General features: G+C 36.7%; 3 protein-coding genes across 3 annotated transcripts; 1 reads left to right on the top strand and 2 right to left on the bottom strand.

The window, feature by feature from the left end:
* Positions 1-21809: 21809 nt before the first annotated feature.
* On the top strand, positions 21810-23035 carry LOC145125210 (dual specificity protein phosphatase-like protein). The gene is made up of 3 exons (XM_079060705.1): positions 21810-21920; positions 22411-22640; positions 22720-23035. Exons 2-3 carry the CDS (start codon positions 22412-22414, stop codon positions 22872-22874), a joined length of 384 nt encoding a protein of 127 aa, XP_078916831.1. The 5' UTR covers positions 21810-21920; position 22411; the 3' UTR covers positions 22875-23035.
* A 16510-nt stretch (positions 23036-39545) lies between these two features.
* LOC145125664 (uncharacterized) lies at positions 39546-40168 on the bottom strand. Its single transcript, XM_079061089.1, has one exon. It carries the CDS (start codon positions 40109-40111, stop codon positions 39698-39700), a length of 414 nt encoding a protein of 137 aa, XP_078917215.1. The 5' UTR covers positions 40112-40168; the 3' UTR covers positions 39546-39697.
* Positions 40169-52683: 12515 nt separating this feature from the next.
* WAVE2 (SCAR family protein) lies at positions 52684-57394 on the bottom strand. Its single transcript, XM_079059299.1, has 9 exons — positions 56907-57394; positions 56124-56287; positions 55789-55912; positions 55561-55693; positions 55410-55474; positions 53347-55309; positions 53177-53260; positions 52975-53082; positions 52684-52873 (listed from the first exon to the last, which is right to left on the bottom strand). The coding sequence occupies exons 1-9, from the start codon at positions 57059-57061 to the stop codon at positions 52826-52828; spliced, it is 2844 nt and encodes a 947-aa protein (XP_078915425.1). The 5' UTR covers positions 57062-57394; the 3' UTR covers positions 52684-52825.
* Positions 57395-72089: the final 14695 nt, after the last annotated feature.

Here is a 72089-nt window from a genome sequence, read left to right on the forward strand (position 1 = left end):
GTTACATAAAATGAAGAGTCTTCCTTTTAATAAACCATTAACTCATAAGTTATGAAGTTGAAAAGTTTTGAATAGTTACAAAACTTGCCCTTAAGTTTTGGAACATGTAAAGTCACTTTAGAAAACTTTAGTTCCAACCCCTAGAATTTTAAAAGTTAAAATTCAACCCTTATACTTTATAGTATTATAAGTTAATAATATATATATATATATATATATATATATATATATATATATATATATATATATATATATATATATGTATAAGTTCAAGTCGTTTCACCGTTAGTAGGCCTCATTCACGAAGTCGGTCTATAAGGGGGTATAAGGTTGTTTCCTATAAAATGGCAGCTTAATGGGTGTCCACTCTCACCCACCGCTTCCTTGACTAGTGGAGGGTCGTTAGCCGAACGGGTAGGACAATGACTTTAAATTCTCATTAAAAGTATAATGATTATTATAAAGTAACTAAATATTTTGTAAATTCCCAATCTTAGTCACTTTAGGAAAATGTGAATTTGGTGCTAACCCATGAAATTACACTTTGCACCTTCCTTAAGTCGTTAGTGGAGCGTGTGTGGTTAACCGGCACACTAACTTGAATTTAACAAGGTTGGAAAAGGGTGGCTTAAGGTTTATCATAGATCGGTGGAGCGTGTGTGGTTAACCGGCACATTGATTAAGTGATAAACATTAAGAATACCAAATAATTTGCATGGTTATTCACACCTTGTTTTGTGATCCTCGGCATCCCAGTCACAAAAGTTGAAGGGCACAATCGAGATTGAAACAAGCCATTGAAAAGTTCAATGAATCTCAAAAGAATCTAGGAGTTTTAAAAACCAATTAAAACCTAATAATTCATTTCGTTTTTCATGGTGGAAATTGGTGAATCGTCATTCACCTACCTTCAAATATTTTATAGCTTGGATTACGACATCCCTCTTCTAAGTTATAAAATATTGTGTTGGGTCCTAGCCTTAATATTACATTTGGGTGTCTTATTAAGGACTATCTTTATATCTAATCTAAACTTGTCTTTCTTCCTTTTCAGATGTCTTCCAACAATGTTGCTTCTGGCTCAAGCCCTACCGGCTCCTTCTCTCTCACGAACCTTTGTGGGAGAGTCATCTTTGATGGGACTAATTTCAATGATTGGATTAGGATAATAATGATGGTCACTCGCTATGAGGACAAGGAATATGTCCTCGACAAGGAGCTGAAGGATCTTGATGAGTCTACTGCTACTCCCGAGGAGATCGCTGACTTTAATGCACATGAGAGAGATGCTACCAAAGTGGCATGTATCATGTTGGCCATGATGACAACCGAGCTCCAAAAGTACTATGAGGACTTTTATCCTTTTGAGATGTGCCAGGATCTGATGGAAAGATACCATCAGAGTGCTCGTCAAGAGCGATATGAAATAATCTCCTCCATGATAACAACCCGAATAAAAGATAGTGAACCCATCACGGGCCACATGCAGAAAATGCAAAGGTTTGTGGACCGTCTGCTGAAGTTAAATATGAACTTCCCCGAGGAGTTGGCTATTGATATCATACTGCACTCCTTACCTTCTTGTTATGATCAGTTCCGAATGACCTATCATATGTACAAGGAGGAGGTCACACTCAGCAAACTTCAAGGACTTCTGAAGACCGCCGAAAGTGGTCTTAAAGGTAAATCGGTTGTTACTACTTCTACTCCTACCACCGCCCCTGTTCTGGCTATCGGGCAAGGTAAAGGGAAGAAGAGGAAGAGCCCTTCGAAGGGTACCAAGGGAAAGTCTCTTGATGGCTCCTCTTCAAGTAGAACCAAAAGTGGTTCTGTCACTCCTTCTGCCAACCCTAAAGAGGCTGAATGCTTCTATTGCCATGAAAAGGCGCACTAGAAGCGAAACTGCCCAAAGTACTTGTAAGATGTTAAGGATGGGAAAGTGAAACCCAACCATGCAGGTATTTACACTATATTGTCTAATAACTCACCATATTCTAATTCTTGGGTCTTTGATATAGGTTGTGGTATTCACATATGTTCTGATTTGCAGGGACTAAGAAGAAGTGAGAATGTGGAGCATGGGAAGATAAACTTGATCATGGGGAATAGGAAAGTTACACCTGTCACCAAGATTGGAGTTTATTCATTGTTGCTAAGTAGTGGGTTAGTATTAGATTTGAATAAATGTTGTTACTCGTCTGAAATGGCGAGAAATATTATTTCATTTCATGGTTTGTACAAACAAGGATTTACTTTTTCATTTGATAATGAACGTGGTGGTATTAATGCTTTCTTTAATAAGGTTCTTTATTTTAAAGCATTACCTTGTGATTGTGTATATGAAACTGTGTCGGTTGTTGATAACCTAGGAAATAATGTGTTGTGTATCGATTCTTTCACTAACGTGGATAAAGCATCATTATGGTATGTAGTCTTGGACATGTGAGCAAGAAACGGATAGGCCAACTCCAAAAGGATGGAGTCTTGGAGTCATTTGACCTAAAGTCAGATGATAGTTGTGAATCTTGTTTACTTGGAAAAATGACAAAGTCACCCTTCACTGGTACCTGTGCTAGGGTGAAGGTTTGTTGGATCTTGTACACACAGATGTGTGTGGACCATTCAGAACCGCCACAAGGGATGCTAACCGCTTCTATGTGAGTTTTACTGATGATTATAGTAGATATGGTTATGTCTACTTAATCAAGCATAAGTCAGAAACCTTTAAAAAGTTCAAAGAGTTTAAACAGAAAGTGGAGAATTAGCTGGGCAGGAACATTAAGATACTTCGATCCGATCGAGGTGGTGAGTATCTTAGTACAGAGTTCCTTGAATATCTTAAGGAATGTGGGATTGTCTCACAATTGACACCTCCCAGAACACCACAGCTTAATGGTGTGGCTGAGAGGCGTAATCGAACCTTGTTGGACATGGTTCGTTCCATGATGAGTCGAGCTTCGCTACCAATCTCATTTTGGGGGTATGCCTTAGAGACTGCCGCCCATATCCTTAATCTAGTCCCTACCAAAAAGGTTGTCAAAACACCTCATGAGATATGGACTGGGAAGGTTCCCAATTTGGACCACATCAATATTTAGAGTTGCGAGGCTTTCGTGAGGCGTGAGACTCACGACAAGCTCGAACCTCGAAGTGAGAGGTGTATTTTCATTGGCTACCCACAGAAATCCTTTGGTTACCTCTTCTATAGACCCAATAATAATGTGGTCTTTGTGGCAAGGAGAGGTGTCTTTCACGAGAGAGAGTTCATAAGCCAAGGAAACAGTGGGAGGCAAATTGACCTTGAAGAAATTCAAGAGTGAAGTGGTGAAGGAACGTCAAACCCTAGCAATCAACCTGAGGAGGAAACTCCTGTTGATCCAACTGACGAGTCTGTACCTCTGAGGCGTTCCATGAGAGTTAGGAATGCACCTGAGCATTACTATGGTTTCCATATTACTGCGGAAGGTGATACACTTATCAGTGATAGTACACTGGTAAGTCTGGATGAACCTAACAGCTACACGGAAGCCATGGCAGGTCCCGAGTCTGCTAAATAGAAAGAGGCTATGGACAGCGAGATACAGTCCATGTATGACAATCAAGTTTGGAACTTGGTTGACAATGTACCAGGTCGTAAGACAGTCGGGTGCAAATGGATCTTCAAGAAGAAGACCGACATGGATGGGAATGTACACACTTATAAGGGGCGACTGGTTGCAAAGGGCTTTTCTCAAACTCCGAGAGTTGACTATGATGAGACCTTTTCACCTGTAGCGAAGATTAAGTCTATTAGGGTTATGCTAGCCATTGCTACATTTCATGACTATGAAATATGTCAAATGGATGTCAAAACCACTTTCCTTAATGGAAAGTTAGCTGAGGATGTTTACATAAGTCATTCAGAGGGTTTTGTCAGTACAGAGTACCCTAATAGAGTGTGTAAGCTTGAGAAATCCATCTATAGATTGAAACAAGCACCTAGCAGATGGAATCTGTGTTTCGATGAGAAATTCAAAGAGTTTGGATTTTCGAGGAGCGAAGATGAGTCCTGTGTATATGTCAAGGCTAGTGGGAGTATAGTTAGCTTTTTGGTATTGTATGTGGATGACATACTACTCATAGGAAATGAAATCCCAACTCTGCAGGAACTAAAGTCCTGGCTTGGGAAGTGTTTCGATATGAAGGACCTTGGAGAAGCTGCCTATATCATAGGGATAAGGATTTTGAGAGACAGGAGTAAAAGACTAATTGGACGTAGTCAAAGTACCTACTTGGATAAGGTGCTGAATAGGTTCAGCATGCAGGATTCCAAGAAAGGAGAGTTACCGATCTAGAGTAACGCCAGACTGAGTAAGACTCAGAGCCCGAGTACAGAGGCTAAGATGAGTCAAGTACCGTATGCTTCCGCTGTAGGCTCGATCATTTATGCTATGACTTGTACTCGCCCTGATGTGGCCTTTGCTTTGAGCATGGTCAGTAGATATCAGGGGAACCCTGGCAAGGCTCACTGGACTGCGGTAAAGAACATTCTCAAGTACCTACGGAGAACTAAGGACTGGGTCCTTACCCTCGGTGGGAGTGATGACTTGAGAGTAGTAGGGTATAGTGATGCTAGCTTCCAGACTGATAGGGGTGATTTCCGCTCTCAGTCAGGCTGGGTCTTTACCTTAAACGGAGGAGCAATTACTTGGAAAAGTTCCAAGCAGGAGACAGTAGCCGATTTAACTTGCGAATCAGAGTACATAGCAGCAAGCGAGGAAGCAAAGGAAGCGATATGGATGAAGAAATTCATTGGAGACCTTGGAGTAGTACCAACTATAAAGGAGCTTATGGAGATTTTCTGTGATAGTGAAAGTTTCGTTGCCTTAGCTAAGGAACCAAGGGATCACGGGAGATCCAGACACATCGACAGAAAATACTATTTCATTAGACATCGAATAGAAGAAGGACTCCTCGTGGCAAAGAGAGTATCATCGGATGAGAACCCAGCAGATCCCCTCACGAAGGGACTGAGTAGGGTTAAGCATCTTCAGCATGCGAGGCGCATTGGGCTAAAGGATGATATTAGTTTTAGAAATTAGATAGCTTTTGAAATTTGTAAAGTATAATTGACATTTGATGATAAATAAAAGTTGTTGTTTATTTATATGTAAAGTGTTCCTATCTTTTGTCAATCGTTTACTATCATTTCAATTTTTGCATGTTTTGACTTCCAGAATAATTATGATATCTCATATTATTCAAACCATCCACAGTCAATCATACTTTGGAAGTAGGTAATGAGGCAAGACTGTCATGAAGGGTCTATAGTTTGTCTGGGACAAAGGGACTGCAGTGTTCATGAGTACTCCTGGAATGGGGATTCGAGTATTGGATTCAACCCACGCTCACTTGTATCACTTCATGGAATTTATCTCGAGTGATCGTGAGACGGTAATATCATATAAGTCTTCAAACCTAGAGATATGAGTTGTTGACTATGAGTTGGTTATACATTGATTGTACGAAACCACATTGGTAACTCGATGTTATAAAACGTGCCTTTGTGTATAATTCAACAAGTAGTAGAACAAGCATATGAGTCAAAGTTTATCTGTTCCTTCTAGTCCTTGGAGGATTAAAAGCGATATCTAGGCCCCTCGATGATTTTGTTTTGACCTATGTATCGGGCCCGGTCAGAACTAAATTGATGTGTTCGATTAAGTTCTATGTCAAACAAATCGGAAATCGGGAAACAAACTGTTGGACAATAAGTACGACATTGTTCCATGTATTTATCCGGCTGATATCTTGAGAGTAAAGTATTATATGATCACTTATCTTAAATGGCACGTCATCTTAGTTCCGCGAGACTTTGAAAGAGCTACGATTGCTGATCGGTTCCTGAAGTCATACTTGCAGTTATAGTTATTAGACTTATCCAAGTGGGAGACTGTTGGATAAGGTGTATAAGTCCATAACTACTTCTGGTATGTACTTGACCCGGTTGGCATGGTCCATTTGGGTTGCATGTCATCATGGCACTTGGATAGACAAAATGAGAAAAGGACACTTATGGTTTATTAATATATTATAAATTCTGATATATTAATAATATTATTTAATTAATATTGATCAAGAATTAATTTGGAATTAATTTTGTGATCAAAAAGAGACTAATTAAATATATGGGGTTGATTGTGTAAATCATATATTCATATATTGTGGGCTAATGATCCATGGTTTATTGAATTGGGCTAAAACCCATATGGTGATCCATGGATGGTTCATGGAGGTTAAAACCCATGGTGTTGGATAAGGTGTCTAAGTCCATAACTTATTTGGTATATACTTGACCCGACCCGGCATGGTCCATTTGGGTTGCACTTCACCCGAACTATTTATATGGATAATTTTATGAGAATAGTATATTTATGATTTATTAATATATTATAAGTTATAATATATTAATATGAAATTGTATTATTTAATTAGTATTGGTCTTAAATTAATTATGAATTAATTTAGTGATCAAATGGTGACTAATTAAACATGGGCTATTATATTTATATAGTGTGGGCTAACACTCATTATGGTAATGGGCTAAGCTTATATGGGAGTCCATGGATGATCCATGGAGCTTTTGACCCATGGATCCTTAGAAAGGAAAAGACATGGGTTATTAGGGTTTACCCTAATCATGTGCACTATATAAACAAGCTTGTGGTGCATGAAATCACACCCTAATGTGTGTGAAGAAAGGTGGCCAATTTCTAGAGCATAGATATACTCTCTCATAAGTTTTCCAAGTTTGTGGTGATTTGTGATTTCCATTTGAGGCATTCACACTATTGGTGCTTGGCTCTCAAACTCCTAACGAATCAATTCACAATCAAAGGTATGTAATTCATCTAGTTCTTTTATGTTTAAAAGTTCCCCATGCCATGCTAGATAAGTTATAAACCTTGGAAAACAAATTTTGCATGTATTTTAGACAAACATAGATCCAAGGTTTATTAGGGTTGCATGTACACTTAGGAAGTGTTAGAATGCTCAAAACCCAACAGTGGTATCAGAGCCTAGGTTTGTTTACTTGATACTTGATGCAAACTTGTTTTTCAAAAGCCAAAAACTACCCAGACAAGAAAACTCGACGAGTTCTGGCAAAAAACTCGCCGAGTTTATGTGTTATTGCATGAACTCGACGAGTTCCTTGATGAACTCGACGAGTTTGTCATCCAGTGAGCAGTTTTTGGAGCCTTGCTGCTGGAAATGGACTAGAAACATTACCCTAAACTGTTTTGATGTTTTAAAACTTGTTTTAGATGGTGTAATGGTTGTGCTAATCCATTTACAATGGCTTATATCAAAATTCCATATTTAATATGTGTTCATATGATTCTTGAAATTTTGATATGATATTCATGTTCTTATGAGTTATTGTTAGATCATAGGAATTACTTGCTAAATTGTTTATTAATTAATTCTTGATGATTTATGTGTTTTAATGGAATCCATAATTTGTCCTCAAGTTATGGATTTCCAAAGGTCACTTTCTTTTATGCACATTTAAAACACATAAGTTACATAAAAATGAAGAGTCTTCATTTTTATGAACCATTAACTCATAAGTTATGAAATGAAAAGTTTTGAAAAGTTTCAAAACTTGCCCTCAAGTTTTGGAATTTGTAAAGTTACACACACTTTAATATACTTTAATTCCAACCCTTAGAGTTTTAAAAGTTAAAATTCAACCCTTATACTATTTATAACATTAATGGTTAATTATTATATATATGTATAAGATCAAGTCGTTTTACCGTTAGTAGGCCTCATTCACGAAGTCGGTCTATAAGGGGGGTATAAGGTTGTTGCCTATAAAATGACAACTTAATGGGTGTCCATTCTCACCCACCGCTTCCTTGATCGGTGGAGAGTCGTTAGCCGAACGGGTAGGACAATGACTTTAAATTCTCATTAAAAGTATAATGAATATTATAAAGTAACTAAACCTTTTATAAATTCCCAATCTTAGTTACTTTAGGGAAATGTGAATATGGTGCTAACCCATGAAATTCACACTTTGTACCTTACCAAGTCGTTGGTGGAGCGTGTGTGGTTAACCGGTACACTAACTTGGACTAGTAAGGATCACGAAGGGTGACTTAATGTTTATCATAGATCGGTGGACCGTGCGTGGTTAACCGGCACATTGATTAGGTGATAATATTAAGGGTACCAAGTGAATTTGCATGGTTATTCACACCTTGTTTTGTGATCCTCGGCATCCCAGTCACAAAACTTGAAGGGCACAATCGAGATTGAAACATGCCATTGAAAAGTTCAATGAATCTCAAAAGAATCTAGGAATTTCAAAAACCAATTAAACCTAATAATTCATTTCGTTTTCATGGTGGAAATTGGTGGATTGTCATTCACCTACCTTCAAATATGTTATAGCTTAGATTACGGCATCCCTCTTCTAAGTTATAATATATTGTGTTGGATCCTAGCCTTAATATTACATTTGGGTGTATTATTAAGGATTCGTTATATCTAATCTAAACTTCTTTTCTTCTTTTCAGATGTCTTCCAACAACAATGCTTCGGGCTCTAACCCTACTGACTCTTTTTCCCTCATGAACCTTTGTGGGAGGGTCATCTTTGATGGTTCCAACTTCATGGATTGGATCCGGAACATCAGGATGGTCACTCGTTACGAGGACAAGGAGTATGTCCTCGATAAGGAGCTAAAGGAGCTTGATGAGTCCACTGCTACTCCTGAGGAGGTCGCTGAGTATCAGGCACATGAAAGAGATGCCACCAAGGTGGCATGCATCATGATGGCCACCATGACAGCTGAACCCCAAAAGTCCTATGAGGACTATTACCCTTTTGAGATGCATCAGGATCTGATGGAAAGGTACCATCAGAGTGCTCGTCAAGAGCGGTATGAAATAATCTCCTCCATGATCACTACCCGAATGAAGGATAGCGAACCAATCACGGGCCACATGCAGAAAATGCAAAGGTTTGTGGATCGTCTGATGAAACTGAATGTGAACTTCCCTGAGGAGTTGGCAATTGATATCATTTTGCACTCCTTGCCCTCGTGTTATGATCAATTTCGTATGACATAACACATGAACAAGGAGGAAGTCACACTCAGTAAGCTTCAAGGATTTCTGAAGACTGCCGAAAGTGGTCTTAAAAGTAAGTCAGTTGCTATTCCTACTCCTACTACTACCCCTGTTTTGGCTATCGGGCAAGGCAAAGGGAAGAAGAGGAAGCACCCTTCGAAGGGTACCAAGGGAAAGTCCCTTGAGGGATCCTCATCTGGAACCAAAGGTGGTTCTATCACTCCTTCTGCCATCCCTAAGGATGCTGATTGCTTCTACTGTCAAAATAAGGGGCACTGGAAGCGAAACTGCCCAAAGTACTTGCAAGATGTCAAGGATGGGAAAGTGAAACCATCCCATGCAGGTATTTACACTATATTGTCTAATAACTCACCATATTCTAATTCTTGGGTTCTTGATACAGGTTGTGGTATTCACATCTGTTGTGACTTGAAGGGCCTAAGAAGAATTGAGGATGTGGAGCACGGAAAGATAAACTTAATCATGGGGAACAAGAAGGTTACACCTGTTACCAAGATTGGAGTTTATACTTTGTTGCTAGATAGTGGGTTAAATTTAGATTTGAATAAATGTGTGTACTCGTCTGAAATGGCGAGGAATATTATTTCCTTTCATGCTTTGTACAAACAAGGTTTTACCTTTTCTTTTGATAATAAAATTGGTAGTATTAATGCTTTCTTTAATAATGTTCTTTATTTTAAAGCATTACCTTGTGATGGTGTGTATGAAGCTGTATCAGTTGTGGATAATTTAGGAAATAATGTATTATGTATTGATTCTTCTACTAGCTTGGATAAAGCATCATTGTGGCATTGTCGTCTTGGACATGTAAGCAAGAAACGCATAGGCCAGCTCCAAAAGGATGGAGTCTTGGAGTCGTTCGACCTCAAGTCGGATGATAGTTGTGAGTCTTGTCTACTTGGAAAAATGACAAAATCACCTTTCACTGGTACTTGTGCAACGGGTGAGGGTTTGTTGGACCTTATACATACTGATGTATGTGGACCATTCAAAACCGCCACAAGGGATGCTAATCGCTATTATGTGACTTTTATTGATGATTTTAGTAGATATGGGTATGTCTACTTAATCAAACATAAGTCAGAAACTTTTGAAAAGTTTAAAGAGTTTAAACAGGAAGTAGAAAATCAATTGGGCAGGAACATTAAGATGCTTCAATCCGATCGAGGTGGTGAGTATCTTAGTACTAAGTTCCTCGACTATCTTAAGGAGTGTGGGATTGTCTCACAATTGACACCTCCCAGGACACCACAGCTGAATGGTGTAGCTGAGAGGCGTAATCGAACTTTGTTGGACATGGTTCGCTCTATGATGAGTCGAGCTTCACTACCAATCTCTTTTTGGGGGTATGCCTTAGAGACTGCCGCCCACATCCTTAATCTAGTCCCTACAAAGAAGGTTGCCAAAACACCTCATGAAATGTGGACTGGGAAAGTTCCCAATGTGGAGCATATCAAAATTTGGGGTTGCGAGGCTTTTGTGAGGCGCGAGACTCATGACAAGCTCGAACCTCGAAGTGAAAGGTGCATTTTCATCGGCTACCCACAAAAATCCTTTGGTTACCTCTTCTACAGACCCAGTAAGAATGTGGTCTTTGTGGCTAGGAGAGGGGTCTTCCGAGAGAGAGAATTTATAAACCAAGGAGACAGTGGGAGGCAAATTGACCTTGAAGAAATTCAAGAGTCAATTGGTGAAGGAACCTCAGACACTAGCAATCAACCTGAGGAGGAAATTCTTGTTGATCCAGCTGACGAGTCTATACTTCAGAGGCGTTCCACAAGGGTTAGGAACACACCTGAGTTTTATTATGGATTTCATATTACTACGGAAGGTGATACATTTATCAGTGACAGTACACTGGTAAATCTGGATGAACCTGACAATGTTAAGGAAGCCATGGCAGGCTCGGAGTCTGCTAAATGGAAGGAGGCTATGGACAGCGAGATACAGTCCATGTATGACAATCAAGTTTGGAACTTGGTTGACAATGTACCAGGCCGTAAGACAGTCGGGTGCAAATGGATCTTCAAGAAGAAGACCGACATGGATGGGAAGGTGAACACTTATAAGGCTCGACTGGTTGCGAAGGGTTTTACTCAGACTCAGGGTATTGATTATGATGAAACCTTTTCACCAGTAGCAAAGATTAAGTCTATTAGAGTTATGCTAGCCATTGCTGCATTTCATGATTATGAAATATGGCAAATGGATGTCAAAACCTCTTTCCTTAACGGAAAGTTGGCTGAGGATGTTTACATGAATCAGCCAGAGGGTTTTGTCAGTGCAGAGTACCCCAATAGAGTGTGCAAGCTTGAGAAATCCATTTATGGATTGAAACAAGCATCTCGAAGTTGGAATCTTTGTTTCGATGAGAATGTCAAAGAGTTTGGTTTCTCGAGAAGTGAAGATGAATCCTGCGTGTATGTCAGAGCTAGTGGGAGTATAGTTAGCTTTTTGGTACTGTATGTGGATGACATACTACTCATAGGAAATGACATCCCAACCTTGCAGGAGGTTAAGTCCTGGCTTGGGAAGTGCTTTGCTATGAAGGACCTTGGAGAAGCTACCTATATCCTAGGGATAAGGATATTAAGAGAAAGGAGTAAAAGACTAATTGGACTTAGTCAGAGTATCTACTTGGATAAGGTGTTGAAAAGGTTCAACATGCAGAATTCCAAGAAAGGAGAATTACCGATCCAAAGCAATGCCAAACTGAGCAAGGCTCAGAGCCCGAGTACAGAAGATGAGATAGCTGAGATGAGTTGATTACCTTATGCTTCCGTTGTTGGTTCGATCATGTATGCTATGACTTGTACCCGTCCTGATGTGGCCTTCGCTTTGAGCATGGTCAGCAGATATCAGGGGAACCCTGGCAAGGCTCATTGGACTGCGGTAAAGAATATTCTCAAGTACCTGCGGAGGACTAAGGATTGGATCCTTACCCTTGGTGGGAGTGATGACTTGAGAGTAGTAGGGTATAGTGATGCTAGCTTTCAGACTGATAGGGATAACTTCCGCTCTCAGTCGGGCTGGGTCTTTACCTTAAATGGAGGGGCAATCACTTGGAAGAGTTCCAAACAGGAGACTGTAGCTGATTCGACTTGTGAATCAGAGTACATAGCAGCGAGTGAAGCGGGAAAGGAGGCGATATGGCTGAGGAACTTCATCGGATACCTTGGAGTTGTACCAGCTATTAAGGAGCCTATGGAGATTTTCTGTGACAGCAATAGTGCGGTTGCCTTAGCCAAGGAACCAAGAGATCATGGCAGATCCCGACACATTGACAGAAAATATCACTTAATAAGAGACAAGATAGAAGAGGGACTCATCGTGGCAAAGAGGGTATCGTCAGATGAGAACCCTGCGGATCCCCTTACGAAGGGACTGACGAGGGTGAAGCATTTGCAGCATGCGAGGCGCATCGGGCTGAGGGACGATATTAGTTTTACAGATTAGATAGCCTTTTCTGAAACTTGTAAAATGTAATCGATGTTTGATGATGAATAAAATTTGTGATTTATTTATGAGTAAAGTGTTGCTATCATTGTCAATTATTTGCTATTGTTTCAGTTTTGCATGTTTTGACTTCCAGAATAATTAATTTATTCAAACTCTCCACAGTCGGTCATATGTCGGAAGTAGGTATGAATCAAGACTGTCATGAATTGGGATTGTAGATGACTAAAGGTGTTTAGCCATAGCAATGGTTGCTACAACATTCATGAGTACTCATAAGTTATGAGTATTGGAATAAACCCACGCTCACTTGTATCACTTCATGGAATTTATCTCGAGTGATCGTGAGACGGTAATATCATATAAGTCTTCAAACCTAGAGATATGAGTTGTTACCTATGAGTTGGTTGTGCATTGATTGCACATAAACGCATCAGTAACTTGATGTTATAAAACGTGCCTTTGTGTGAAATTCAATAAGTAGTAAAACAAGCATATGAGTCGAAGTTTATCTGTTCCTTCTAGAAATAGAAGCGATATCTGGGCCCCTCGATGATTTTGTGTTGACCCATGTACCGGGCCCGATCAGAACTAAATTGATGTGTTCAGTTAAGTTCTTTGTCAAACAAATCGGAAATCGAGAAACAACTGCTAGACAATAAGTAAGACATTGTTCCATGTATTTGTCCGGCTGATATCATGAGAGCAGAGGATTATATGATCACTTATCTAAAATGGCGCTTCATAGTTCACAAGAGTTTTCGAGAGCTACGATTGCCGGTTGGTTCCTGAAGTAATATAGGCAAATACAGTTATTAGACTTATCCAAGTGGGAGTCTGTTGGATAAGATGTCTAAGTCCATAACTTATTTGGTATATACTTGACCCGACCCGGCATGGTCCATTTGGGTTGCACTTCACCCAAACTAGTTTGGCCACAAACCCTTCTTAAGGCTAAGAATGGGTCTAGAACACTTCCTTGATGCTTGAAAGCACTTTTAAAACACTCTTTGGCACAAGACTTCATGAGTTTACGACCGTAAACACATAGGGTCGTAAACCCTATGGCCGTAAACACATAGAGCTGTAAACCCTATGGTCGTAAACACTTTGGGCCGTGAACACCTTGGCCGTAACCACCATTGTGTTGCCATACACCCCTTAGATGCAATCCTTTGTGATTCTAACACTTCAATCTAAGTGTTTCCTAAGTCCTACGGTGTTTTCCTTACATGATTAGTTGTATAAACACTAATTATATACATATATGTGTCATTATATGCTTATTAGGATCCGTTGTGCTCAAGTCTTCACTTGACACTTAGCATCCTACAAACCGATCTTTCATTTGAATCACTCACTGCAGGTGAGTCCATACCCCTTAACTTATCTTTTAAATGATTTTAAATGCTTTTAATGGGGGAGAAAACAAGTAGAAACATTATAGTTATTATATCAATCACATGTGATTAATAACTATCAAACTGATAGAATTCTTATACTTCAAACTGTGTTTTCAACAAATTGCTTCAAATAGTTTTACGAACTCTTTTATATATGCAAAACTCTTTATCAAACTCTTTTAAACGTATATTTTGTCAAATCATGTCTATATGGATATAGTTATATAAGTAGGATTGAAAGGACTTAGGACTGATAACTCGCCTTATATCCTGTTCCTTGTTTGGTTGTGGACTTAGGGTATCGGTTGTTTGTCCGAAGGTCGTTTGAATCTTAGTTATATATATTATATATATATATATATATATATATATATATATATATATAGATATTAAAGTTCTTTGTTCAGTTCAATACCTTTGGGTAGCAAAGGTGTACAAACCTGTTCATTTATACAAACAACATTGCTAGTAAACTATAATAGGTATAGTTTAGGAAGTCACTAATACTATTACTAGAACAATGAAATATACAAAGAGTCAGTTTATACATGAGTTAGTACATACTATAGCGAGAGACAATACTCACTATAAAGAGAATCAGATAGAGAATACTATAACCAGAAACAATACATACTACACACTATACACTAGAGAACATACTACATACTAGACAGAGAGAACATACACTACACTAGAACATACTATACAAATACAAGAATACTATAACATTAATGTGAGATACTACTTCATGGCTCGGAAATATACTGTCACGTTTTGTACCCAGAGTCTCCTGGAGGGAGAGCGTGAATTTGTGTATAGATCTATACGGGACTGACCATCCTACACCTTGCTGCTAGCTACAGTGGGACCTGCAGGTCTACGGGTGACGAATGTCATATCATTTCGACGTCTTGAACGTCGTGTTATACTAGTCAATCAAGTATGGTTACAATCATATCATATCACCTAGATAAAACTACAGTACATCTTTATTTTACCAATTCATTCACATTGTGATCTTCTCACATAAACGGTAATGAGAAACTATATTTTGGTAATGATAGTCATACTTTGGGAAAACACACATTTTTACAAAAGAACAAACATATAGAACAGTTGAGTCTTGGTAGAAGACTACTTTAGTAGAAAATATAGGATTTTCTAGGAAGTTTACAAACATTTACATCAAACATTTACAAACATTTACATCAAACACTTACAAACTTTTACATCAAACATTTACAAGCACTTCTTCAAACTTATACAAACAATGACACTAAAATACTTATGAACTCACCAACTTTAATGCTGATCTACGCTTTCAAAATAACTTGTATTCTCAGGTCGCCAGTAGACAGGTACCGATGACCAGGTTTTGAGAAGATGGAGCACATTCAAGACTCATCTCTTATTTTGATTATTCATTTTTGGTGTCTTATAAACTTCAGAACACACTTGTATTAAAATTATACTATTAATTCAATGGATGATGTTGTTGCTTGTTTACTATTATGCATTGTTGTGATACTGTACATGACGTCCTCCGCCCCCGAACGTTTCCGTCGTTCCGGTTTTAGGGTGTGACAAAAATCATAGTCATGTATCTCAAAAACATCATCAAATCTGTCAATGTATCAAAACCACATATCATAAATCAGAGTGAATCCTCCCAGGCTAAAAACAGTGGTGTGTGTCATGCAGTCATCCCGAGCTCTTCCCCTTACTAGCGGAAGTACCTGAAACAAAAACTGAAAACTATAAGCACAAAGATTAGTGAGTCTCCCCCAACTACCACATATCATACACATATCACACAAACATATCTTGGGCCCCGCCCCTGCTACCTCAAGTCAAGCTCGGCATCGACTTTCCCTGCATCGGGCCCCGCCTGGCATCGAACCCGATTCGGCATCGGGCCCCGCCCGGCATCAAGCCTCGCCCGACATCGATCGAATCTCGAAATACATAAGAGCATAATCAGAAATACACATAAACCTAAGCACATAACATTAACACTTAAACATTCCTTGGGCCCCGCCCAGCATCGGACCATAATCTGGTATCATACTAACATTCCTCGGGACTGCCCCGACATCGAACCGAAGTCCGGAAACATACAAAACAAACACATACAAGAATCACAAAAACATCAAGCATACAAGCATTCCTCGGGACCGCCCCGACATCAGATCGAAATCCGGAAAAACATATAAACCTACATCGGGCCCCTCCCGGCATCAGACCATAGTCCGGAACTACTACTAACTAAACGGGCCGGCCTTGGTGCCTTAGACCCGTTCCTACTGGAGGAAACTCACCTCGAATGCTAGCTGTGAAATCTCATGTGAGGAATCTCTGACGGCTGCTCCAACGACTCCCCGACTATCAGTTTCACAATAACACTTAATCAAAACCTGATAATCCTTCTTAGGGTAAAATGACCATTTTACCCATGGTCAAAGTCAACGTCCTGGTCAAAGTCAAAGTCAAGGTCAACTCCCAGTTAACCCAACTCGTCGAGTTATCTCCCAACTCGGCGAGTTTCTGTACTACTCAGACTCGTGGTCAACCAAGTCAACTCATTAAGTCCCTTCACAGACTTGTTGAGTTCTACCTAGCATACAATCAGGACAACCCGACTTCAACTCGTCGAGTCCCTTACTGGACTCGCCGAGTTCCCCTGTCTGTTTGGGCTATCTTAATGGATTAATCCCCTACCCTTCAGATCCAAGCTTCATACTTCACAATAATCCTGAAAATGTCCTTTTAAGGGTAAAGTTTTTGACTTTACCCCTTAATACCACTTCTTAAAGAGTTTAGCTCAAACCCTAATTCCTTGGGACCTAGAAATTGGTCCTTAAGCCTTCCTTACACTAAACTCAAGCTTACAACCTCAGATCTAAACCCCTAACACTACTTGGACACGTAATGTTCCTACCTTTCCTACATGCATGGCCTTTTGGGGCTAAAAAGGCCAATATGACTCTCTAAAGCTTGCATGGGGGCTCAAATGGCATAAAGTTTGCACCTTTATGTCATAACAACCCCTTTAAGTACTAGATCTGGAAGAATACCCTCTTGGGTCGACCATTCCCAAAATCCACCAATCTTGGACCAAAAACCCACATAAAGAGGACATAAATAGATCTAATGAACTAATGGTCAAGATAGAAACTTGATTACCAGAAAATGTAGCAAATGGAGTGTAGCTTCTGGATCTACTCTTTCCCTCTTGAGCCCTTTATCTTCTTCTTCTTCCACAAGCTTCAAAAGCACACAAGATCACTCAAAATGGCTCACACACTTAAAGAAAACTCTAGGGTTTCGTGGATCAGGGTTTGGGACAAGGAGGCTGTAAATGAGGCCAAGGGGTGGGGGTTAAGGAGCTTAAATAGGGTGCAAAACCCCGAAATTAGGGTGTCATTCTGGCCGATCTACTCGCCGAGTCGAGGGCTCTTGACTCGTCGAGTAGATAGCTCAAACCCCGCACATAATCTGCCTTCTACTCAACGAGTTAGGGCCACCAACTTGTCGAGTTCCTCTCTTAAAATGAATAAATAATTGAGTTGAATGCATATCAGGAACCAGGCGTTACATCTAAAGTCCCATCAATATCTAAGGATTGCAATTTGTTATCATAGCCTACCAATTTTTTATAACAATAAATTGATTAAATTTATAAAGGATTACATATTGACAATACCAAAAAGATGAACTTTTTACTTCGGTTTTTTCTTAAAAAAAAATAAGCCCAATAATAAGAATATATAGACCGATGTAATACCTCCAAAAATAAAGCTCAAGTATGAGAACAAGTTACACTGAGAAACCACTTGTAACACCCATCTTGTGGGTATATGTTAATTTCATGTTGATTTATTTTAAGTTTAAGATTTGGGGATTTTGGCCAAGTACGATGCAAAATCTATAGTTCGAGATGCGAGCCATAACAATAAGTCGCGATGTGACGTCTATATGTCGTGACGCGAATCGCTAGGGACCAAAACCCTAGATATCGGGCTTTGAGCCATATATAATGAATGAATGATGTTAACATTTAGGGTTTTTCGGAATCTTCAGTCGCCTTCTTCTGAAACGAAATCGTAGCCCTTATGTGCTTGTGACAGAGTTGTGAGGTGATTATGAGGTTTTTGAAGAGGAAAAGAAGTTAGGGAAGCTTGAAGGATTGTTGTCCAGTAAAGAATCCACTTTCTAGTCACTTCTGTTGTATTGTAAGTCTCAAAGTTTGATGCTTTATTCAAGTTTATACATAGATCGGGATCTCCCTTGGTTTTTGGTCACTTATGGTCATTTTGACTTTATGTTCTAGGAGTTGGAGCAACTTCAGAACACTAGATTGCATATGGACATCTTTTTGGTCTTTAGAAAGAGGAAAAATGTGTATACATGTGCTATTTTGCAACCATGCACAAGATTATGGAGTTTAAAGGGCTTAATCAAATTAGGGTTATAGTTTGGGTTAAATATAGCCATTAGAATAGATAAAGTTGGAAACTTTATCCATTAATTCAATGGAAAGAATCAGATATGAAGATCTAAGCCTTGATATGAAGATATTATGTGCTTAATGAGAAAAGAGGATTATGTGTTGAGAACCATGATGCAGCGAAGGATAGACTACGATGCAAGTGTTGATGGAGGGTTCATGATTATTTTGTTGCATTGTGGCCGCAATGCGACCTTTAGTTAGTCGTAACGCATTAACTGTTGGTTGTTGATCGTTGACTTTTTGACCAAGTTGAGTTTTGGTCAGCTTTGATGGATTTAGGTCCAGGACAATGATTTGAGGGGCAAAATGATCTTTTTCTTAGTGGTTCGAGGAAGTCTTGGTTCCACCTAGCTCATGTGTGGTTATACCTTATCATATATTCAGGTAAATTTTCACAAACTCTCTTATTATGTGGACGATGTAATTCTAGGATGTTAGAACATAAAAAAGCCACTCGGAGGGATGTGGTTGTGGACTAGTCAATTGGAGAAAAGCCTCTCTGAGGAAATTTAGTTGAATTGGTAAGTATAATGACATGATGAGATGTTAAGTCACTAAAACCCTCTCAAAGAGAAGTGTTCGTGGACTGTGAAACTAGAGAAAAGCCTATTGGAGGGAATCTACTTGTTCCGGTAAGTAGATATGTTTATACTAACATATGTTATATGTTATGATGATATGTAATATGGGATTTATTTGATGCCTATGTGCTATGATGTGTATTACATATGATCTATATAATGGGTGAGTGTTGTGATTACTCACAAAGCCTTATGCTTACAGTTGCTACTTAATATTTTATAACCGGACCTTCAGGTGCCTCAAAGGAGGAGGAGTCGACATGATTGCGACATCTGGACATTTCAAGGGGCATGCCATTTACCCAATATTTTATTTTATCATATGTTGATTTCCAAAGCGATACTTATATTTCCACACGATACGATGGTTTAGTATGATGACCTTTGATGAGATATGTTTGATTTTGAAACGGCTTTGATATTATGAATATATAAAAGTTTATGTTAATGATTTATTAAGATTTAACATTCTCATTTAAGAAAATAGGTTGATTTTTCGGGAGATACACCACTTCATACACCGCCTCCTGATAGAACACTTGATTATTGGCATCTTGTATGGTGTGAGAAGTTTGATGAGCATCATTAGATTGTTGATCTCATAGTTTCCTACATGATATTGGAGCTCAAAGAGGATTTGCAAGGCTATGAGCCTTTTCTATCATCAAGCAGTGCTATATATATTATGTTTCCTGGCCTCTATACCAATTCATATTCTAAAGATTGTGGTGTTGGAGATGACATACCAAATTGTTGTAGTACAAGGTTGTTCAACACAAACTCTAATGATCACAACCCATACGAAAATGGTTCTCAACAATATTGTTTCTTCTGAACACCAATTATGGCATTTGTACTTATGATTATTGGGTTGAGAAGAAATATCTAATTTATGTGACCAAATATATATATTTTAACCATTTGCGAGCTTGTTAATTTTAAACCAATTTACAATACGAACAATGTTTTTTCGCTTGGATAAAAAAATACAGACTTAATAAACTCTCGCCGAATGAATCATAAATTTATCAGCTTCATTATAAAAGTAAACACATTATGAACACTAGTTATTGTTTTTTTTTTTTTTTTTAAATACAAACATTCTAGTATAAAATGTGGCACTTACTTTTTGTGATGTCATGTATCTCAACAAACACCTATTGCCGATTATCCGCGGTCTATTCACGGTCCCATCTTCTTACCGTTGAAGGATAATACATGTATTACATACTGTTTTTTAAAGGTTGTGTTTTGGGAACCGAAGGCCGTGAATTCACGGTCACTATTTACATAGTTGGTTGTCATTTTTCCGTGTATTTTATAAAAGTGTGGTTATGGCCACCATGAGTCTTGAACATTCTACCTTATAGGAGAGAAAATATTTTCAAACACTATTTATGACAAACACTATTTATGACAAACATGATTAACATCCAAAAGACGAAGATACACTCTATTTCCTTTTCATGGGGCCAATTGCTCACGTAGTTATACACTTGTACTTTTGATGAATCTTTCTATTAATTTAATGATTCCAGAATTTTAACTTGGAATCAGTTGGAATCTTGCAAGTATTTACACAATCAAGAATACTACAATTCATTCCCTTTCAACTCGTTGTCAAATGCATCATGCTTGTTTTCAAGATCCTTGAAAACCATGACCAGTCACAAATATACGTACAAACAAGTTTATTTGTCTGCTTTAGAATTACATCGTTTTCAAAAATTACATCACAAAGAGCTCCCACTATCTAACCTAATCTAGACATGGCTCTTGTATCTTGTGTCCGTTAAACGTATTCGATCTTTCGTATAATAAGAAAATTGGTTATAGTTTATGTATGTATGTATGTATGTATATATGTATGTAAATATGCAACATCACATGATGCTTCTCTAAATCTTGTTATTTTAGTGATTTAAATTGTAATTTTTTTTTTTCAGATAATACACAACTTGTTACTACTAGTATTATTTTAGATCGTAATAATTAATTTTGTATTATATTTAACCAACTATACTTTTGTAGGGCAGCGACTTGCGACAGAGTATGTTTGGGTCAGACAATTCGTGCAAGTCAAGGCTTCTTAATTACTTGAGAGTTGAGAGTACCAAATTTTCCTACGTTTACTTATTTATTTATTCAAAGAAAGCAATTAATAAACGACATGATTGATTAATATAGATGGTGATTAAGAGTAATATTATTTCTTATGGTTTTTCCAATAATTCTACATAAAAACAAAAATCTAGATGTCTTTTCTGATGCATGACATGCATATCGAAACAAAGTCATATCCTCATTTTTTTAGTTTTTGTCTCCATTTATCCTATGTAGTTATTATATAAAAAGGTTATCAAGGTTTCCTCTCGTTTATGTCATAAAGGTGGTGATTAAGAGTAATATTATTTCTTATGGTTTTTCCAATAATTTTTTTAGTTTTTGTGTCTATTTTTTCGTTGCATGATTCAATTTTTTTTTAAATATTTGACAACCTGAAAAAAATAAAACCATATCGAAGTGTGGTATTCAAAATGAAAATGTTTGTATTTTATAATGAAAACATTAAAAAATAAAAAAATAAAAAAAAAACGAAAAAAACAAACACCAATAATAGAGGGAACAATTGGAGAAATATATAAAGTAAGGGGGGCGAAAGTAGAAATCAGCATACACGTAACGACGTCGTCCGTTGTGAGGACATGGTCGTTTAGATTCTAAACATTCGCCTTTTGAACTGGGGAACTTCATTCCTTCTGAAATCTTGCTTTAATCCCAAATACAATTCTAGTAAAATCTGAAAACGGTGGAACGAATTCGATTAGAGGTACGTATTTTCATCCTTATTTTTTTAACATAATCCTCATACTCGACCATGTATTAATGTTCTGAGCACGAATTGGTGTTCATACGTATAATTTCTTGATAGAGTTTATAGTTTTGCTGTAGAAAACCCTAATTTTGGAAAAACAGAGCACCGAATTCGATTAGAGTTACGATTTCTTCACCCTCATTTTCAAAAATAACGATTACAGTAATGTTTTTAGCACGACTTCGTGCTCATACATATAGTATCTTGTAAACTCATAGTGTTCACTGTGGAGTCCTAAATAGAATTGGGTTTTTCTGAATCGGAAGAACCCTAAAAATCGGCAAACAGAGCAGCCAAATTAAAGTGAGGAGGTATAATATAGCGATTAAGCTATAGTGTTTACGATAGAGTGCCTTTTAGATTGAATTAGGGTTTGTAGTGATGAATTAGGGTTTCTCAAATAATTGAAAGTATGTTGCTATATTTTGCATGTAATGCCATCAAGAATGGAAGAAACTACTAATCAGACTGACATGGAATCCAAAGAAAAAAATCAAACAATTTTCCGATGCAAGAAATGTCGAAGGATTGTTGCTTCAGAGGATAATATAATTCCTCATGAGCGTGGAAATGGACAGAAATGCTTTAAATGGAAGAAGAGAACAGGTGATACAACAAATGAACTTCCGGAATGTTCATCTATGTTTGTAGAGCCTATGAAATGGATGCAAGCAGGTAAAATTACGATACTACCCTTTTCAAACAAATCAAATATTCTCTATTTTTGTGACACTGTAATTGTGTTATTTGACAGTTGAAGAAGGTAATGTGGAACAGAAGCTTCAGTGCATTGGTTGTAATGCTCGTTTGGGTTCGTTTAATTGGGCGGGTATGCAATGTAACTGTGGAGCATGGGTAAATCCGGCATTTCAGCTGCACAAGAGTAAGGTAGATGAATGTCGGTTTTGAAGGGTAAATTTGTCATTTACTCGTCGTGTTAGGCTAAGTCTGAACTTGATTATGATAGTTTGATGAGTTTTCATTTGAGGTGTAAAATTTGAGAATTATTCATCATAAGCATGCACGATAAAGAAAGATTAATTTGATATATATATTTTTTTCTATTACAAGTCACGTATCACAAGGAGAGGAGACAAATAAAAGCAAAACAATGTAAATACACTTAATTTCATATGGATTTATTGATTTGTCTAACGTCAATTATTATAAGCCATTTTAAACGTAAGATGATTTATAACACTCTCATGATTCATCATATTTTTTTTTATATATATTTGAGAACACATTTATTAAAAAATGAAGTTATAATAGCCATTTTTAGAGGTTTTATTAAGTGTTATTGTCATTATAACCGAACAATGTTTTTTCATTTTGTTTTAAAAGGTCCTTAGTCTGATTTCGGTGCCTTATGAACCAACTAACTCACAAACATTATGTAATTTACACCCTTTTCTTCAAAATGAAGTAGTCACCAGGTTAAGAAGGTGACGTGACCATTACCTCCCATATTCTCTTGATTGAATAAAATCTGTGTGGAAATACACACATCTAATGTTGAATAATACTAACCTAAATATTTATAAAATCGTTTTTATTTATTAAGCAACGTCTTCTTTCGGTGCCTTAAAGAAGAGAAAGAGTAAACAACTTAGGATTTTCACGATCGTATCGCCTGTGAGTGATTTCGAACCTTAAAATTTGCTTTTTGACATTGCATGTCGATTTATTTGATAGTTGAATTGAACTTCAATGGTATTTTTGTCTGACACGGTGCTTATGTTGGTGGTGATGATCACTATTTTACTGATCAGACTTTGCTGGTGTGGACATTGATGAATGTGTCACCCTTTATAGAATGTTTTACCGGAGAAAGGTGTGAGAAGTTGTATTATGCAAACCGTCATTTATCCTCTGGTATTAGTTACATAGAAACTGATATGGATTATGCTTATTTTAATGATACAACTTATGAATACCTTGCAATATACCTATGCATTGATCATATTAGGGATTGTTTAGATGATTTTTTGGATTCAGATAACGGAGGTGTTAGTCATAATGAACATGGTATATTAATACAACGTGGCGAAAAACAACCTACTGAAACAACCCACAATGCCACAATATAGAAAAGGGTGAAAACCATGGCTTATTGGATGATGCAATTCTGGTTGAATCCATTATTATGAACAATACATTAAGTGAATATCAATTCTTGAGTAAGTTGTGTCCTAAAGTGGACAATGTTGAAGGGAATGATGATGAAAACCTAGTCCACAATGAGAAAGGAAATGATGAAGGTGGTGTTGTCCATTCCACTTTCAATGAGGACATACCTTAGAAGAAGCAAACTCTTATTTTAAAGATGCAATTTGAGGGCCTAAAACAACACAAGCACATGTTGTGTAACTATGTTTTAGCCAATAGTTACCAATTATGTTTTGAAAAGAATGATTAGTAAAATGTTATTGGTGAAGTGTTGTGAAGGGGAATGCAACTTTAGACTTTGGGCTTCATGGATGGGTCAAGAACACTCATTTCAAATTAAGTCATTGAAGAGTGAGCATCAGTGTGCTAGAAACTACAAACTTCGTTCAATTGCAAATATTCATGGATTGGAGGCCACTACACTAAGGAGATTTTGCATAAACAAAAGCTAAGTATTGGACAACTCAAACTGGAGGTGATTAAAAAATTTTGAAATTGGTTTTAGTTTAAGTCAATATATAAGGGATAAAAAAACATGCTATGAACATCATTGAAGATACTCTAACCGAGCACTATGCTAAATTGTAGTACTATGGTGAGGAGATAAGAATATCAAATCCAAAATCAATTGTAAAAATATATTTATTACCAATGCCAAATAGGGCAAATTACTTTAGCAAGTTCTATGTTTCTTTGCTGATTTAAGAAAAGTATGGTTACATGGTTATAGAAGAGTTGTATGATTAGATGGTTGTTTCTTGAAAGGAATATGCTCTGGGAGTTACTTTGTACAATAGGAAAAGATGCAAGTAATCAAATATTCCTAATTTCTTAGGAAATTGTTTGTGTAGAAATTAAGGAAACATGGAAGTAGTTGCTTAATTTACCAATTGATGATCTTAATCTAGGTTTGGGAGCAAGATTTACATTAATGCCAGCCAACATAAGGTAGTAATCTTATTCATACACTATGATATACACTTTTTCAGTTTACTTACTCATTATGTTTCTATGACATGAACTTATAGAGGCTATGAAGAAATTGTTACCCCTTGTTGAGCATAGACAATATACTAGGCATATTTGTTCAGATTTCAAGAAAATGTTTGGTGGAGCACCTTTCGATAATTTATTCTGGATAACATGCAATACAAGTACTAACAAACCTTCAAATCAATAATGAAAGAATTAAAATTACTCAGTCCAGCAACTCATAAGTACTTGATATAAAAGGATCAAAAAACATAGTCAAGAGCTTACTGTCATATTAGGAAATATTGTGAAGCAGTTGAGAATGGGCATGTGAAATTCCTAATGATGTGGTAGTTGATGCTAGAATGTAACGTCCCCATTTTCAACCCAAAATTTTCATTTTTATTTATTCAAATATATCAGAGTATAATTACATTTTGTGGAAACATGTTGCAAATGCGCGGGTGTATAATCGAACCTCGCCCTTCTCACGAATCAATGAAGTACCCGAAAAACATTTATAATCAACTGGGTAAGCACGAGACTTAGTGAGTTCCCCAAAATATCATATACCATAATATATATACATGCATACAAACAATAGCTCACGATCTGCCAATAAAATGTGTATCTTAGACTACGCAGGCTTATGGGCTCCCGACCTCTTTAACCATTCCACCATCATCCCCTAACTAAATTTGTGCGGGCCTATAGGCTCCCAAGCTCTTTAACCGTTCCACCATCATCCCCTAACTAAATCTACATAGGACTATAGGCTCCCGGCCTCGTTATCCGTTCCACTATCATCCCCTATCTAAGTCTAATATCACAACAATTGCTCACATAGAGTTGCACTTTAGATTCTACTAGTACAGGCACATTTATACTTTCTACTCTACTTAAACACACACACACACACACACACACATATATATATATATATATATATATATATATATATATATATATATATATATATATATATATATATTATACTGTTAGTTCTTACTTTACTAGCTCTTTATCCTAAAACACATGGATATATTGTACTATATGGCATAGTGAGATAAGTCACTTGGACAGTTACTCAAATGATTGACAACTATCTGGGTGATCCTACTGGCGATCCAACTGGCAGGTAATGTGTCTAACAAGTATTAACAGAGAGTTTCTAGCAAAAACTAGAAAAGTCGCGGGCAGAACTTTGACCCGAACACTTCTAATTCTCCGGCTGCCTAATGTCGCAGGGCTTCGCTAAAGATTTCCTAGGTTCTAAAGAAATCCAAGACTAAAGGGTGGAATTTTCCATACAGAAGGTCTGGAAGGGTTGTGGAATTTTCAAGGTGCGTGTCGCACACTTAAGGCGACGTCTCCCCAATTGTTCTGTGCCACGTGTCAGCTTCTCTGTGGTCCGCATTGCCACTTTCTAGAAGTGCGTAGCTACCGACGAGATCTGTAACTTTCATTTAGACTCTATCGGCTAATTCTCACTTTATTTTTTAATTTATATTTTTGTAGGCTTAGATTGTTAAAGTCTGTATAAAAATCATAACTCTCTCATACCATATTCGTTCTCGACTGTCTTTATATCGACGAATATGTATTGACGAGATCTTCAACTCTCGTTTAGATTGTTATTCCTAACAATCAACCAATCTTAATTTCGGTTTCTGTGTCGTACGCTGCTATGCTGAAACTTCTAAAAATCATAACTTTCTCCTACGAAGTCAGATTTAGGCGTTCTATATATGCACACTCTCGGTTTTGCGATTACTACGAATTTCCTCAAGATTATTTATCCTAAATAGTCCTCTATCAAAAATGTCTATTTACATAACTGGTCGTTTATTCTATAAGACAAAAATGGAGTATTACATAGAAAAAATCCATAATTACCATGTTTGAAGAATTAAGGATATATATCATGGAGAAAATGTTCACCATGAAATATAAAGCTTGGGCAAGTGATGTTTCTCCTACTATAATACATAAACTTAACCAGTTTAAGATTGAACAGTTAAACCAATTTGAGATAAGGTATGAGGGAAGCTTATGAGGTTGATCTGGAGAAAATAGTATGTTCATGTAGAATATGGCAGCTAAATGGGTATAGATTTTTTCATTCAGTGGTTGCATTGTAATTTATTAATAGAAATGTTAATTATAAATCATGAAAGGATTTCTGAGAGGATTTTGAAGACTAAACTTGCCAAAAAAAAAGTAATTAGGAAAGATGATGAAAGAAAGTCATCAAACAAGCATGTCAAGTTAAAGTAGGGTTCCGCATGTGAATGTGTTGTTTTTTATATTGCATGAGAAGCAATCCTCTTTTGTAATAACACTTTAGTACTATATTCTAATCTTTTGTCTATTTTAAATTTAAAACTTAATGTAACTTTTGTACTTTTGGGAACCTATTTTAATGCACTAGTTCGTTTCTTATAAACATGTAGACCACAAGACAACAATGTTTGTAAACCCCGTACCATAAGATTACAAAACATTGATACAATTGATACACTAACTTTACAAAAGATGGATTCCAAAATCCTATATGTTATATAAATATTAGCCTCAACTTTCATGCATGGTACACAAAAGAACAATCTGGTGGTCATATAAACCTAATACATCTAAAGTTTAACCTACTATCCCCCAAAAGCTACCACTTCACCAACCTACAGTCAAGAAAAGTATTAGCCGTGAAGACCCAATAGGGTATCTGAGTGTATTTATATACAGTGAAGTTACAGAGATAGGAATGAGATCCTAAATACATGGATCATATAGTTACAAAAACATTTGATTAATAATCCTATCTCTAAGCTATCTAAGTTATCCGTTTACATTCCCCCTCAATTTTAACCGATACAAGGTTTAGATTGTGTCTTAGATGCTGTAACATTTGTTTGGTCATCGGCTTTGTGAGTCTATCAGCTAATTGATCACCAGAAGAGATGAATCTAACATCAAGTGCTCCCATGGCCACCTTTTCCCTTACAAAATGAAAATCCACCTCTATATGCTTCGTTCGTGCATAAAATATAGGATTTGCTGTTAGATACGTTGCTCCAAGATTGTCACACCACAATACAGGAGGCATTGGCTGATGTACTCCCAATTCTTTTAATAAGGTCTGTATCCATGTAGCTTCTGCAGTACCGTTTGCAAGTGCCTTGTACTCAGCTTCTGTGCTGGATCGAGCCACAGTTGGTTGCTTGCGAGAACTCCACGATATTAAGTTTGGACCAAGAAATATTGCAAAACCACCTGTGGATCGTCGATAATCTGTACATCCTGCCCAGTCTGCATCAGTAAATACACTTAAAAGTGTTGATGTGGAACGTGTGAAGCGTAATCCAGTATCCACCGTTCCCTTAACATATCTTAAAATTCGTTTGACAGCTTCCCAATGGATATCAGTGGGTTTCGACAAGAATTGACATACTTTGTTAACTGCAAAGGAAATATCAGGGCGTGTTAGAGTGAGGTACTGTAGTCCTCCAACCATGCTTCGATATTTGAACACATCTTCCTTAGGTAGCGGCTTGCCATGATTGAGAGACAACTTATTTGTTACTGACATTGGAGTTGAGATACTTTTACAATTCTCCATATGAGCATGGTGTAGTGAATCAATAGCATATTTGTGTTGTAGAAGTGTGATTCCCCCTGAATTTTGAATTACCTCAAGGCCAAGAAAGTAACTAAATCTGCCAAGTCTTTAATAGGAAAGGAACGCGCTAGAGCTTGGACTAGTTTTTCGATGGCGGACTTGGAGGAACCAGTAATAACAATGTCATTGACATAGCCAAGCATATAAATAAGAATACCTCCATGATGAAAGATGAACAAAGAGGTGTCTGCCTTGGAAGAAGTAAAACCCAACTGATATAACTTATCACTTAAACGAGCGAACCAAGCTCTGGGGGATTGCTTGAGGCCATATATTGATTTATGAAGTTTGCAAACATAACGAGGGTTAGTGGAATACTCAAACCCCGGTGGTTGTTGCATATAAACTTCTTCATTTAGAAAGCCATGAAGAAAAGCATTACTTACATCCACCTGCCGGAGATGCCATTGCCTAGAGACAGCCAAGGATAGAATTAATCGAACGGTAGCCGCTTTAACCACTGGACTGAAGGTGTCATGGAAATCCACTCCATGTTGCTGAGTAAAACCCCTAGCGATGAGAAGAGCTTTGCGTTTATCAAGAGACCCATACAGGTGTGTTTTAACTTTAAAAATCCACTTGCAACTAACGATGTTAACACCTGGTGGTCGAGGAACAAGGGTCCACGTTTTATTTTGCTGGAGTGCCAAGAATTCATCTTCCATAGCAAGACGCCATGCTGGGTCAGCATAATCTTTGTGATGGGTGGTAGGAACAGCCATAAATGCTCGTCTAGTGACATCATAAAGAACAGTGCCATCGGTGAATTTCTATGGACGTATGACACCAGCTTGGCCTCGAGTAGTGACTCCTGGAGGAGAAGGAGTGGACTGGTCACTTTATGTGGGAGACGCAGCGGCAGGAGATGGTGAATCAGGATGTATTATTGGATCGTCTGGGACAGGTATGACTGGTGGTTCCACTATAGGTTCTATAACAGACTGTGACAATAGCTGAGAAATGCTCACGTTTGGAAGCCCTTGCGATAAAGGTGTACCTGCAGCTGCATGAGTATTATGAGATAGCAAAGAAATATCGTATCTACTCATATGATCATTAGTAATTTCTGGTTCTAGTTGAGGAAACGAGACAAGATCACGAGATGTGAATGACGTTTGACAGTTGGATGAGGATGCAAAGGGAAACCTGGATTCATCAAAAATAACATCACGTGAGATATAGATTTTACCAGTGCTTTGATCAAGGCATTTGTACCCTTTATGCATAGAACTATAGCCAATGAAAACACACATTTTCTAGTTTGTGAGGGTTGTATTTTCGTAGGCTTGGCCAACACGCACACCCAAAAGTTCTCAAAAAGGTGTAATCAGGAGTGAGATGAAGCAATCGAGTGATGGGAGCAATATTGTATGTGGTGGGACAAGGCATGCGATTAATGAGATAACAAGCGGTGAGAAAAGCTTCATCCCAAAACCGGAGTGGAAGGGAGGAGTGAGCAAGCAAAGCTAGACCCGTTTCAACTATATGGCGGTGTTTGCGTTCCCCAGTCAAACTGGATCATACGAATTTTGGTATTCAATAGACGCTCAACGTGATGTTGAAAGTTGTAAAATATTTGTTCAACATCAGATTTGTGTTTAATAAGATATATCCAGGTAAAGCGACTGAAATCATCAACAAGACTGACATAATATTTATAACCACCACTGGATACTTGAGTTGGTCCCCAAACATCCGTGTGGACAAGCTCAAGTGGAAAAGAAGAAACATGCAAAGAGTTTTTGTAAGGTAATTGATGACTCTTGGATCGTTGACAAGCGTCACAGATCAAGTGTTTATTAATATCAAAAGATACTCCTAATTTATTTGACTTCAGAATTGAACTAACTACTGTTGAACTTGGATGCCCCAACTGTTGATGCCATTGAGACTTAGTCACTCGATAACTTGAAAACGTCTGATGAAAATGTTGCGGAATTTGTTCCCAGAAAAACATCATAAATTCGTTATCAAAGCATTTCCGAAGAAATGTATTTTTATCCATTTTAAAACATTTGGGATGTCATCGTCAATACAGAAACATAAGCATAAACAGAACTTACATTCATTTACACTAGTGATCTACATCTCTTTTAAATCCATCAGTGTAAAGTAGCTTCATATCGACACCTGTGATACAAATAAGCTTGAGTGGGTCAGGTTGGGAAACCTGGTGAGTGCATAGGGTTTTCAACCCATAATAATTTAATTATTATGTTTAAACATCAAACAATCAACCCAATTACCCATCCCCATTATCTTCCTAACTCTTAAGGATCTACCCTAAGAATCATCTATCCTGCATTCGTTCATTTCGAAGCCCATTGCTTCCAGGGTTTATATGATAGGCACTAAGTCCATAGCTGCCAATGCTTGTTCGTAAAGCACTAATTACATAGCTTCTAAAGTTCATTCATCGGGTACTAAATCCATAGCTACCATTGTTTAGCTAATAGGTACTAAATCCATAGCTACCAACGTTTATTTAACAGGTACTAAGTCCATAACTACCAACATTTATCTAACAGGTACTAAGTCCATAGCTACCAATGTTTATCTAACAGGTACTAAGTACATAGCTACCAATGTTTATTCGATAGGCACTAAGTCCATAGATGTCGATGTTATTTTGTTAGGCACTAAGTCTATAGCTGCCAATGTTCACTCATATCATCTTTCATCTCTCATCATTCATCTACCCATGTTTTACCAACATATTCGTAGATATAAAATACATATACAATTTAAATTATTTAAAACATGTATAAAATCGTTCATGCAGCATAGAAAGCAAGTATTCAAATAATATGCACACATAGCACGTAATTTATATAAAATACTTCATATCTATGTGTAAGATGAAAGTAACTATGCACTCACTTGTTAAAGTGATGATTCCACACTCGGATAGCACTTCGCTTCTTAACAATATAATTTCCTTCGACGAAATCTAGTATTATTACCACTAGATTTTAGTCTAATATTTACCGTGACTAATTATTAGTCTTAGCATTATTATTATTATTATTATTATATAAGCGTTTAAACAATATTTTCCAACCACTATGTACAGACAGGGGTCAGACATAAAACACCGGAGGGCAGGACCATTTTGGCATATAGCACTTCTGAAATCCAACAACCCTATGCGGTCCTTTAAACCAGATTCCCCGTACCGCGAGTAGTTAAAAAATATATTATAACGACATTTATATAAGTCATAATAATAGCCCAAATATTTATTATAAGTTCATAATAACAATACTAATTTTAAATATAAGTTATATTTAAAATAGGGTAAGCATAACTTACTTACAAGAGAGTTTTAGCTAGGAGTCGGGCTCTGCAGGGGCAGAACTTCGTCGCTGAATCTTTCTAAGAAAGATTCTTGCAGCGCTTCAGCGCTCACCTTATTATACTAAAACTACAGAAAGAGAAATCGAATCACGAGGGACCGAAATGCTCGGGGGATAAGAAGGGAAAGACTCTTGAATCAAGAGAATGATGCAAGAAATATGAGAGCTAGAGACTCTTATTTATACTGATTGAATTTTAAAAAACTACCCTCCATAGTTACTTAATGACCTTATAGAGTTATAGTTATATAAATGACTAAACACCCCTTTATAATACTATTTTAAATAGATTTAATGATATTCGTACTAAACTAATGTCGAAAGTACTCAACACTAGTCTTATAACGACCGCATCGTCGATACCTTTCTAACGATATATACATATGTATATGTATGTATACGTATATATAATTTACACTTTATTTTAATACGTAAATATGCTATTAAAAATTATAACTCGTTCATACGAACTTCGTTTTTGACGTTCTTTATATCCATGCGTAGCTATCGACAAGATATACAACTTTCGTTTAGACTCCGTCGGCTAATTTTGAATTTAATTTTTGTCCATTTTTTTATAAAATTAAATGATTTTGCTAAAATCATAACTCTCTCGTACGGACTCTGTTTTTGGCATTCTTTTTCTCAAAATTCCTATTTTAAGGAGTACTACGATTTTCATTTTGGTCGCATTAGCTAAAAGTCAACAATTCTCTTCGTAGCTTTTTACGTCATACATTCGTTGTGCGCGGCTAACTTTTATATCTTATAAAAATCATATCTAATTCATACGGATTCGGATTTCGACGAAATTTATATTTTCGGGATCGGGACGACGTATACTTCCTAAATATATAATAATAAATATATGTTTTGGCGCACTTATTTTTACGATTTACGGACGATTCGACTGATTTTTCCTATTTTATTATATTATAATAATCATGAAACATATAATATTCAAGTAATTATTCTTTATTACGTCGAATAGGTTACAATTGTTAACCATAACTATTACTTTGGTTAAGATTATTTATCCTAGATAATCTTCTATATAAAAAAATCATTTTTAACGCTTATTATTTTAATTGACTAGCCCGAATCTGCGGGCGTTAAATTAAAGCACCATGACTAGGAATTCCACATACCTGACATCTTAGACCACCATTACCTCTACCCCTGCCTCGTCCACGTCCACGATAATTGCCTCTGTTATTGAAAGAATTATTATTGTTGTTGTTGTTGCGACGTAGAGGATTTTGATCTTGTCGAGTAACAGTGTTGGCAGAGGTAGTAAACTCGGGCGTACTATTCATAATACTAGCTTGTGCCTCATGAGCAATTAAATAAGAATAAAGGTCGGGTAGGGTTACCGAATTCTGGTTGCTCATTATTGTGATAGCAGTGACCAGATCGCCATGGCCTGGGCCAAGCCCTACAAGAATGTATCCAATAACTTCTTCATCTGTCATTGGATGACCTATGTTGGCCATGGTATCGGCAAGACTGGTCATCTTGTGATAGAATTCTGAAGCAGTCATAACTCCCTTCTTGGTTGTGGAGAGTTGAGTTCGTATTTGGATGGAGTTACCTCGATGTTGGGCTGAGAACATCGTCTGAAGTGAAGTCCAGAGTTCATTGGACGTGTTTGCACACCTTGTGAGTTGGGCAAGTACTTCTTCTGTCATGGAGGACAAAAGAGCGCCGACAATTGCTTGATCTTGAACAAACCAGGAAGCATATTGGGGGTTATCGATTTCTCTGACATCTGCGCCTGTTCCAGTTATGATTTTGGTGTTAGGTTTGGGTATGGTGCCATCAAGGTATCCAAACAATTGAACTCCTCGCAGTATAGGAACTACTTGGGCTTTCCATAGGAGAAAGTTTGTGCGAGTGAGTTTGCACGAGATTGCAGTGGAAATCTTGGCAGAGTTGATTTTAGAAGCAGAGGTAGACATGGCGAGAACTGGATAGAGAAACCAGTAGCCGGAATAGTAGAGAAAGAAAAAGATTTCGGAGCCCTAGAACCTGGCTCTGATACCAAGTCAAGAAAAGTATTAGTCGTGAAGACCCAATAGGGTATCTGAGTGTATTTATATACAGTGAAGTTACAGAGATAGGAATGAGATCCTAAATACATGGATCATATAGTTACAAAAACATTTGATTAATAATCCTATCTCTAAGCTATCTAAGTTATCCGTTTAGACATACCAGTTCACCAACCCATACCAAACTATATAAAATGACAAATTTTATGGTCCTGACCCATACCAAAACTAAACAATATAAAACCAGATCATCATTATTACATGAATACTAACAAAGTAGAACCTTTGAAAATAAAGAAAGACCATTAACACATAACAATACAATGAAATACTGTGACTTTCGTATCTTATTCAGATTATCCACTTCAGCTAATAACTCATTGAAGTGCTTGTTTGCCAACCCCTGATCAGAAATTCTTAATGGCTTCCACTTTTATAGTTTCCTTTCACACTTACTAGCTTTTGTTGAATTTGCCATTACTTCGATTTCCTTATTTAGTTTCCATATAGTATCCTTATAATGTTTATCTAGTATAGGATCTATCCATTTGAAATACTTACAAGTGTCGGTTGATAGCTATTCATTCCAAATAAAAAAAAAATAGGTTTTCAAAGGTCCACACTTTAAAAACAATATCAAAAACCCGACATCAACTCAATCCAACTAAATAACCAAATTAAGGCTTTCCAAGAACTATCTCAGGGTTGTGGAAGGTTCATCCATTTATAAACAAAATAAAAAATAAACGACATTAAGAACCTTACAAAATATAATGGTAATATATTATGTTAACTTACAAGAGAGTTTCAACAGTTTAGGAATCAACAAGATGTGTTTTCATGCTTCCACAATTCCCATTCCATTGTAGGTTACGGGAAAAAGCAAATCCCTTTTCGATCATGAGCTACGAGAGGTAAATGATAGTTCATGGGTTGGTGCGATGAAGTGGATGATGACATCTTGGAGGTGTGAGTAAAGAGGGAAATTTGGTCTTTTTCTCTTGAAACCATCGACAATGGCTTCTTTCATAGCTACATTATGTGTCAGTGAAACGTATGTCATGTCAATCACACGTGAAACCTACATGGCCTAAATTATGTCACATCATATGACACGGGGCTAATGGTAACACGCAAACAAGTATTTAATCTTTCCAATCCCTTTTTTAGGTCTTTTGTGAGTTTGTTGGTCCATAAGGCTAGAGGGAGTGGTGTCAAGTTTGTCATACTAAAGGTGCTGCCACGTAGACGCCATATTGGATTTGTAACTGCTTCAAAAGTTTGTCATTTAGAGGGTACGGGTTGCCACTTTTGTCATGCTATTTTTTTCTAAAACTAATTTATATGAAAAATAAGCAATTTAAACAAGTTATTTTTATAAAAATTAAAATTTCATTAAATTGAAAGGAAATTACAACACACCCAAAAAAACAACATAAAGTTTAAAAATATAAAATATAAAAATTAAAATTACAAAACCTAGAAATTAAAATACAAAATACACACACACACACACACACACACACACACATATATATATATATATATATATATATATATATATATATATATATATATATTTGCAATCTCTTTGGCCTTTAACGTTAGTTCTCTTTCGTGCCGAGTAAGGTAGTTAGTATTTCTCGTTGGGGGCGTCGTGTTGTGACATCCCCAATTTCACGGCCAGAAAAGACCGATTTCGTTTATGCTTTTTAAAATAAAATCAGATAAATCTTTTTAAAAGATGTTGCGGAATTGGTCCCCAAAACAAAACATGATAAAAGTTTGTCAAAACCTTTCTTTAAGAAATATATAATTTCCTTTTATATCAAAACCTTGGGATGTCATGTTCCAATACAGATCAAAAGCATAAACAAGACATTATAAGCCTTACACAGTTATTTACAACTACTGGCCTATTATCCAAAAATCACTCATTGTCATCATCCGACTATGCTCGGGGTCCACTACCTGTAATATAAAAAGCTGAGTGGGTCAGGCTTGGAAGTCTGGTGAGCATATAGGGTTTTCAACCCACAATAAATAATAAACTCTTTAAGTTTATCAATCAACAAATAATTTATTAATTTCATCAACCAAAAACAACCCTAATTACCCGTTCTCGTTATCCTCACCTTACGTCCCTAAAACAACTATCACAAGGGACCTAGCCTAAGGATTTTCATTAGGGGTGACAACATTGTTTTCCTCAACAATTTATGTCAAACCAGACAACCAATAAGGTGACAACTTTGCTTTCCTCAGCAAATTATGTCAAACAAGACAAACATCAGGGTGACATCATTGCTTTCCCTCAGCAATTTATGTCAAACAAAACAACCTAATATAAAACAACCAATAAGGTGACAACATTGCTTTCCTTTAGCAATTTATGTCAAATAAACAACCAAAATGGTGACAACATTGCTTTCCTCAGCAATTTATGTCAAACAAACATCGAGGTGACAACATTATGTCAAAAAGGTGACAACATTGCTTTTCCTCAGCAATTTATGTCAAATAAAACAAACACCGGGGTGACAACATTGCTTTCCCTCAGCAATTTATGTCAAATAGGCACGAAGTCACATCGTCGCCAAGGTTTATACAACAGGCACTACGTCACATAGTCGCCACGATTTATACAATAGGCACTACGTCTCATAGTCGCCAGGGTTTATCTAATAGGCACGAAGTCACATCGTCACCAGGGTTTATCTAATAGGCACTACGTCTCATAGTCGCCAGAGTTTATCTAATAGGCACGAAGTCACATCGTCGCCAAGGTTTATCTAATAGGCACGAAGTCACATCGTCGCCAAGGTTTATACAACAGGCACTAAGTCCATAGCTGCCAACATACTAAATCCGTAGCTACCAACGTACATCTATACTGTACTAAATTCATAGCTACCAACGTACATCTATACTGTACTTCTATCCCTCATACTTTATCTACCCATGTTTTACCCAACATATTTGAAGATAAAATATATATACATTTTAAGTCATTTTAAACATGTATAAAACATTCATTCAACATCCATCTCAAATAAACAAACAACATATATACACATATCACGTATTTTATATAAAATAATATATACACATATCACGTATTTTATATAAAATACTTCATATCTATGTGTAAGATGAAAGTGACTACACACTCACCTGATTTAATGAAAATCGGGCAGCAATTCGTTTCCTAAAACGATCGTTTCTAATAAAACCGGGAGTTTTATTGAGAAACCGGGCTCTGCGAGGGTCGGGCTTCGAAACCGAAAAGATAAATTTTCCGGGCTTCTCGGGCACTTCGGGGCGTATTCCGAGGATTATAATTGATATCGGGGCTTCGAGGGAAGTTGAAATGAAAGAAATATTGAAAAAAGGGCTAAAAATGACAAATTTTCAAAGTATACCCGGGAGGTCTCGCACCCTCCTATTTATTGGCTGCGAGACCGAAGATCAATGGCTGAGGAAGCTCCACGCGGCAGCAGATGCGACCTCGGATCCGGAGGGAAGGCTGCTGGCTGCGAGGTTCGGACCAGGTGGCAGCTTCGGCGAGGCTCGGATGCGAGGAGGCTACGTGCCGGCTTCGGATTGGGCCAGCACCTCGGACACGGGGCATCAGCAGCGATGCGCGTCGGAAGCCTATTGGACCGCACCCTCGGTCGAATCAGCATGCGACACGCGAGTCGGGCACGAGACAAGCATGCGAGGATCACGTGGCCTATGCGAATTTTCTCGGATTTTAAAATAATTTCTCGATTTTCGCGCCAAAACTTCTAAAATCCATAACTTTCGCATACGAGCTCCGTTTTTGACGTTCTTTATATGCACGCGTAGGTAAATTTACGCTCTACAACTTCCGTTTAGACTTCGTCAGCTAATTTTGAATTTAATTTTTATATTATTATTTTTAACAGACCGGGACAGGAAATCCGTTAAAAATTCATAACTTCTTCATCCGACGTCCGTTTTTGCCAGACTTTTTACCGTTGTGCTACTATTTACGAGACCTTCGATTCTCGTTTAGGTTGTGTCGACTAAAAATCACTCGATCTAAAATTCGAGTTTTTAGCTGTCTACTGCTAAGCTGAAACTTCGAAAAATCATAACTTCCTCATACGAAGTCAGATTTTGGCGTTCTTTTTATCGAACTTCTCGGTTTAACAAATACTACGACTTTCATTTAGATCACTAAGGCTAAAAAGTAGTTTATCAAAAACTCACTTTTTACGACATTCGGCACCGTGCCGGTTTGTCACGAAACTTCGACAGGTCATAACTTCTTCGTTATAACTCGGATTTCGACATTCTTTATATATCCGGAAACCTTGAGACATATACTAAAACTTGGTTAAGATTAATCCTTCTAAATAATCTTCCATCAAAAAGTCGTTTTTGATGTTTATCGTCTCTAAATTGACTAGCCCGGATCTACGGGCGTTACACGTGTCATGAGGTTTTTCCTTCTCTTTTGCAACGTCAAATGTTTTCCGGCTCGGAAGGTTCTTGGAAGGTGCCTTTCCTTTTTTTTCTTGGGTTTTGGTGGACATCGAATCTCTTCCGTCTCGGAATCCATTTCGGGTACAACTGTGGGTTGTGATTGAGTTTCAAATTGGATTTGGGATTGGAATCGGATTGCGAGTCAGTAATGTGGTCAAACAGGTTGAACTCTTTATCCATTTGGGATTGTACTTGAGACTGAAAATGAAATTGATGTTAGGATTGATATTGAGATTGAAACTGTGGTTGGGGTTGGATAGAATAAGAGTAGTATGCATCGGGATAATGTAAATTATGAGGTGAATAAATAGGGCGATCACTTTGATTTTGGATGAATGTAAGCGATGATGGTGAGATTAGGTTTGTGTTTTGGATATTATTCTTCATAGTTGTTGGAGTTATTGGATTGGAATGAGAATCTATTTTTTCACAAATATGATGAATTTTTGAGTGAAAAATGGAAGATTATACTGTGGTATAAAGTAAGGTGGTGAAGGGTATTTATATTGGTTGAAAATGAGCTAAAAATTTGAATTTTTTTATTAAAAAGGGTATAAAATTTGAAAAAAACGGTAATATTTCGAATTAGAAACTCCCCCTCTTTTTCTCTCTTGTCGGCATTAACTTTCCGAGTTTGGCCACCGAACTCCGCATGCGGAGTTGGTGGCGTGGTGTTTGTCAAGTCCAGTTCGGACTTGCCGAGCTTCATCGATGTCAACTCCCTTCGGCCTAAGACACAAAAATAAAACTAAGGATCTTTTAATGCAAAACGAAAGGCGTTGTTGGATTATAATGAAAATAGCCATTTTATTAATTAACGAGTATACATATATCAATAAACCCATAACAAGAATTCCTTCGTTTCAGATTCATTTTCATTAAACAGAAATATTTATTTGGTACATGCATGTAAAAAAGAAAAAAAAACGACTTCCAAGTTCCAACATAAACCAAACCCCAAATCTTCCCTCCACCTGTCTGAATTAATTCTGGACCCTACTGACCGGCGGCAAAAGCTTCCTCCGGGAAAGTCTTGGTGATTCCGGCAAGACTCTTGAACACAATCTTTCCGGTGGGAGGATCCTCAACGGTGATGTCATTTACCGGTGGCCACAACATCAACTCCTTAGCTTTCACACCCTTCAATTTCTTGATCTTCTTCTTCTCCACAAACCCTGAAATTTCAGTATCATAACTCACCATCTTTTTGACCAATTTGAAATTGTGTTCGACTTTTTTACTCTGCACAATCCACATGTAACCAGTGGTCTTCACGAACCCTGCTTCAATCACATCAGCAAGAGGAAGGAGACCCAATGGAAGACAAAACTCTTCAAGAATAGAGTTTGCAAGTTTCAGACCTTCTTCATGGCCTTTCTTCACGACTCCTCCTTCTTTTAGATCTGCCATTAATAATGATATAATAAGTTGAAAGGTTTAAGTTTTTGTGGGTTTTAGTTATTAGGGTTCATCTGTTTTTATAGAGATGGTTATGGGGATGAGACAATGTTGGTGGATAAAACGAGGCGATCTCATTCACATCTTAGAAATATTCGCCGGTGATTTGCTGGCCAAACGCCGGCAATTTCAAACAATGAACCATACTATACGTGCTCGATCATGATCGTTTTGGGTTAAAATAGAATTAAAAGTTAAATAAAAAAAAAGGGTGCATGGATGTTTCATTACATGAGGTATTAAAAAAATTAGAAAAAAAAAACACGAGGTATAAGTTGATAGAATATATAACTGTTATAAATATCAATCATATGAAAAGAAGGATTTTGTGTTATTTATAGTCCTTAATTACTCACATGATAACATTTGCTAGTAATGAGTCTTATATATGTTATTATTAGTTTTAACGTAAAATATAAGTTGATAAATAACAATGGTTTAAAGTTTAAACTTTAAATAGGAACACAAAAAGGAAAGGTTAAAAAAGTGAAAACTAACAATTCACAGTTTAAAAAAAAAAAAAATAGAGAAATTAAAAATTCTTCTACATGTTATTCCTATTTATCATCCTACCATATCAAATGTTGACATGTGCCACATTTAATAACACATTTAATGAAATTGATAATATTTTATTCCACTTGTCATCATGGGTAGGAGGATGGTAGAAATAAAATGTAGAAGGATTTTAATTTCTCAAAAAAATATTATTAATATTTTTTATCGTCCATAAACATATATAATCAAATATATCGAAGTTAATAATTTTTATTTTAATAACTATAAACCAACATGCATAAATTTTAATTACAAAATATGTTACAAAATTCAATTATGAATATTGAAACATAATTTTTGTTGTTTTGAAAATATATCTACCCCTATTGAAATCTAGTTGTAATTAATAAAAAATATATTTTTAAACAAGAAACATGTGTTAGAAAAAAACAGTGTTCGTTAAATTGTGTCTAACATTTTTAATATAGTTCTCACATTTCTTAACATTTTTATGGCTTCTATTTAAACTTTTTACTTATATATCAAATTATCAATTAAAAATCTTTTGTAAATAAAATATGTTTGTAAACGTAAATAATATTGATTCTTCATTTATTAGAATACTAACAAAGGAATGATTTTGATGTAGAAGCACAAGGTTTTTATGCGATGGTGAGGAATAATTAATATAAAAAGATCCTACTTATGCCATTAAGAGAGTTGACTAATATTTTTTTTGGCTGTAAGTCCTTATATCTTATGTGTGAATGAATAAATAATATCGAACGTTTATGTCAGGATATAGTTTAATAACAGATTACTTTTATGAATATCAAATATTTCAATGTGGGGGGTGGGATTTAATTGGGGATTGTGTATGTAGATCTGAGGATCTGATTTTTTTTTTCTTTGGAAAGTATTATAAGTAATTATCCATTAAAAATGCAAAATTAATATTTGTGAAGTAATTTTGATCCGGTGAAATTACTTTATGTATGGTTCCACAACTTAATTTATTCATTTCTTTTATATAACCGATTGGCAAACCTGCTACAAAATTATGTGGAGTACAACTTTATTAGTATATATCTAGGGAACGAAATGAAATATGATCAAGTAATTATCCTTTAAATACTGATATTTAGCAAAAATAAATTTATGCTACTAGTAGTCACAATTTTAAATATAATAATTCGTAAAATAAGAACATTTTGAACGGCAAAGTTAGTGGTTAGCAGTTAGTATCATGAAATTGTTCATGCAAGGGTTAAAACTTGAGACTGTCAATCTAAGAAGCAAAGCCTCTACTAGGTGGGCTAGTCCCACATTGACAACGTTATGCAAAATATTAATTTCCTCTTACGCAATATTATATTTCTTGTTGTCAAGTTATTCATAGATAATTAACATGTGTTCCATGTGTGTAGTATATCATGTTTTTTTTCTTATTTTTCACACATAAAATAAAATAACATAAGAGGTCTATATGGTCTATAATGTAACACCCATGTTTATTTTTCACACATAAAATAAAATAACATAAGAGGTCTATATGGTCTATAATGTAACACCTATGTTTATATAATACATATAACTTAAGGAAATGTCTTATGATGGTAATCAACTACTGATTTTTTTTTATATTTAGTCTCTTTATTTTATGTAATATACCATTTAACATGTTGTTTGTGTTCACCATAATTTTGACTGACTATCACCTGACAGTTGGTCAAAAGGCTTATGTTGAACACAAAAAGATTATGGTGAACACAAACAACAAGTTAGATAGTATATTATATAAAAAAGAAAAGTGACCAAATATAAACAAAATCAACAGTTGGTTACTCTCTTGAGTCATTTTATGCTAATGATGTGATTTTCTTGAAGAGAGTTGTCGCATGGGAGTCTTTTTACCATAAGTATATGGCAATCAATCAATGATTGAAATAAAGAAAGATTCATGGTTATATATTTTTGTCTTCCAGTGAGCTCAAACAAGCTAATGTGGATAATTGGAAAATTATGACCAAGTGCTTTTATAACACTCTATTTGTGGAAGGTGGATGTTTTATCTATTGGATAACGGTTGACGCTTATGACATATGTCATCAACAACCTAAATATTTATTTATTATCCATTTTCGACTTCTTAACTATGCTCTTAATTTACTTGAATCTTCGCAAGCAAAGTTCTTTTGGTGATGTGATATATGTGTAAGGAAGATTTCTTGGGCAAAATGGAGAAAGATATTGACATCTAACGAAGAAGCGGGACTTGGGGTGGTGGGATGTCAAGTCCACCAAGCAAATTACACCCTTTGTTTGCAAATAAAACGTAATATAATGGTAAAAAGGGGTATCGATCTTCGGGGAAATGGTTGTATTCAATCACCAATGCAATCCAATAAAACTAGTGAAAATAAACTAACTAACTACAATTAATCTAAAAGGGGGGGGGGTGTTATGATTGCTTGAAAACTAAAAGACTTGAATAACTAAATATGTGCAATTAAGCAAGAGAGTGAGATGCTCAAGTATTAGAGAGAATTGGTAAACCAAGGCAATTCAACACAATGAACATTTGTGTGTTTATCATTAGGATTTAACATGAAGCTTTATCATTCATCCCAGATTGGTTATAGCAATCATGAAGCATGATATGCCAAGATTTCTCATAGGTAGTATGGAGGTTGGGGAATCCCACAACACACCTTCTTAATCAAGATCAAGGGTCAATTGAAGCAATTAAACCCAAGAAGTTGATTAGCCTTAAGAATGAAGAAATCCCCAATTCCTAGAGGATGTCAATGCTTACACATCCATAAAGGAGTTATGATTCATAAGCTAGAGATGATTTCTACCATCATAAAGCATTTGTTCTAAGTAAATTTAATGATTCAATGCTAAACCAAAGAAATAAACCAACAATTGCTTATTAAAGTACCAAGCTCATGATCAAAGCACTAAACAAGCATAGGAAATATGAACTAGAATCATAGACATAAGATAAATGATAAATAAACATAAATCCTTCAAAAACCCACAAACATTCAGAGGTTTTAGCCAAGGTCTACCAAAATAGAGAGTTTAGCCACTCATGGCAATAGAACAACAATCACAAAAGTCTAATTGCATAAAGAAACTACCAAATAACTTGGAAAGATGAAAAGAAATGACTCTTGAGCTTCAAAATCGCCTTCCTTCAGCTCTTCAATGGTGTAAAATCGAGTTATGGCTGCTAGATCTGATCCCCCAAGGTAATGGCAAGCCAAATGACCAAAATGCCCAAACTGGGCAGTTGCGCGGGTACTCGCGCGACGAAAATTCCACCCGTGCAAATGTTGTTGTAATGTTATTGGTCCTTCATTCCTCCACTCCACCCTTCCACTACCAAAGATTCCTTTGGTCCCCTCCATATCCATGTGATTTAAACCAACCAATCATCATTTAGCTACAAAAGTGGATGCTTCAAGCCCAAATTAACAATCCATGATCCATTTTTCACAAGCCCACTTCATCCAAGCCTTTATCTTTTTAAGCCCAAATCTTCTTTGGTGGATCCGCCAAGCCCAATAATGCACCGGAAAGCCCACTAAGCCCAACTCCAGTCTAACCACAACCGCAATGAGCTCCAAAACCCTGCAAAATTCCTCATGCAAAATAAAAAGTCTCCGATACGATCCATGATAAAGAAAATAAAGAATATACAATGCAATACTAATAAAAAGAGCTAAAAATTTAAAATAAACTAATAAAAATAAGGAAATAAAATAAGCTATCAAATCACCCCAAGCTTAAACCTAACTTGTCCTCAAGTTAGAACAAGACTAAAATGAGCTCGGAATGAGCTAAACTAAAAAGGAAATAAGAAAGGTACCATAGAACTTGGTCAACATCAGTCAACATGGTCAGAATTAGTCCTTCATGGGCCCTACGCATCTTCAAAATGTTCCCCGCTTTAGAGCCATAAACCACATTCTCAACCACTTGATGGGCGAATAGATCACGGATGGATGTAGTCGCGGTGTGCAAGACAAAGGAAACAGAGATGCGCCCGGTGGGGGCACTTTAAATCACCAATGTAGACCATAGTGCACGAAGGAAAGGCGCCTCTTCACACACTATGATTCCTACATTTGTCAGGCTAAAGTGTATAGTACGAAATAGGGTTTTACAGTGCGGCCTCCGGGAAAACATCCGGTTTCAGGGGCTTCTCCCTTGTACTGTCCTTTACAGTTTACCGTCTCATCGTCAAGGCATTTTCTCACCAAAAATCAAAAATAAAATAAAATAATAAAAATTCTACTTAACCTAAATCTTAAACCTAACAACTTAAATCTTCAATCTTGAACTTCTGTTATTTGGTCTTCAGCCTCCTTGTTGCTTGATATTCAGTCTTCTTATTTCTCTCGTTTTTTTTTTAACTAAAGCCTTGAACTTGGATTCTTGTTCTTCTTTTTGTGTTGCTCTTTTTCTTCATTTTTTCTTCTTTGTTTCTTTTTGTTTTTCTTTAATCTTCTTCATTGTTTCTTTTTTTGTCTTCACTTTTCCAATTTCTTCATTTTTTTTGTGTTTTCTTCTTTGAAGGTCTAAGGAATTTCACCATGTAACAAATGATGGAGGCTAACATGAACGCCTAATGATCATTGACAATGTGCCAAGATCAACTAAAAAGGGTGGGGAATGACTCAAAAATGGGTGTTACCGAAAAGACTTGGTCCCAAAAGATGCGAATTGGGGGACCCACTTCAAAGTTCATCAAGCACCTTAATGCAAGGTGTGATAAACAAAATCTATCTAACTATCTACTCTAGACTCCTAAAAAAAATAACCTATCTTAAAAAGGTGGTGAGAATCTAACTAAGTAAGGCTCGGACGAGACTCGGGAGTACTAAGGGGTACTCCCCCCAAAACCAAGATGCGAGTCTTCAATATCTTCAATGTCTTCAAAATACCTTACCGGGTTAATCTTTGCTCGCACACATTGGCATGACCAACCACATCCCTCCGCACCTAGACCCAACCAAGCTACCTACATCTGACCCCCACACAAGCGGTCTCAAAGTGGTCTGTGAGGCTCAAAACGTGTCCCATTTATCCAATACAAGGAATTCCATATTAAGACCCGGGACCAATCTATGATTCAATACTTATGACTCGACGCTATGGTACCTGTAGGGATGAGAAGACAAGAGAGAACAAAAATGCATGAACTTAAACTAGAATGCATCTAAAAAGTATGAAAATTAGAAAAGAAAGAAAGAAAATATGCAATATTTTTGAATTTTTATGCAATTTTTATGAGTGACCTAAATGACTTACTCTAAATGAAACTATATACAACCTAAATGCAATAAAAATAAAAGATAAAGATTACCTCACCCCAAGCTTAAAATTAAGCATTGTCCCCAATGCTTAGGATGAGAGTAAGGAAGGATCATATCGGGATCAAGGTGGAGGAGACTCGCGAGGACGGTACGGAAGCAACACATGGGTCGCAAAATGATGTGTGGGTGGAGTTCTTGGATGCCTAAATACACATGGATGAAAGCTTGGTCGCGCAAAGGAAGCATATGAAGTGGCTCGAAATTTTCTTATGAAATGGCATATTTGCGCGGGTACCCTCGCAAACTTTGGGCGGGTGGGAGGCGGCCGCGCGCAACAATCAGAGAGCACCCCATGTTGGGGTAATCTGGAACTCGGAATCTGCGCGGCTGGGGGTCGGTCGCGCAAATTTCAAATTTTTGGCATTTTTTCAAACTTCACCAAGATCATTGCTAGATTTACATATGCTTATTTTTAGACCAACTTCAAGCTTAGAAACACCCAAAACTTCAAGCGGATATTATTTATTTACAACACATTTATTTAACGTCTTTGCCAAGACATAGCCCCGCTTCCGTCAACCTTCGTAAACCGGGGCTTCCAATGTTACGTTATCAAATTCTCCCGTGTCAAAGCCTTCATAAAATGGTTTCAAGCGGTGCCATTCACTTTAAATATTTGATTTGTTTCGAAACTCTTAATTTCAACCGCACCGTGTTCAAACACTTTTATAACAATAAAAGGTCCGTGCCATCGAGATCGCAATTTTCCCGGGAATATCTTTAAACGTGAATGATAAAGAAGAACTTCTTGACCCGGAATAATGTGTTTTTGGGTTATGTGCTTGTCATGAAATGCCTTTTTCTTCTCTTTTCACCTTTTGAACCTTTTAATTATCTTTTTCTTGATCACTTCTATCATTGGAGAATTTAATCTTCTTTGAGCCTCTCTCCTAGGCTTGCAATAATCTTCCATAAGAATCTTGTGTGTGCATACATTAGGGCTTATCCCTTTTATTGGCTCAATCACATCAACCCGGTACAATGGAGAAATATTGCTAGGGTACCTCATTGCTTCAAAGATGTTGAAGTGAATGATCTCTCCATCAAAGTCCATGGTAATTTTTCCTTTATGGACATCAATGATCGTGTGAGCGGTATTCATGAAAGGTCTTCCAAGGAGGATCATAGATGATTTGGAAGGAGTCTTCTCTTCAAGATCAATGACATAAAAATCCGCGGGAAAAACAAGGTGATTAACTTGTACTAACACATCCTCCAACACTCCTCTTGGAGAAACACTTGACTTGTCCGCTAATTGAATGCTTACTCCGGTTTCTTCTAAAGGTCCAACATTGAGAGATTTAAAAACCGAATATGGCATCACATTGATCGAGGCTCCAAGATCTAACATGACACTTTCGACATGCAAATCACCAATGGTACAAGGGATAGAAAATATTCTCGGATCCTTGCATTTGGGAGGTAACTTCTTTTGGATAACCGCAGACACGTTTGCATTGACTTGAATCTTTTCATTCACTTTGAATTTCCTCTTCTTGGTGCACAAATCCTTGAGGAATTTTGCATAACTTGGAATTTGCTTAATAGCATTCAATAGTGGAATGTTGATTTGGACCTTGCGGAAAGTTTCAAAGAATTCATTTTCTTCCTCTATCTTCTTGGAAAAGGCTAACCGGGAAGGGAAGGGTGGTGGTATGACCAATGGCTTGATAGGTTTGTTGGAATATTCAGGTTGCTCAATGTTTGGAACAACCGGTTCCTTTGGAGGAACTACCACTTTCGAAGGTTCAACAATAAGAACTTCATCTTCATCTTCTCTTGAAACTCTTTTAGGGTTGCTTTCTCCAAGTGTTTTCCCACTTCGCAAGGTTATTGCACTCACATTGGGGTTCTTCTCGGTTTGAGATGGAAGTTTGCCCCTTTGTTCTATCTTGTTGAGAGTGGTGACCAAGTCTCCAATTTGTGCTTGAATGTTGGAGAAAGTGTTCTTGCTCTCTTGTTGAAATTGAGTTTGGCTTTGAGCAAGAGAAGTGACAAGTTCTTGAAGGCTCATGTGGTGGGTATCACTTGATTGGCCTTGTTGATGAGGTGGTTGGTAATTTGGAGGGAGGTGAGATGTTTGTGGATATGGAGGTTTTTGGGAAGGATATTGCGGATGTTGGGGTCTCATCAAAATGTTTGGTGGATTTTGCTTTGATGGGTATGGATTGTTTGGGTTATTCCTCCAATTTAAGTTGAAATTGTTTTGAAATCCCATGGGTCTTGGTTGACCTTGATATCCTCCCATTGCATTCACATCTTCTGGTTCACTTCCAAGAGTGGGACACTTATCCGTATAATGCCCCGTCATGGCACAAATACCGCATACCATCAATTGTTGACCACTTCCCACCACCATTTGACTTAGCACATTAGTCAAATCCAAGAGCTTTGATTCCAAGTGTTGAGTGTTGCTAACTTCACCAACCACTTGTGGAGAATTTCTCTTCATTTCATTTCGAGTCCCAAAGTTCCTTTGATTTTGAGAAATGGTTCCAAAAAGTGATCTTATCTCTTGAGGGGTTTTGTTGAAGATGTCACCACCACTTGAAGCATCAATCATCCTTCGATCTTTTTCATTCATACCCTCATAAAATTGTTGAAGAAGTAATTGTTAGGGAATGTTGTGTTGAGGACAACTTGTACACAAGTTGTTGAATCGCTCCCAAAAATCATGAAAAGTCTCATTCTCCCCTTGACGAATCCCCAAAATGTCGCTTCTTTGACTTGATATCCGGGAGGTGGGATAAAACTTGCTATTGAAGGCTTTGAGTAACTCTTCCCATGTGTGAATAGATCCCGGTGGTAAGTTGAATAACCACTCTCTAGCTTTATCTTCCAAGGTGAGCGGGAAGGCGGTTAGCTTGAAATCATCCAATGTCACATTTTCGGGCAACATGCTAATACATATCATATGAAAGGACTTCAAATGCTTTTGAGGATCTTCTCTATCCAATCCATGGAACTTAGTAAGTTGATGTATGAAACTTGACTTCAATTCAATTCCTCGGCGGTTTGCGGGATAAACAATAGCAAGAGGTGTATGAGTAACATCCGTCTCCATCATTTGTCTAAGTGTCAACTCTTGAGGGGGGTTGGGTGGATTGGGGTTATTGGGATATTGGTGCATGTAATTGGATGGTTGTTGGTAAGGTGGGTATGGGTATTGGTTGTGATTGTATATTGGTGGTGGATAAGGTTGGTAGTTTGGGTATTGGTTGTAAGGAGGTTGTTGTGGTGGGTACATTGGGTTTTGGTACATTGGAGGTTGTTGGTAATTGGGTTGATTTGGGTAATGTACTTGTTGTTGAACATGAAAAGCATTGGTTTGAGGTTGGTTGTTTTGGTGGAATTGTTGGTTGTGTGGTTGTGGAGGTTGATAATTGGGTTGGTGTTGAGGAGGGGCTTGATTCCAAGGTGGCATATCAATGAGAGATTCTTGTGGTTGTTGTCTTGGTTGATGGGGTGGTGTATTGGCATCTTGATTGTTAGGGTTTGGGTTGGGATTGTGAGGTGGAGTGTGATTCATGGCGATGTAGTTTTCAAACGAAATCTCTTCAAAGGAATGACCAACAATTGGAGAACTCGGTTCGGTGTCGGTATCACTTGAAGTGTGAACTTGATCTTCTATGTTGATTAGTGGAGAAGAGGAAGAAGCTTGAACTAGTTGTTGTTGCTTTGCTTGTTTGGCTAAAATTTTCAACCTTTTTGCTTCTTTTTCAATTTCCGGATTGTAGAGTAGTTCACCGGTTCTTGTAGACCTAGGCATAAACAATCAAATAACAATAACCAATTTCCCCGGCAACGGCGCCAAAACTTGGTGGGATGTCAAGTTCACCAAGCAAATTACACCCTTTGTTTGCAAATAAAACGTAATATAATGGTAAAAAGGGGTATCGATCCTCGGGGAAATGGTTGTATTCAATCACCAATGCAATCCAATAGAACTAGTGAAAATAAACTAACTAATTACAATTAATCTAAAAGGGGGGGGGTGTTATGATTGCTTGAAAACTAAAAGACTTGAATAACTAAATACTTGCAATTAAGCAAGAGAGTGAGATGCTCAAATATTAGAGAGAATTGGTAAACCAAGGCAATTCAACACAATGAACATTTGTGTGTTTATCATTAGGATTTAACATGAAGCTTATCATTCATCCCAAATTGGTTATAGCAATCATGAAGCATGATATGCCAAGATTTCTCATAGGTAGTATGGAGGTTGGGGAAGCCCACAACACACCTTCTTAATCAAGATCAAGGGTTAATTGAAGAAATTAAACCCAAGAAGTTGATTAGCCTTAAGAATGAAGAAATCCCCAATTCCTAGAGGATGTCAATGCTTACACATACATAAAGGAGTTATGATTCATAAGCTAGAGATGATTTCTACCATCATAAAGCATTTGTTCTAAGTAAATTTAATGATTCAATGCTAAACCAAAGAAATAAACCAACAATTGCTTATTAAAGTACCAAGCTCATGATCAAAGCACTAAACAAGCATAGGAAATATGAACTAGAATCATAGACATAAGATAAATGATAAATAAGCATAAATCCTTCAAAAACCCACAAACATTCAGAGGTTTTAGCCAAGGTCTACCAAAATAGAGAGTTTAGCCACTCATGGCAATAGAACAACAATCACAAAAGTCTAATTGCATAAAGAAACTACCAAATAACTTGGAAAGATGAAAAGAAATGACTCTTGAGCTTCAAAATCGCCTTCCTTCAGCTCTTCAATGGTGTAAAATCGAGTTATGGCTGCTAGATCTGATCCCCCAAGGTAATGGCAAGCCAAATGACCAAAATGCCCAAACTGGGCAGTTGCGCGGGTACCCGCGCGACGAAAATTCCACCCGTGCAAATGTTGCTGTAATGTTATTGGTCCTTCATTCCTCCACTCCACCATTCCACTACCAAAGATTCCTTTGGTCCCCTCCATATCCATGTGATTTAAACCAACCAATCATCATTTAGCTACAAAAGTGGATGCTTCAAGCCCAAATTAACAATCCATGATCCATTTTTCACAAGCCCACTTCATCCAAGCCTTTATCTTTTTAAGCCCAAATCTTCTTTGGTGGATCCGCCAAGCCCAATAATGCATCGGAAAGCCCACTAAGCCCAACTCCAGTCAAACCACAACCGCAATGAGCTCCAAAACCCTGCAAAATTCCTCATGCAAAATAAAAAGTCTCCGATACGATCCATGATAAAGAAAATAAAGAATATACAATGCAATACTAATAAAAAGAGCTAAAAATCTAAAATAAACTAATAAAAATAAGGAAATAAAATAAGCTATCATGGGGCTTTGGACTTGGGAGCTGGAAGATTGTTCTCTTTTAATAGGGTGTTACTTTTAAAATGGCGTTGCATGTTCTTAAATGAACCAAGTAGCTTGTGAATAAAAGTTGCTAAGGCGATGCCTGGAGATAGAGAAGCTCTTTACTCATATTCAAAACTAAGTTCAAGGCAAATCAAGTCCAAGTAAAGAGTTAGTTGTCTCATCAATCATGCAATTACAAAACTGTAAATAAATCCAAACAAACAATTAAAGAAAAAAACAATAGTTTAAACACATAAGATAGCTCCCCAACGACATCATAAGCATCATCATATGTATTATAGGCAATAACCAAGCATCATTATCCTCACTTCATGTATTATTTTAGATCATTAGCCATATAATATTAATAAGGCAAAATGACTCAGGAGGATAATCAACTGTTGATTTATTTTACATTTGGTTCCTTCCTTTTTTGTACGCAATATATCATTTAACTTATTGTTTGTGTTCACCAAAACCCTTTTGACCGGGCCTGTGATAGCCGGTCAAAAAGGTTATAGTCAGGGCCGTTCCAAACATATTTTGGGCCCAGGGCGAGAGAAAAAAATGGGCCCTTAAATTACACAAATGTCATCAAGTTTTTTATAATAACTCAATAATCGAAAGAAAATTACTTATACTATCTTCTAAATATAACAATTTCCATAAAAAATTTGAGTCCCTTTAAAAGATGGGCCCTGGACGGTTGCCCCTATCACCCACCCTCTGGGGCGGGTCTGGTTATAGTGAACACAAACAAGTTAGATGATATATTGTATATAAAAAATGACAAAATGTGAACAAAATCAATAGTTAGTTATCTTCCCGAGTCATTTTTCCTATAACTTAAGATGAAAAAGCATGTTGCCATATAATAGGTAATGTGTGATATGTATGTCATTATCAATATAGAGTGTATGACTTCTATAATAAATGTTAGGAACATATTATAAAAGGCTTTGTAGAATTTATAAGTTGGATATACCAAAAGTTTGGTGTGTATATTAAAATACAAAATGAATTTGATAAAGCACAATGCCTAAATAGGTATTGGATTAAACCAAGAGATAAACAAATGTGGGGCCCAAAACAAACCAATATCATGAAACACTAAAAGAAATGGAAGAGGTAGAGCGCTCTTTCTTATTTTTGTAGCTTTTCGAATCACCTAAATTGAGAATGTGATGAAAAAGTTATGGATAAAACAAGATTGCATAATTCAAGTTAACAAGTTAAATGAGTAACATTAAACAAAAGTTACCTAAAAATAAAATCAATATATTCAAACAACACACAAAACCTTCTAAAGCGCATTATTATACAAAAATAAATAATTATTACCATAATAACTATGTTATTGTACTCATATTTAACATATTATTAAATTGAATAAAAAAAATACATATGAACAGCTGCAACCATAATATCATATGGACTTGATACTCAAGTATCACTCCAGTTATCATCTTCTCCCTCATCACTTCCTACAGCCTAACAGTTTTAAAAAAACACATAAGAATTAATTTAGTTCAATTGAATAAAAAATTAATTTTCTGAGTAACTAAATCCATAAAATGGTGAAAAGGGTAAACCTGTCTAATCGCATTTGCCTTCTCGAGAATTGCAGTGACTTTAATTCCGGTAGGGGCAGTTGGTGTAATTGTTGGCGGAGCTGTTGAAGTTCGTCTTAGATTGAGTGACTACATGCCATAAAAAAATGTTAAGAGAATCGTATATTGGAAAATCAAAATTTGAGCGAAAAATATTTACCAAAAAGCCCCTTAGATGACTAACCTTTGTTCTAATCTGCTGTAAAAAATCTTCTTTTTCTTTAACCATTTTCCCAACGCGATTATACTCTTTCTCAACATGCATATTCTGCAAATTAAAATAAAACATATGTCACCCATTTCTTTGCTTTTATAAAAAAGAAAAAAAAAAAAAAAAAAAAAAACCGTTCTTACTGTGGGCTTAGGCATAAGATCAACCGTTTCAACAAAATGACCCGGTTTTATTGGAAGTGGTTGAGGGTGCTGAGGTGTCAAATTCAATGCATAAGTCAACGCTTCTGAGAGACCATCATCTTCTTTCTCCATCATCCCACTTGAATCTTGCTTAACACCCCGCCATTCCATTGGCGGCAGAGGTGGCGGAAGTGGTGTCGGCTCCTTAGGAATACATGATTCCTTCACCTGGTTATGTACAACACCATTCATAGAATCAAAGTTTGGAATATCGGGGAATCTAATTCCATTCACAAGAGAGCTCGAAGCCGATTCCGCAGACGAAATCCTTCCAAAAGCATCGTCCAGCTCACGACCACCCTTCATTCCCGGAGACTCCCCGGAATCCCACTGGTCGGAATTCGATTCCGAGGCATGACTACGGTCGTCATCCGATGCGTATGGTGACGATCTACAGAACGTGTCGTCATCGGAATCGGAACCGGAACCAGAACCGGAATCACGTAACGACATTCCGGGCTCGGGGACTAATTGAAACGAAGGAAACATGTTCCCGTATCCGTTACTTTCATTGTTATCATTATTATTACTCCCATCAGGGAACATTAGTTTCAATTTAGAAGTCTCGAATCCATCAATTGGTTGAAAAGATATTCTCATATGTTCAAGAGGAGGTGAAGAAGGTGAGATGAAAGAAGAAGTTCCATTCCCGAATTGTTCTCTGAAAGGTATTCCTGTAACTGTGTGAAGTCTTTCAGGGACATCAGTTTTCACAGAATTTGCAAGTGTTTCGTTTCCAACAAGTGAAATTTGTCTTCTGAAACCATTAACAAGTAATCGATTGCTAAATTCAAATATCCGAGATGAATTCATGTTATCTTCAGATTTCGAAGCGTTAATGTTAACCACTGTATCTTCATTAATGGTGTTTTTCTGTGTCTCATCGGTTTTAGTTTCTTCAATACTACGTGTCGACAAACCAAAATCTGGAGGTTTTGAAGGTTCGAGTCCCAACAAACCGCCATTGGTCCAGAACATAACCGGCTGATTGAGAGTAGTTTGACTTTGACTTTGATTTTGACCACCGGAAGTTTCCGGCGATTGTTCCGGTGACATCGACTCATTGGTGGTTAACGGAAATTGAACGGTTTCAACTTCTTTAGATTCAACAGTCGCCGGATTTGCAGCAGGCGTTTCAACTTCTTCAGATTCGAACTTCTCAGGGGTAGTAACGGAAATTGAATTCTGCTCATAATTCTCGTTGTTTGAGTAAATGTGATCTTCCATATGAGATTCTGGTGATTTGCTAGATGAAGTATGTTCAGGAACATGAAACTCGAAGTTAGTTGACATGTCATCTTTGTTGTTTGTATTATTGGTGTATTGCTTCAGTTCTCGTTTTGTTTGACAATCTAAATCGGTTTCTGATTCTGATTCAATGGTGTTAAGGGCATCAAGGTAATAATCCGTTTCACTTTCAATCTCATCATGCTGACCCCTGGGATTGGAAACAATTGGTGTTGGAATAGGTTCATCATGAAACCCAAAATCAATATGATCTTCTTCTTTCTCCTCAATATTTTCAGATGGGCGCCCTGTAGAATCTATGATTTCTAACTTTTCATCCCAGGTAATGTAAGGTGATCTTGAGGTATTGTTGATATTTTCATCTGGAAGAACAGAAACTCCTCCATTGTTGTCATCAATGGAAGCTGAATCAAGAAAAGAATTATGATGATAATCAGAAGAGGGTTCTTTAAGATTGTTGTTGTCTTCAGATTGTGTTGAGTAGCTAGGACGAAAGATACACTCGATGTAATTTGAATCGTTTCTTGATTCGAAAGTAGCCAAATGGTCAATTTCAGGGTCAATTCCGGAATTTTGTGGGACATTGAATGTGGACATATCTTGAGAAGGAGAAGGAGAAGCTTTTTCTACCATGTTTGAAAAGCCAAAATCCATACTGTAAAAAAGAGTTTAATCATATAACTTCATTAGCAAATAGCAAGTATTTAAACACTTTCAATACATTATTAGACACAATTTTAAGAGAGTTGTTGTACCTTTCTGTATGCATAATTACTGGAGCTTCATGTGTCAAATCTCTATACCTTGAAGTTTTCTTTTTCTGCATAAAGTACACATTTGTAAGACTATTCAAGAGTTAATATTAATAATATATATATATATTTTATGTTTGCTAATGAAACATACCTTATTTCTACGAGCCTTCTTTTCTCTTGGGACATTTTGAAGATGTGCTTCATAAGGGCCAGATGAAGTTCTTTTAAAATAAGTTGGATCAGAGTATCTTCTGAAACAAGATCCCGGGCCACCTATGTCATATCTGAAAGAAAACCATGAAAATTAAGAATACGCCTACAAATAATATATTATAATTAAAAATATAAATTAAAACAAAATATGAAATGATTATCATACTTGTCAAGCTTGTGTAAACGTGGAGGATCACGACAGTCTTCATAGGCGTCCATAATGCATCGCGGCAAGTCACTGTATATGAAATGGTTTTGTTCGGTTTTGAGTCGAGAATGCCAGTGAGAACCTGCCATATAAAAGTATATAAATAAAAAACAAAATAATTTATCATATAGTGGATCTTTCTCTCTGGAGGCCCTATGTGTTTCCTCCGGTTTTGTAGTTTTCCATGTATATTCTTGAGTTCAGTTTTCTCTATTATATTCTTTTGGGAGGGTTGTTGGGGATCTTTGAGGCCATTTTCCCAATGTGGAAATGAAAAGTTGTGTGAATGTTACCAGCGGTGTATGCAAAATGCAAGTGACTCCTTTGTGCCAAAATAGCCTTCTCTAGTGGAGGAAGTGCAGCTTCAATGTTGTGTATTCGTTGCACCAATTTATGGCTTCTAGAAGATGTAATTAGCACTTGTTCTTGTAACCCATGAAAAACTTCTGCTGCAAATCTATAATGCAAAAGACTTTTATCTCAGTTCATGGTTGATGATAATTTTCTTTTTAAGTTCATAGTTGATTATAATTTCCAGTTTTCATATGCACATACTTAAGCAAAGCAGCATTCATTGTTGTTTGTAGTACTTCTTACAGAGTTTTACTAAAGCTAAAAATTTAAAACTAAATAAATTGGCTTCGATCAACTCACTTCAGAATTTGGGGGTACTTATTTATTGAGGGGTCAGTTTCTTGAACAATTTTTACATAATCATTTAAAAGAATATTGGATGACTATGAAATAGAAGTTTATTGCATACAAGCTAAACATTCCAGTGAGCCAGAAACTATCTATTTGAAGGTTTTCATTGACTTTACAATCTCCATTAAATCTTCACCAGTTTTTGCATTATAGCACTAAAAGGTGCAACCTTTAATTGAAGAGGAAGAAGAAGAAGAAGAAGAAATAACAAATTCCACAAGAAATCATAACATTGAGATACCCTATGAACCTTAAATCGACACACGCAATTCAGCTCCGTCAAATTCAAATTCAAGTTAACCAACACACTCAGAAAACCAGAAAATCAAGAATAAGAGAGAGAAGAGAGAAGAGAGAAGAGGAGAAATTACTCTGCGAGATCGCCTAATTGACGCAAGATTCCGACGAGGCCAGCAACGGCGACGCCATCAAGCACCGCCTTCGGATCTTCTCTATTGGTTTCTGTGTACAACTCCGGCATTCCCAATCCGTACTCATTTCTCACCTCCACCCTCACCAACGGCATCTTATTTCCGTCTCGCTTACTTTCTCTCTCCAAAATCCGACCTTAGAACTCCGCCCCAACCAGTAAGATTCCGATAACTGCAACCATAAATGCGATGGGAGAGGGTGTGTGTTTGAGTGTGAAAGTGTGTGAGAGAGAAAATCGATGGAGGATTTCGTAGAGATAGAAAATTGATGGATGATTTTGTAGAGAGAGAAAGAGAGATAGAGTAGGTGAGTGGATTGAAGCAGCTTAACTGCTATGGGAGTGGAAAGCTCAGTATTTTTTGCGAATGAGAATATAACCAAATGAAGACGACGACATTGCCAACTCTACAAGCCAAAATTTGGTTCCTGGGTGGGTATCATAGTTGTTGATCGTTCATACCAATTACCATTTTGCCCTTGGCTGATTTCCCATTTTTGCGCTTAGGGTTGGTTCATTAATATCATATTCTCCCTATGGTATCTTTTGAATTAGGGTTAATCACAACTTGATTACATAAGTTATATGACTATTCTAGCTCACTAAAGTTTTTTTCAACCATTTATTAGGCCAGGAGGTATAGACCCACCACATAATGCGTCATTTTGATTTACGGAGCAAGGAGTGCGGTGAAAACCATATCGTCTGGCGTTTTTGGCTTTTCCCCATACGATGAAAACTCCGGCGCTCATCTTCTCTTTTTCTTCTTTTCCATTTTCCATTTTAATATTAACAACTAATTATTAGTATTTTATATATATTAAATATATCATTAAAATATATTAAATTTACAGAAACTTAGTAATTTAACCATATTTTAGTTTATTTTTAAAAATAATAACAATTAAAAAAAAAAAAAAAACTAACCAGTCTCTTCAAAATGAGCATTCCGAAACAAACAAACACGAGTCAAGCTAACTATTGTAGCCTAATGCTATATATATGGGGCCCACATCTGAAAATCAAAATAAGCATTCCGGAAAGTGAAATTCAAACGCTCTTGTTACCAACATTTCGGACAGAGATTTTTAAGCTTATCTACCATAGATTCAACAAACTAAGTGAGTTCTACTCTTTAATTTACTTGCATTTTACTTTACAAACAATTTTATGTATTCTGGAATGCGTAAATGAAGTTGGGAATATCTAATTGTTGTATTTTTTAGTTTTAACCATATAAGAACCATGTAAGTCCCTTAAAATGTGTTAGCACCACTCATTTTAGAGGAAATAAGTCTGCATTACCCATTACAAGTGATTCTGGTATGATAGTATCACTTTGGAATACAAAGAATATACCCTGGAATACGAAGATCAATTCCAGAATGATGGTTTGGAATGATACTAACAGTCCGGTATAATAATTTCATATTTGTTTATTTTTGTTTTTGATATTGTTAATTTAATTTTGAAATTTATTTGCGTTAAACTAATACCTCGTATTAGTCACAAGATCAATTTTCGTAAATGTTGTTAAAAAAGTGGGTTTTACAAATGAATAACTTGTATTCTATTTACACGAGCTTTCAGAATTGCGTCTGAAAGTGTGTTAAAGCTTAAATTGTTAAAAAATAAATAAATAAACCACCAAGGGCACCTATAAAATTAAGAAATAAATTTGAAAGTGTGTTAAAGCTTAAACTGAAAGCAGATAGAACTTCGAAATATATGATCGATACAAGTTTAGACAAACATGTTATTTCAAACTAGTTTCCATTTTATAATTTTTGTTATGGATACGTTTCTGCAAGTTGGTTTTAATTTTGGGACACTTTTTTTTAATATGCATTTTATTATTTTTAATTTCAATCTCCTACATCCAGTGACTCGAGTGATGAGGATGTGTTCCTAATAGAATATGAAATACATCTTGAAGACGAGCAACGACGTCTTGTTGATACGAATGCATTAGAAATGATTCGTGATTATCAACGTGCGAAAAAAATGAATGGTAATACTAGAAATTCCATTATCGCCTTCTGCGATCGAGGAGCATTGAAAACTAGCGTTGTATAATATGCAAATGTTCCTCATTATGATTTTTGAATATATACAATGGTTTTGTGAACACAATGGACATCATCGAAAAAACACATAGGAAAAGTGCAACAATAGAAGAACGAGTGCAAATGATTGATAATTTGTTCTGCCTAATTGAGACCTATATTGAATTGTTTGAAAATCATGTAGACGCTACTAATTTGCATCGAATGCAAGTTCTCGGTTATCCTAGAAACATACTCTAATTTAGATATTGTAATGTAATTTTAAACTTAAATATGTAAAAAGAAATGATATGGTTATCTTAAATGACAATTATTTTCATTAGCATTAGTTAAATGATTGTTACAAAAGTTATTAGATACTTATATTGGTTTCCACATATTAGAAAATTAAAAGGGATACATATTTTGTTCACGGTCGATAAAATCTCCTCAACTTCTAACAACATATGTAAGACAGTCTCGTTCTGCCCGAAGCTTATCAATCTCCGCATTTGCATCCCGAATCCACTTCTCAGCCTCTTTGACTTGTTTCATAGTTTCAGCAACCCATTTTTTATTTTCATTTATTTGTTACGTAGATCGTCTGCATGCTGATTGAGTGTCCGACTTATTTCAGAGTTCCTTTCGTTGGCTTCATCGGCGACTGTCATAGCTTCGAAAATGTCATCAGACATTTTATTTGGGAGTGGGAAATTTGGGCCTTTAAGAAATAGGTTAATATCCGGACAAACATAGCAATCTTCTTTTTCACAATGCCAAACACCAAATTCATATGAACTCATTCTCAACTTTTTACTTTGCTAATGTACTTCGTTTACGATGGATGGTAGATGCATATTAATAGTGTGATGTTTTAACAAAGTAAATTGTGTCCGTAATATGTCTCCAGACTGGGTGCCTGGAATTTGTGCTTGTGACTATGTGTCTGGAACGTGTGTTTGTGAGTCTAAAATTCCAGGAATCTATGACATGAATGATTGATTTAACGTCGAGAATGGTAGTCCAGAATGTGTGTATTGGAATGTGTGACCCTCGATCTTCATGACCCATTATAAATTAGAGATTGGAATTGAAGAACGTATACAACTCTGAAATGGCAGTAAATCAGCCCCAACCAAGGACTCCTTAAGAAGAGATCATGCTCCTTTAGTATTAAATAATCATTGAGGATGATATGGTTGTCATCGATCTCCCACATCTAATGTTCGGATCACGTTGGGTCCTCTTGAAAAATATGTTCCACTATGAGTTATATTATATAGAGTATCTAACAAAAGAAGAAGTGAAGATTAATTTTAAATACATAAGATCAAAGTTGAATATGTTTATCAAAACTTATCATAAGACCGACAATGAAATATTGGATGAAGATGAAGAAGTAATTTTGCAGCCGGCTAGGATGGAATACAAAAAACATAAATAAATGGTTGATTTTCCATATGAACATGCTTGAAATCTTCAAAAAGATGTCCCGTATTTTTAAATTATGTATTTTGTTATTTGTAGGTTAAATAACTTTATGGTATTTCTAAATGATTGTATGACACTTCTAAATTGTGTTTTTTTCTTTGTATATGTAAAAAATAATAGTGCAATAATAATTTTCATTAGTCACTCCAAATCGATAACAAATATAATTAATTGCGATAAAAATAAATATCCGGTTACATAGGGATTAAAACAACCATCAATGAGTCTATTATTTCATATTCTGATGGAGGGGAGACAAGATGCACTTTTTGCGACTGGTATGTAGTTCGAAACATATCAAATCGATAATATATATATATATATATATATATATAGTCTAATTTCGTGATGCTTGAATAACGTAATGTCGCAATAGCATGATTGCACGCTACATCGAGATTGCGGCATTTCTCACATGAACATCTATGGTGGTTCAGATCTACAACACAATTTGTTTTATGATCAAAAACTTGAAAAATGTTGGACGGGATCTTTATTGCCTGGCACCGAACAGACTTTTGCATATTCGTGTAAAGCACCATCTCTTTATATGGGGGTGAACATGCTAGTCTACCTCCCTGAAAAATAAACATTATGATTTATGGAATTTTTACAAATAAATAATAACTCAATATGTTGTAGTATTTAACTCCTATGAGACTGCATTGGACAAAATTTCATTGAATGTACTCACGAATTACCTCAATAAGCTTTATTATCAGTACATTACGTTCATCAACTGATAACAACATGAGGAATTCTGTAATATCAATGTTGAGTACATTCCAATGGATGTTAGGCAAATAGGGTCTTGTCCATTTCACATGACTGATGTTGGAAAGCACCTCATGTGTATCATCGGTTAGGCAATGAAATTTTTGTTGAAAATCAGACATAGAATATGATTTGCATGTTCACCAGAACAAAGGTTCAAATGTTATGTTAGACATAGAATATGATTTGCATGTACACCAGAACAAAGAGAATGTGTTGGAAGTGTGTGAGAAATAGGTTGAAACTCATCGGTATTTATAACCAAAAACTAAGTGTGCACTGCGCACCCTGTCTGGACGCGCCACACATAGTGTCAGGGAGGGTGACGTGGCAGTTCCTGGATGGTGACACATGGCAAAATTCTGTTGGAGTGTCAAGGCGCACCATGCATGTTGTCTATGCGCGCGGCTGGGCGCAAAAAATCTTATTTTCTTCAAAAATTCATATCTTCTTCATACGAGTTCCGTTTTTGATGCATTTTATATTCACACCTAGCTATCGACGAGTTCTACAATTTTCGTTCAGACTCCATCGAGTAATTCTTACTTTATTTTAAAGCTATATTTTTAACAGACTTAGACTTTTAAAGCTCCGATAAAAATCATAAATCTCTCATAAGATATATGTTTTCTGTTGTCATTATATCGACGGATAGGCATGGACGAGATCTTCAAATCTTGTTTAGATTGTTTTTCCTAACAATCAACTGATCTCAAATTCGAAAAGTGAATTTATGCTACACTAAAACTTAGTAAAATCATAACTTTCTCATACGAAGCCAGATTTGCACGTTCTAAATATGTGAGCTCTCAATTTTGTGACTACTACGACTTTTGTTTTGATTTCTTAAGCTAATAAGCAACCTATCTAAAAGTCACTTTTCTCGATACGCAGATTTGTGTCGATTTAATCGTGAAACATCGAAGATGCATAATTTCTTCATACAAAGTCAGATTGAGGCGTTCTATATATTTACGGAAATCATATCGATGTTTTCTACATGTTTATGATGATAATTTTGGTTCAAAAGTAATATTTCTACTTCATATTTTATAATAATTGCTTAATATTACAATTTACCGAAGCAGTAAAAATGGGGTGTTACATATTTACATGAAATGTGTGGTTATGTCCTTAAGTCCAAATTTGAGTTCATTAATGCCTCCAATTTAGGTAAGTTTTGTCATTTTGGGCTTTTTATCAGGTTATCAAGAGAAAGAATAGTAGGTGGACGATTGTAGGCCAGCTAAAAGGAAGTAAAACCTGATAAAAGGGCAGTGGTGGTGACAGAGTGTGGTGTTGGTGATGTGTAAATATGAGAGCTTTTATGGCAATGGTGACCGACTAAAAAGGTGCAAAACCTGATCAAAGGTTAAAATGATTTTTTTTACAAATATGAGACATTAATGAGCATAAAAACATACTTTTGTGGATTTGACGTAAGAAATGTGTTTGTAGACCACATAGTGTGTATAATGGAGCTATATTTAGGAATAACAACATCTGATAAGCCTTTATTTTCTGAGGTGTCGTTCGATTGTGAAAGGATCTTCAATAAGTTGTACTTTTATGGTAAATGTTTTACACCCAATACCTAAAAATTCAACAATGAAGTGACATTTGGCCTAAAAATGCACTTTTTGCGACAAATCAATAAAGTCATTTTAAGTTATATAGGATATAGATGATATCTTTATGATTGTATTAATGATATTTATTAAAGAGAATAAAAAAAATTCTAAAAATGATATATAGATTATCATTATTGTGTTTTTTAATAAAAAAATTATTTGTATTTTGAGTTTTTTAATAAATAAATATAAATTTTCTTCAAATAAATTTAGTATATATCAAAAAGAAAATCTCCAGAAAAATCCTTAAACTTTAATTTTATTAACGAAAAAGTCATCAATAACTTTTTTTTTTGTAATTTAACACTTAAAACCGGTATTAAGCGGTTATAAGTGTTATTTTGCAAGTGTTTACCAATTTTAATGATTAGATTGAAAAAAAATAAAGGATAATTTTTTGTCAATAGAGTCAAAATATAAAATCTTTTTTATAGATATCCTTTCTAATGAAGAAACTTCATAAAACCGGTTCACATGTTCACACTTGATATATTAATTCTAACACGCTCTAATTTGTTGGTTTATTAATGATTTGATATTAGTATGCTTTTGTTTACAAAAAGTCAAATTGATAAATAAAATATATTATAAATGAATTAGATAAAAAAACATAAGTCAAAATAAAATGTATAATACATTATTTATTTATAATAAAATTTATAAAAATATTAATTTTATTCAGAACGAAAAACTCACATAATTAATGATTTTATTCTAAAATTGTAAACATTAGAGATATGCATGTGTCACAGTCAAACTGGCACCTTCCCGCTGCCAATATCACAACCTAAAAGAATTTAATCCATAATTGTTATCATAAAGTTTAGGGAGTTCTCCAAGATATCACATACACCACAATAACAACTATTATTAATAACGAGTTTGTTTGGCTCACATGCCACAACACTGGTCTCACCATCAACCCAATGGTCTGTTTGACTCATGGTGCCACAACACCCGTCTTGTCATCAACCCAACGCCCTATTTGGCTCACGGTGTCACAACACCGACCTCGTCATCAACCCAACGACCTATTTGGCTCACGATGCCACAACATCAGTATCGTTATCAACCACACGAAACATGAAAACATACATGAAAACAACCAAGACCCCACTAGTCTAGCCAAGAATATAATCATGTCACAGTATTACACAGACATCCAACATACAGAGGATCCAATTATGACATACGTAATATAGTGCGAAGATTCACTTGAATCAGAAGCTAAACTAACACACACACACACACACATACAAACTGGGGAAATTAGCAACAAGAACCAACTAAGTTACAATCAAAGGTCAATCTGAGTCTGTTATCTCAAAGTTTGACCAAAAGTCAAACTGGTAAAAACCTCAACGGACAACGGTCATCGCTTTGTCACAACTAGGCGCAAAAATAGTGATGGATCTGATTCAACCTACGCGTTGTGACCTATTCTGGATCGCGCCACGATTTCCGGGACAATTTTCATTAAGCACTTAATCCCTTAAGATCAAGGCTCATACCTTTAGATCTGAATCTCTTAGTGGAATTAATGGATAAAGTTTCCAACTTTATCCAAATGACTCAGTTGTGCAAGATCTTAAACCCTAAGTCCACAAGACTCCCTAAATGTCATATTCTTATGCATGACCTAAAAAGAATACATGCATGGTCCTTTTTATCCCTTCATAGAGGTCTATAATCACATAAATGCCATAAAAAAGCTCTGGAGTTCCTCAAGCTCCATGAACATCCATAAAAAGGACCAAAACCTCATTCTTTTACCAAGACTTAAGAGAAAAATCATAAAAGAAGGAACTTTATGACTTACCCAAGTCCAGAAGCACAAGAGAAGGTGGGAATTAAGATGTAACAACACTCATTGATCCAATAATAACCATCTTCTTCTTTTATGTTCATCAAAACAAGGAAATAATACTCAAATTCTCACAATGGAGGCTAGGGTTAGGAGATGGGACGTTTTAAGAGATGGAAGTGGCCAAATGAGGTACACCCTACGGATTAGTGCCTTTAATAGGGCCCAAAGGACAAGAATTAGGGTATCTGTTAACAACAAAGTGTGTCGTGCATAATACTCGCACCACAACATCCATTAAACGGTAGTGTGTGACTAGCCCCAAAGTCGGGTCGCGTATCCACCAAAATCCTAAAACTTAGGCATTAAATGAATTACATATCGAGAATAGGGAAACGGATGTTACACGATGAATTTTGTGCACCTCCTGTTCAATTCTCGCCATTTTCTACTTAGCATATCGGTGTTGTAGTATGGATTTTTTTTAACAAAGCATGAAATTTTGGAGCGTTGCTTCGTAAAAAACTTTTTTTCTTCATACCATTTCCTTTCTGACTATGTTTGATGCACCACACCACGTTTCCACTAATGCATACTTTTCCTTCGATGTCCACCATTGTGAACCTTCTTGATTGTCTTTGGTTTTCTCTTTTTATTTCCTTTTCCTTCTCTGACTACCTTCGGCTTGAGCTTCGGAAACAAAATCTACCAATGGTTGTGTGGGTGGCGGTTGTTGGGTAGGAATTTGTTGAAAGGTTGTTTGTCTTTAAAAATTTGGTAAGGAAGATGATGTACCAAAAACGTTTTGTTGCAAATTTGGTTGTTTCCTATAAACATTTTGTTGGAAGTATGTTTGTGAAGGAAAACGCATAGGAGGTGGGGCGGTATTGACAAAGGTTTGTTTGTATGCTATTTGCGGCGATCATTAGGTGTTTAGTAGGTTAATATAACCCACATACCTAGTGAATCTCATAGGAGAGGTTGTTTTCAGGTGTGGGTTTTGACTTTTTATTTAGTTCATGGATGTTTGAGTTTTGCTCTATTTTTTGATTGAAGAGGTTTTCAAATTGTATAAAATAAGACAAAGAAAAGAATGTTATAAATAAAATGAGGGGATGATATGCATTTATATGTAAAACAATTAATTGTTTTATTTTGAGTTGGACTGTTGCATTCAACGGGCATGTGACCGTTACATTTTTTTCCATTGATCAACTTCGAGCAGACAATACGTTTCAATACAATGCATAGGCAGGGGGATGTTCCACAACCCTCTATGTCGTTGAGAGCTTCCAACCCAGCCTCTCATCTGCGTTGAGAGGCCCATACCGCATAGTCTAAAATGTATTACACACTAAGTATTAATAATACAAATTGTAAAAAGAGTTTTTTTAATGGCTAACACACAGACTTTAATGATTTAATTTAAGTTGTTTTATTTATAAAATATTAAACGGATAAAATATGTATTAAAAAGGAATTAGACAAAATAAATTGATCGAATATTTATTGATACCGTTAAGTGAACGATAATTTGATAAAACATTAATGATTTTGATAAATAAACTCAAACTCAAACCCAAACTGAATATTGATTTTGATGAAACATATTTTTAGTACAACTAATCTCTTTTGATTATGTTACATAAATTATGGGGATAACGACTTGAAAGGGTAATGAACTTTCAACTTTGTTCATATTTAATCACTGAATTTTTTTTTGTGATTGATTTACCCATGTATTATTTGAAATTGTTCACATTTTACCCTTGTGATTGGTTACAATCGGTCATAAGGGTAAAATCTAACCGGTCATAAAGGTAAACTGTGAACAATTTCAAATAATTTAGGGGTAAAGTAAGCACGAAAAAAAGTTCAATGACTAAATGTGAACAAAACTGAAAGTTCTTTACCCTTTCAAGTCATTATCTCTTCTTTTAATCATCAATTAATTTATTTTGCCTATTGGTAGCAATTACTTAGATTAACAATTTTGATTTCAATCACTACATTTGTTTTGTGTTGTCTTTGTAAGGAGTATTACATAATATAATACGTTCCACATAACCATGTTGTAGTTCATTTCTTTAATCCAAGTCAATGAGATAAACTTTTATCTAGAGTTAATGCTTGAGAAATCTCCATAAAAATCTCTTTACTTTGGGAAATGTTACAATTTAGTCCCAAAAAAAGCAAGGAAACGTGATAAATTAAACATTTCGACCGTTTTCATCTGGCGACCCTCATTTAACCGGTAAGAATTGATGATGTGACCAGGAGTTGTTGACATGGTTGGTAACTCATTAAATGTGAGTTGTATTTAAAGGATATAAAGCTCATTCATGCCCTACAATCAGGCCATACAACGATCGAAGCAGGAGGAGCAAAGGATGTCGTCTTCATTGTCACACCCCTAAACCGAAACAGCGGAAACGTTCGGGGGCGGAGGACGTCATGTTTAGCATCACAACCAATGAATAATAGGAAACATAGCAACACAACCAATACAGTGGATACATATATAAGTAAAATGTTTACATCAGTTTGAAATCTTGTTTTAGGTACATCAAAAGTATGTAAAATATAAATTTAAGACTCTTATTGCTCCAGCTTCTCAAAATCCAGCAGATACCTGTCCATTAATTCCCTGAGAATACAAGCAGTTTTGATAGAATATCAACATAAAGCTGGTGAGTTCATAAGCATTTAGTTTTGGTGGAAAAATGTTCTTTGATTCTTTTTGAAAAGTGTTCCTCATGAAAATCCCATATCTTCTCATGAAAAGTAGTGTTGAAAGAGTATCTATTAGTGGAAGATAAATCATCAGTTTTAGAAATGCCATTGTTATCTTGGGAAAATCCTATATTTTCCCTAAAAACAAGTTATCCGTTCTAGAGGTAGAGATGTAAGTTTAGAAATCCCTGATTACTATCAGTATGTATAAAAGTAGTTTTATTATTCAAAATAAAACAATGAAGAGTAGAGTCCGTAAACCAAAGTTAGTTTATACTTATTTGCGAGTCGTATAACCATACTTGATATGACCTAGAGACCTTTATAACGTTCTTCAGGCGTTAAGTTAAATGACATTTATCCACCACAGGCATGCCTGCCTAACTGTAGCTAGCAGTTCTGGTGTGGGATTGTCAGCCCCGAATAGATCTATTCACAAATCTCACGCTCTCCCTCCAGGAGACTCTGGTTATACTAAAAGGATTTATCAGTGTACACCTAAGAGTACAGTATTGAAGTAGAGCCTCACAATTCTGTATAATCTAGTTTATTAGTGAGAAACAGTATAAAACATTAATTATCCTTGAATAAGTGTACTTTATACTTCTGAGAAAACATATAACATAAACTAAATCGGCCATAGTTTATATATATTCATCAATGAAATCTGATTTGGTAGAAACTGCCTAGAGGGTTATCCCAAACTATACCCATTATAGTTTACTAGTGTTGTTATGGAAAATGTTTTGTAAAACCTTTCTGAAAGCTATGAAGTGAGATTTCCAAAATAACAATTTCCCTTATGTTCAACATATTACAAAAGGGATAAAATATCCGAGTAAGTTATTAAACATGGAAATCATTGAGTTGTATTAATAAGTTTAAAACTTAATTACATACTTTGAGTTTGGCTTGTATTCCCCCCCTGAAAACATTAAAAACACGGAAAAATGTAGGGATATGAACTCACCTGTAGTGAGTGGTTCTGACGTGTGGTTGGAAGAGGAGTGCAGAGTGTCAGGTGTAACCTTGAGCACACAATGATCCTAATAGACACATATAGACATGTATGTGTATGAATTTAATGTATAGACGACTAAATAAGAAGGGTAACACCCTTATTGGCTAGGAAACTCTAAGATTTATGGGATACAATCACATATCATTGCATAACTAGGGTATATGGCTACCCTATAGAGTTTATGGTCAAAGAGGTATGACCATTGGAGTTCACGGTCTTAGTGTTTACGGTCCATGGGTTTACGGTCTTTGAAGGGTGTACGGTCTAAGGAGATACACTAGACCGTAAACTCATCAATCTTGCACAAATGATGGTTTTCAAGGGTTTCATTCAAAGGCATCGGATTCTAGGGACCATGCTTAGCCTTAGGAAGGGTAAAGGCTATAAGAACACCCTTTATAAGGGTTTACGGTCTATGAAGATTCATAGGACCGTAAACTCTTTTGTTCAAGCAAGAGTGATGATCCTAAGTCCAAAATGAAGGATTTTAATTAGATAGATGTAAAGGAGGATGGTACTTACGATTTGGAGGCAAATGGGGGTGTTTTCGGTCCAAAACACAACCGTGTTCTTAAGGATTCTCGATGAAGGTAGAGAGGGAGTAGAGAGAGAAAGCCTTTGAAGTGTTTAAAGTGAAAAGAATGGCTGAAATGATCAACCATTATATATATAGGGAGGAGTTTACGGTTACTCTGACCGTAAACTCAAGGTCTCGACCGTAAACTCCTTTTTGAGGAGGTTTACGGTTGCTAGATAGTTTAGAACTTAAACTGACACTTCCAAATACTAATTTCTTTGGTTCACTAGAGTTAGGATACTCAAAACAGGTTCCCAAACAGTGATAACTGGAAGCAAAATGAGTCTAACACTGATAAATTTGAATGTTTACACAAGTTAGAAATTTCGGTTTGTCACATCATCCCCCCGTTAGAGGGAATTTCGTCCCGAAATTCGAACATAGAATACAAATCATGAATTAGGAAAGAGATGCGGATACTTCTGTTTCATCAGATCTTCGCGCTCCCAAGTGAATTCAGGTCCCCGCTTGGCATTCCAGCGAACCTTCACTATCGGGATGCGACTTTGTTTCGTTCGTTTGATTTCTCTATCCATGATTTCGACCGGTTCTTCCACAAAGTTTAGGTTCTCGTTGATCTCAATCTCATCGAGAGGGACCACAAGGGTTTCGTCGGATAAGCATTTCTTATGATTCGAAACGTGGAAGACAAGATGAATGTTGTTGAGTTCTCGGGGTAGACGAAGTTTGTAGGCTACGGTACCGATCCTAGCGAGGATCTCGAAGGGTCCTATGTATCTTGGATTTAGCTTTCCACGCTTTCCAAAGCGTATCATGCCCCTCCAGGGTGAGACCTTTAGCAGGACACGGTCTCCAACCTGGAATTCCAAGGGTTTTCGTCGTTTATCGGCGTAGCTCTTTTGTCTATCTCGTGAGGCCTTCAGTCGTTCTCGGATTTGTACGACCTTTTCAGTCGTCTCTTGGATGATCTCAGGACCAGTGAGATTGCTGTTAGGGACTTGACCCTTGGCTAGCTGCGTGTCACCCACTTCAGCCCATCACAGAGGGGATCTGCACTTACGGCCATAGAGGGCTTCAAATGGCGCAGCCTTGATGCTGGTATGGTAGCTGTTGTTGTAGGAAAATTCAAACAAAGGAAGATGAGTGTCCCATGACGTGCCGAAGTCGATGACGCAGGGTCTCAACATATCTTCCAATGTCTGAATTGTTCTCTCACTCTGTCCATCTGTCTGAGGATGATAGGCCGTTCTCATATCCAACTTAGTTCCAAGAGCCTTCTATAGCGATTGCCAAAACCTCGAGGTGAACCTGCTATCCCGGTCGGAGATAATGGATACAGGTACCCCATGAAGGCGAACTATTTCTCGAATGTAGATCCGCGTGAGTCTCTCCATCTTGAAATTTTCTTGGATTGGGAGGAAGTGGGCGGATTTAGTCAACCGATCGACAATCACCCAGATGACGTCGTGCCCTCTCGGAGATCTGGGTAACTTGGTGATAAAATCCATGGTGATCATTTCCCACTTCCACTCAGGTATTTCCAGCTGTTGAAGCAAACTTGAGGGCCTTTGATATTCTACTTTTACCTTGGCACAAGTCAGGCACTTGCCCACGAAGGTAGCAATTTCTGCTTTCATGTTCGGCCACCAATAGAGTTGTTTGAGATCCAGATACATTTTATCTGAACCTGGGTGAACGGAGTATCTCGTCTTGTGAGCTTCGTTCATGACAACTCCTCTGTAACCACCATACTCCGGGGTCCAGATACGGTCCATGAAATAGTAAACTCCGTCTCCCTTGACCTCTAAGTTTTTTTCCATTCCTCTGAAGGCTTCATCCGACGTGTTCTCTGGTTTTAAGGCTTCCAGCTGAGCCTCTCGGATTTGTGTGGGAAATCGGGATTGGATGGTCATAGTCAATGCCTTCACTCTACGACCTGAATACTCCTTGCAGCTGAGGGCATCTGCTACCACGTTGGCCTTGCCGGGATGGTAGCGAATTTCGCACTCATAGTCACTGAGTAGCTCTACCCATCACCGATGTCTCATGTTTAACTCCTTCTGATCAAAGATATGTTGCAAGCTCTTATGGTCGGTGAAAATGGTGCACTTGGTTTCGTAGAGATAGTGTCTCCAGATCTTTAACGCGAAGACCAATGCTCCCAATTCTAGATCGTGAGTTGTGTAATTGACTTCGTGTGTTTTCAACTGCCTCGAGGCATAGGTGATAACCTTTCCTCATTGCATGAGCACACAGCCTAGGCCCTGATTGGATGCATCACAGTAGACAACGAAGTCTTCCATCCCTTCGGGCAGGGACAAGATAGGTGCGCTGCATAAGGCCTGCTTCAATGTTTCAAACGCAGTGTCTTGCTTGACTCCCCAACTAAAGATTACACCTTTCTGTGTCAGGGTAGTTAAAGGCTTAGCGATTCTGGAGAAGTTCTGGATGAACCTGCGATAATAGCCTGTGAGACCTAAGAATTGCCAGATTTCTGTGGGTGTCTTTGGTGCCGACCAATTCTCGATCGCTTTGATTTTGGAAGGGTCCACATGTATGCCTTCCTCGCTAACCACGTGACCGAGGAAAGTTACCTTCCTGATCCAGAACTCACACTTTGAGAATTTTGCATATAGTTTCTCCGCCCTCAGTGTTTCGAGTACCTGCCTCAAGTGTTGTTTATGATCATCTTTGCTCCGCGAATAAACAAGTATGTCGTCAATGAACACGATCACGAACTTGTCTAGGAAAGGGCGGCACACCCGATTCATCAGGTCCATGAATACTGCCGGTGCGTTGGTTAGACCAAAGGGCATTACTACAAACTCGTAGTGTCCATAGCGAGTTCGGAATGCTGTCTTGGGCACATCATTCTCGTAAACCCGCAACTGATGATACCCTGACCTTAGGTCTATCTTCAAAAAGTAACTGGCTCCCTGAAGTTGATCGAAGAGGTCGTCGATTCTGGGTAGGGGATAACGGTTCTTTATGGTAAGCTTGTTCAGCTCTCGGTAGTCGATGCACATCCGAAAGGATCCATCTTTCTTCTTTACAAATAAAATCGGGGCTCCCCAAGGTGAGGAACTC

The sequence above is a fragment of the Lactuca virosa genome, chromosome 7 (assembly GCF_052849685.1).
Source record: "Lactuca virosa cultivar CGN04683 chromosome 7, Lactuca_virosa_CGN04683_v6, whole genome shotgun sequence".
In the NCBI taxonomy this organism is placed as follows: Eukaryota; Viridiplantae; Streptophyta; class Magnoliopsida; order Asterales; family Asteraceae; genus Lactuca; species Lactuca virosa.

Excerpts from the sequence above, each read along its gene's own strand:
- LOC145125210 (XM_079060705.1), top strand. The coding sequence starts at position 22,412 with ATGGAAGAAACTACTAATCAGACTGACATGGAATCCAAAGAAAAAAAT. Across the intron at positions 22,641-22,719 it reads TATGAAATGGATGCAAGCAG|TTGAAGAAGGTAATGTGGAA; the intron begins GTAAAATTACGA and ends GTTATTTGACAG.
- LOC145125664 (XM_079061089.1), bottom strand. The coding sequence starts at position 40,111 with ATGGCAGATCTAAAAGAAGGAGGAGTCGTGAAGAAAGGCCATGAAGAA.
- WAVE2 (XM_079059299.1), bottom strand. The coding sequence starts at position 57,061 with ATGCCGTTGGTGAGGGTGGAGGTGAGAAATGAGTACGGATTGGGAATG. Across the intron at positions 55,913-56,123 it reads GCATTTTGCATACACCGCTG|GTTCTCACTGGCATTCTCGA; the intron begins GTAACATTCACA and ends TTTATATGGCAG. Across the intron at positions 55,694-55,788 it reads CGTTTACACAAGCTTGACAA|ATATGACATAGGTGGCCCGG; the intron begins GTATGATAATCA and ends GTTTTCTTTCAG.